The following is a 71,303-nucleotide window of genomic DNA, read 5'->3' on the forward strand; positions in this document are numbered from 1 at the left end:
AGGGGGTATACCGAGTAACTTCCTCGACTAACCGGCCACCGGCCGCTGGACGGTAAGGTCAGCTCTGTCAGAGATTCGCGTTATTCAGTTTTAATTACGTTTCTCGCATTACCAGGGCCCTAAAGTGTTTGAAACTGGATGGAAAAAGAAGTCGCATATTTATATACATATATATATATAAAGTGACTACTCTTTTTATTCTTAGTGCCTTGACCTTTTTAAGTTGCGACGGTGTGGAGTAGCGTTGCGCTTCCGTATGCTAGTCAATGATTGAGTAAGAAATATGAGTCGAGAAAACATAGCTTCTACGTACCTCCTCTTCCAATGTACAATATGGATATTGTTTAACATAAAATATATTTCTTGCGTTTGTTTCCTATTCCCTCTAATTTATGCATCTAGTTTTAGCTGTCATGCTTTTATCCGTTCAACTTGTACTTTTTTATATTGCTTTTACGGTATTTTTCATTTAAAACACGTTTTGTAGCCTTTGCGATTTTACGCAGCTTGCCTTCGCTTTCTCGCCGCCATCCTTTATTACCTTAACGAACTGCATATCATGTAAGTTATTAGGTGAAGGGGATTCATTTCAGTAATCTCTTTATGCCAAAGTCCCGTCTTTGTTTTTGGCATGCCTACTTTTTCTTTTTCACCGACTCCCTTTGTCCCACTCTCTCTCGGAATGCCTACAATGGGATTCACCTTTAGGGAATATCGTTGAATTAGTAAGCAGACCGTAATAAGTAGGCAATGAGCCGACGTCCATGGGAGCTGAATAGCACCGCCTCTCGGAGCGTCCGCAATTACCCCTGAATCGGCGTTTGTTTGTAGCCACGTTTCGGGCCTGAGGCTAAGGCTCGATGCCTGCGGCGGAGGCTCGCTTTGAAGGGGCGGGGGGGGGGGGGGGGGCGGGGGGGAGGGGGGGGGGAGGGCGACGTCAATTTTTTGTTCTGCAGGATTCAGGTACTTTTCATTAAGTGACACTTACGAGCAGCAGACTACCCACAGTACCGAAGTAGAGAAGACGGAAGGAATATAATAAGGAAAATAGAGATATTGCAATGCCAAGGCAATCAAGAGCACGAGGGACATACCGAGAGAAAACAACTAAAACAAAACAGAAAACAGTAGGCAACACGCGTTTTCGAGTAAATGTATGCGACACAGTCAAAGCGGAAGGACATGCACCATAAACACACCGTAAAAGTACCAACGTCTTGAAAAACCGAGACTTGCGATATAAAAAGTAGACAATAACACACACATACAGGAACGTTTTTGTTCCTAGGTCTCTGTTTGTTTGTTTTTAATATCGAACGTGAGCCAGCTTTTTTGTATATTTTACGTTATTTCTTTACGAAAATTACACCCATATTATTGTTTATACTCCACGATAATTTTCCAGGAAAACAAGCGAACAAACATAACGTTGACGTGGACTGAAATAGGTAAATGCTTAGACTGTATTCCATACAGAGTCCTTTTATATTAACACATAACAGCCAAGGGTCACATATCGTTCCGTGAACGTCGATAGAATATACTTGGGACTTGATATTGTCCGTAGTTGGAACGCAGAAGCAATCTTATTTTATCGGGATACGTGCAAACACAAACTTACTTCAGACCAGACTTAATGATCTGATGCTGAGAGAAGTATTTAAGGCCAACCTGAAGCTGTGTATATAATAGTTCGATGTTTGTTTTGTAGCGTAGTAGGATAAATATTAAAATGTTCATAAGAAGGCCTGGAGGCGATTGCGACGTGGTAGAAGACCAAGAAGAACACCAAAGTGAGCGAAGAGCAATCACCTTGGCCAGCCTGCTTCCTTCGCCTAAGCCGCTGGACGCGACAAACAAATAGACCTTTCTCAAGAAGAGTGAAGTGCCTGCGCAGTGTTCTCACGCAGCGGCGAAATCTCCAACTACGCCGGGTGTCCGGATGGTGAGTAATCCTACCATTCCTACCTCCTCTGTGGCTCGTCTGAGTCGCGGAGGAGGAAAGAGAGACAGTGCAGCTCCTCTTCGGGACGCCAAACGTAGGTCGAACTTTTGCCACTTGGTGTCGTCTTGATGTACAAATTTTGAATTTACTTTCTGAGGGAAAAATAGCAGTTAAGAAGAAACATTTTTTTCTTACTTGGTTGCCTGGAAAACAAGGCGAAGCGCAGAAAATATACAACAAAAGTAGAAATAAGCACACAAAACAAAAACGTGAAAATAAGATTAAGATGGAGTAAGGAAGGAACCAAAGACTCCGATACCACAAGACTGAAAATATCAATAGATCTTGAGATAACAAATTTCCGCGGGTTTGGCAGTCTTGCTTTGTGGAAACAAACGGCCGCTGAATGAAAGCTGCCTGCAGCGCGCAGCGAGGAAAATTTACAGCTCCGCATATATAAATTCAGCCTCCGCTCCACCTCGATTTCCCACGCACCCAAAAGGAAACGAAGTGGCACATAAGGAAAGTGGTCTTGCGGAGCCAATTGCCAGTCTCGCTTTCTGGGAAGACCGAATTGCATTGAGGGAACTTGCATCGAAAAACGGAACCAGCCATTTAAACTTAGTTTTTTTTTTTTTTTTTCCCCTTTCTTGCTCTTTTTAGGTCCGTACAGCGATGTCCAATTTTGTCTGCTCCTGCGGACTCTCACCACAACAACAACAATACCCACGCGAATCAGATAGGGGTGTCTCTTTTCATACATCGTAGAAACAAATTTTTCTTGTGTTTTCGGTTCCTGTGTACTCCTTTTCCTCCCGTCCTTGTCGTTTGCGCGCTGTTTCCATTATTTCTAAGCATGAACCAACTCGCCCACATCGCTACTCTGATTCAGTTCATCTCTTCTACGGTGGGCCCTTTTACTTGTTTCAACGGAGACCACAGCCACATCAGCATTTGTGTCAACCTCATCGCTACGTCGACTTGCCGAGCCCGCTACCTCTCGTTCTGCATCAAGAATGGAATGCTGCCAGCTGAGGTGGAGGGCATTTTCGGGTGTCCTCAACCTTCCAGCGGTCATGCCAAACGAGTCCTCAGGGTTCTGAGGTCCGAGAACTGGAGGCAGGTACGGCTTCTGCACGACTACTTGAAGGTTTTGTGTTTGCGCGATGGTGCTTCACCATCGGGACTCCGTAAACATCGAGAGCATCTGCAGCTGGTTAACCAGGTGACAGAATTTGTGTGGCAAAGAGTTAGATATGGCATGCCAAAGAAGACCCGAGCGCCGGTCCCAGGCCAGGGCGGCTTGACGGTTTTGGGAGATGTTCAGCTTCCCGAGGATGTGTCCAGAATTCTCGAAAAGGGACCTAAGTACAGTGTGGAACCGCGTTTGAAACCGCATGAACAGTTAGCTGTCGTGCGTAGAATATCAGAAAGGGCTGAAATTGAAGAAAGGGAAAGATGTGATTTGGAAGGTGTTGACTGTTTGTTACGTTGTGCCAGAAACACGTCGCCAGTGCCAGGTGGGAGGACTTTGAAAAATGTTGTTTCGTTTTTCCAAGAAAACAAGCTTGGTTTGCTTCAGGCGGACAAGGAGGGGGGGGGTTTGTTGTGCTCCCACAGGACATGTTAACGTCCAAGTCGAGCGCTGCAATTCAAGAACACTTTAAACTGACCTCCCTTGATCCCAAGAAAGTCAAGAGTGCTGCGATGAAGTTGTGTAATAGTCTCGAGTTGTCTACTTTAGAGAAAGAGATTGGGAAAAGCAAGGCAGGGCACCTGGAAGTTTTCTTTTCTGTGAAAACTCACAAGTTGGGGCTGCCCTTCAGAACCATTGTTACGGAGAGGGGTGCTTGGCATCAGCGCTCGTCCTGTGTACTCCTTTTCCTCCCGTCCTTGTCGTTTGCGCGCTGTTTCCATTATTTCTAAGCATGAACCAACTCGCCCACATCGCTACTCTGATTCCGATTCCGAGGCCGATATGAGTGCGCAAGCAATGCGGGGGGCAGCAACCGACCACTGGTTGTGATGAAAGGCTCCGCGCTCCCGACAAAAGCAAGGACGTCTCCATACTATGCCTCACTTGATGTCTAACCGCAACCATTTGCGGGTCCTATGAACCCAATCAAACAGCTCCAGAAAGTGCTTCTTCATTCCACTGATGACCTATGTTCGTTTGCCATCACCGACTAGTGTGCCATCACCGACACGCCCCTACAAAAATATGTATGGACGTCCTATGTCCATACTGTTGCCGTTCTATTACCTCTTTGTCCATCCTATGGATTCCTGTAGACAGTTCTTAGACCGTCTATGTACCATTGGTTTGCCACAGAATGGACACAAAAACGCTATAGAGATCTTCGCGAAAGAAAGAGTTTTTCGTTCCTTCCTATTTCCGTTCTATGGTCCCGGTGAGTCTATGGTCATCCTATTGCCTCTCTATGGTGTGAGCTATATATTGGGGCATTAACAAAGTGATGCCGGGTAGACGTTTTCTTTAGGTGTAGCGAGGTGTCCGAGTGAGAGTTGTTAATTAAGTTCCGGGTATCAATATGTTACATTGACGTCTAGAGGCATATCCAACCTCAGGGTATACTCATTGTGGAGATGGAAGTGTTTAGTATGTGCCGGAATAATGTTTTTATTTTCTCAGTGGGAGGTAGGTATATGTGGGTCGCTGCGGCCCCCGTAGATATTCGCAACTTTCACAACCCATAGTGGGCGCACTGGTGCCTATCAAAATTGCGGTCATCTGGATGATCGTCGTTACAAAGCGGTATACTAGGCTGGGTCTGCGCGCGACGCGTAAGTAATTGTAGTTTTGCTATATACGCGCAGTATCAGAGACTTACTTTATTTTTTTTTTCACGTCAGAAAAGTGTAGGCAAGCCATTTTATTATGATGCCAATCATCCAGGAGCTAGGGAGTGCGATTCTCACACCGCGGTACCACCATCGCTTAAAGTGGCTTTTTTATGGACCCCGTAGGGACTCCGTGCAGACCCTGTATGGCTTCTCTGCAGACTCCATAAGGAGCCCATGTAGACCCTGTATGGCTTCCCTGTGGACCCTGTATGGCTTCCCTGTGAACCCCTTACGTACTCCCTATAGACCTTGTATGGCTTCTTGGCAGACCCCTAAGGACCCTACACTCTTTAAAATGACTTTTACAGAGCACGTTTTTGCGTAACAACAAATGGGGAAAAGCTCTTTTTGTAGAACCCTTTATTGGAGATCAGTACAAACTGACAAGAGTGTGATGTTTGCATACACTTTTAGCTTACAGGGTTTTGCGGCACAATTAATATTTTTTTTTTTTTACAGCCACGCCTCACCGGCGACTTCAGGTAGCGCGTCCCGACTTGGGTGCGTCCAAACTTCGGTGGCAATTCGCGGCTTGTCGGCCTGGGAGACGGGGTTGTCATCCCTGAAACCCCTCTTCTACCCTATATGTTTCGGCGCCAAAGTGGCCGATTAAAGCCAAAGCAGAACAGACACATGCTGTCGAATATCGATAGTCCCAAACCAACACACGCAGTCGTGCAGTTGTCCGAGTGGCCGCTGCGGGTGGAATGGTGGCGTTGGGATCGCAATTAGTTTGGTTTTCGAGTACAGATCGGGTGCCGCTTTTTCAGAGCAAGCTCTTTAGCAGTTTCCCAACTGACTTGCTCTAGAAACGTTGGTCGGTGCGGACCCCATAGCAGACCCCCTGCAGACTGAGTGGCTCCTCTGCGGACCCTGTAGCGACTCCCTGTAGAGCTTGTATGGCTTTTCTGCAGACCCCATGAAGACCCTGTGTAGACCTTGTATGGCTTTTCTGTGGACTCCCTAGGGACTCCTTGTAGACATCGTATGGGTTTTCTACAGGCACCCTATAGACACCGTGAAAACACTATGTAGACACCCTATAGAGTCTCTATAGACTCTATATGGCGCCTTGCCATAGAGAGGGTATAGGATGACCACACATCATCCATAGAATAGGACGTCCATAGAACGTCCGTTGGCCAATATTCTATAGGGCAGCCATAGGACGACTTCACGGAGGCAACAGAGGTCGTGGTCCGCCTATAGATGCCTTTTGTCCTTCCTATGGACGCTGGTCTATAGAACGTCCTAGAAGTGTCCATACATATTTTTGTAAGGGCGCACGCTGAATGCGCCACGATCCTGCGATTTCAATGCGATTGCATTAGTAAGCTACTACTCAAGAATTTCAACTATGTATATGAAGGCGTTCTAATGCGCATTAGATATGAACAATAGGTCATTTCAGTTCAGCCTAATGCGCCACGGGTATCCAGAGCGGCGGTACGCACTCCGTCACAATCGCACCTTCTTCGGTGGACCTAACAGCCTTGGCGCCGAGCTAGAACTCACCTAGGTCGTCATTGAGGTCGTTCTAGAGGTCTTCCTGGACGTCGTCTTCGACGCCGTCATCGACGTCGTCCTCGACGTCGTCTTTGAGGTCGTCCTTGAGGTCGTGCTTGAGGTCACCCTAGAGGTCGTCCTAGAGGTTGTCTTGGATATCTTCTTTGGCGTTGTCCTCTAGGACAACGGTTCTCAACCACTGATGTTTTGCCGACCCCTTCTGGATCGGCGGATATGAGATGGAGAGCCTCCCGTTCGTGATGAAGTGTAAGGAAAGGTATGGGTTAATTATGGCAATGATTTAGTAAATAGATACAACTGAAGGCTTGTGTCAAGTAGACTTCTTCCATTGACATACACACAAGGAAATTGGAAGGTTTCCACTCAATCTGGAAAAACAAATACCAATTTTGTTGCTGGGTTTGACTGATCAGGCAGGGCTTCGCGGTCCTCTAGAATGCAATCGCGGACCCCAATTTGACAACTGCTCTAGGACGTCGTCCTCGACACCATCCATTAGGCCTTCTCCGCTAAATTTGGAGGTCTGCCACAATCTAAATTTGGAGGTTTGGAAGTTTCCCCTCTAGAGTTTAGGTCTGCAACAATAAATGGTATCGCATTCATAGATAATCACCCCTGTGATTACTGAAACTCTGACTCGACCGATAATTTGCTTCCAAGTAAATGTTTATTCATTGTGTGTACCGCGAGAAAGCGCCTAGTCACCTTTGCGAAAGAAAAAAAAAGTTCCTTTTTAACTTGATTTTAAGAGGCTAAAACTGGACAGTACAATTTATGAGTACGATCCTATTACTAAATGCATCTCCAAAATGATATAGTAATACCAGAATATAGGCAGAAACGCAAGTGCCGGTTCTTTTTTTTTTTTTCCAAAAGCGCGCATATTCACAACACCAACTCGATAAGGAAGCTCAAGTGTTTAGCTGCATCACTAAAGACCACCGTAGCCAACGGAATGGATACGGCGTCAACGTTAAGCTGGATCGCGTGTCCAATCAGGGAAAACACGACTCTTAGCCGAACGCTGACGCCGCACTTATGGCCAATCTGTGGCCTACGGTGGTAGTCTTCTTTGGTGAATAAGGAAAGCACTTGGGCTTTTTCACCTCGGATGGGTTGGTAGTGATAAACAACCCCTTTCCTTCATTCATATTGTATTCCCGACGTACTATCAAGGCGATGAATTGAGTTCCTTTTTTGAAGATAGCCACTCGCATATGGTTGTACACAAGGGAACTAGGCTCACGCCCAACAATATTGATGACACTACTTTTACAGATAGTAATGACTTTACAATATATCGTCACGATTGTAAAAAAAAATAAGAGAGGAGCGTTGGTAGCGATAAAAATAATGAGCCGTTGTGTGCGGTTAAGTAGCAACCTACAGATAATCTGGGTCTGCAAACATTTGAATTTTAAGAAATATATTGTCGGGGTATGCTACAGGCCTCCAAATTGAAATACATAGTTTAGTACTGAATTGGGAATGGGTATTTCTTTGATCAGACACAGATTCCGTTACTTGAGTACTGTGCTTTTGGGCAAGATATTTTTCAGAAATCTATTAGACCACGCAGTTGTTAACTTGTCAGGATGAACATGAGTTTGTTGACCTATCTCTTGACTTTTACTTTGGGCCGGTAATAGATCATACAATACGCCTCAACAACATTTGTCTAGTGTATCAGTGGCCTGAGCGATCACAAACTAATGCGTATCACCCTAGCGGTTCCTCGCCACAACATTCAGGTGCCGAAAAATTATACTTGACTTCGACAGAGCTGAGTGAGCCGAAGTGCATGCCCATCTCAATTAATTTGTAGAGCGCAGCTCTTAAATCCCCGTTTCAGGCTTGAGCTGCGTCGCCGTCGCCGTCGGCGTAACCGCGCGTTCCATTATGGGACGTTTCACATAATGGCGTCAAGTCAGACGTCGCGTGCGACGTCACAAGGGTCATGAGAGAGGAGGAGAAAAAGGAGAAAGATTTTTTTGCAAAATCTAACGGAAAAAGTTCCCCGCTAGATTTAGCAGGAAAAATTCCTCTATAACTTTAGCGGAAAAATTTCGCCGCTTTTTTAGAAGGTAAAATTGCCCTCTAAATTTAGCGAAAAACATTCCCCGCTAAGGTTAGTAAAAAAAAATTCCCATTTAGCGAAGAGATTTCCACACTATTATTATGGGAAAAACTTCTCGCTAAATTTGGCGGAAAATTTTTCTGCTAAATATAGCAGAAAAACTTCTTCGCTATGTTTGGCGGAAAAATTTCCCCGCTAAATTAAGGGAAAATTGTGTCCACTCAATGTAGCGCGGAAACTTTTCTGCTAATTATAGCAGAGAATTTTGCAGGCAGTCATCGCTCACCAGTCGTTGAAGAGCAATGACTGCCTGCCACCCCTTGTGTTTGTTAAGTTGTCAGTGATTGTGTTGTCTGTTACGTCGCGAGAACTTTTTAATTAACATTCCCAGCTGTCGCCCTTTCGTGAAAAGAATCCCGGGTTTAACCTGTCGTATAAAAAAAAAATTCTGGAAAATTGTGTTACATACGTGATAACGTTCTAGCATCATGTGACATCAGAACATTTGACGTCATACGCCAGTTCACTTTGCCTGCTAAATTTAGCGGGGAAACCGAATCGGTTTGTATGGGTCACCTGGCGTTTATATTCTCGCTAAATTTAGAGGAGAAACTAATTAGATGACGTGACATCAGGTCACGTGACGTCAATTTACCCGCTGAATTTAGCGGTGAAACTGAATTTGTGCGTAGGTCCCGGTGCGTTAATATTTCCGCCGTATTTAGCGGGGAAATCGACGTGGCGTGCCCAAATGTCGCGTGAACTATACACCATTTCAAACTCCCGTTAAATTTAGCCGAGAAATTGAATTAGTGTGTAGGCCTGTGACTCCTAATAATGCAACACAGCGCGTGTTGCATTATGTGTCTTGACGGGCCACGGCTTCACAAAATGCGACTTCAGAAATTGCAGTTTCACAAAATCCGCAGCAACTAATCAAATAACGTTTCTCGTTAATAATAATGGCCTTTACAAACGTTACAAAGTCCTAGCAATGGTTATCACGAGCACGAGTTGCACCGCCACGCATTTTGGACGCCGCTGCTTAGAATGGTGGTTATGACATCCACTAAACACTGTCGAACTCCACTGGCACCATTTGTCCGGTGAACCATATACCTTCGTGTTCGGTTTGGGAGAATACAGAGACGTCAGTATCCGACTGCGCTCCGAACGTGGTCGTGGCGGAGACACCAAGGTATTACCGCGGCAGTTACGAGACGATTCCCGAACGGCCCACCACGAAACGCACGATCCACCAAACGACGATGGTGATCGCTCGTCGGGAGCCTCGTATGATCTCAAATGGGCTCCTGGAAGAAATCAAATAAGCGTGTTTTTCTTCGATATTGAAAAACTAAACTACGCATTGGCGAAAGATGAATATCTACCAAACTGCAGCTTGAGCAATCCGAATCAGATGCCAAAGTTTCATAGCCTGCCGTTATCTGGTTTAAAAGTGACAAACAATTTTTACATTTCTTTTATAAAAAAGTAAATAAATCAATAAATAAAATTAAAAAAAAAACCTTACGAAGCTTATGCAGACTTGGGTTGGTGGACATCCACCTGGTTAGGAATGACAATGAAACAAAGGAAACCTAACTAAAAAATAATACGGAGCCCGACATTTTAAGGTCAGTTCAGCCCCTTGTTCAAATTGCCTGGTGTTGTTGGCTTCTTTAAAGCCGCCGTTGTTTTTGCAAGTGTTTTTTGGTTGGTAGCGCCTCGCGCGATGGACCGCAAACCGGACACGCAGCCGCTTGGAAGTGTCCCATCTGACCGGTTGACGTTATTTTTAGTGTGCTGAAAGTTCTGAATCATGTTTTTATTATATACCTTTTTTTTATAAACTTTATAATAAAAAAAAGACGAGGAAGCTGCAGTTGTGCGGTTTGCGAAGGTGAGTTATGCGGCCAGGGGGACATAGTATTGGGTGCTAATCGTAACAGTGAGTGGGCTAATTATTTAAAGTTCGTTAATTAAATTTTTAGGTATTGGAAATACACATATTGTTTGAATTAGAAACTTACTAATCGTCATCAAAAACCACTAAATCAACTCATTTTAGAACGACTGGAAGTTTGTGGGAAACTCGGGTGCGGACCAAAGTTACCACACATGCAGCAGGGGCAAAGCTAGCAGCGGCAGAACGCGATGATAATTTAATCATCCGCCTTTCGCCACAGCTGATTTTGCACCTGCGGCATGAGTTTTAACTTTGGTGTGTCCCCCAGTTTCCCACGAGCTTCAAGTCGTTTTAAAAAAAAGTTGATTTAGTGGTTTTCGATGACTTTCAGTAAGTGTCTAATCGGAACCATATGATTAGTTTCACTGAATAAAAATTAATCAACGAATTTTAAATAACTAACCGACTTATCGCAAATACTAGCCATCCACATAATGTCCCTTTGACGTTATAACTCACCTGCACAAACCGGAAAAGTATAACTTTCACAACTTTTTTTAAAGAAACATGTAAATCTTAAAGAAAGCGTCCTGTGTATTTTTTTAATTGTTTATAACCAGCGAATTGCTAACGTTAAAAAAGCTGTTTGCTACATGCCAAAAAAGAAAAGACCGTTTTGACGTACCTCGATCACACACTTGATCAGTCCCTTTTAACTTTTCGCTCTCGGTATTTTACACGTGGAGACTCCTCAATACCTGGAGCCTCCGACCAATACCACCTATAGACCAACTCATGTTTACAAACAAACCGGAGCGCAACCCATCTTCATTTCATTCATCTTGTTAAAATCATTCGAAGTTGTTAAATTTCAAATCCAGAAAATAAGGTCCCATCACTGTTTACACTAGCATGAATACGACCGAAGCGCATTAAATTAAATCAGACTCAATCACGCGCATCTCGTCCATCTCTTTCTTCTTCCTTCACCCCGTCACAGTCAAGATTTAAAAAAAAAATATTTACGTATTATGAAAGTTATAAAAAATAATAGAAGCGAGTTGTAATTTATACAGTAGCTACAAGCGCACACATAATTTGAGTTAAGCTAAGCCGCTCTTACCCCACTACACTCTTGGACAAGGTTTTGTGGCTATGCATTCAGAGCTTTGGGCGCACGTGCGTTCGCGTATCTTGAGCGCCCATCAAAGCTGCGCACTCACATCTTCTGAATTAGATCTGCGACAATATAGTGTGGTAACTGTGGTTCAGCGTAACTGCAGTTAAGGGTGACTTCAACGCGGAGAAGGGTGCCGGCTTAACAAAGATCTTAGGGTCATAGTAAAGCACGGAACTTCCCTACTAAATCAAACGGTATACCACTTAAAAAAAAAAAAAAAACACGCGCCGATACCAATCTATACAGATCGGCTATTACGGAAAACTCTAACAAGGTGCACCGCCGACCTATAAATGTTTATCCCGAAAGATTCCTTTGTCTGGCGTCCGGTCATTGAGAAGAAATCGCTCTCGTGTCTGCGGTTTGCCCCAGTCGCAGTCATAAAACGTAATCTATTTCTCTTCCAATGCGGAGCGCAAGTTCCTCTTCTTGCACAGGGGTTGGTAGACGTGAGAACACGGAGCTTTTATTGGCTAATAGTAACAATATTGGGTAGATCTCCAGGCACCGAGCATTGAGGTCTACCCACTATCCTTTCAATCAACGCCAATCAGAACTGGACATCGTTCTGACGTCACCGTAACCCTTGCGCAAGATGCAGAAGACTTCCTCTCCGCATAAGCTGCAACAATCGTGGAAGAGCACAATAAGAGGAGACTTCTATTATCAGTGTCTGCCAGCAAACATATGCAGTAATCTCCGTTGCCTTCTGATCATGCAAACAAAACTCCGCGCAGTCTATATATTACCGAATGCGTCATAGGCTGCTCCAGGTCACGGGCGTATGCCAATAAAAAAATCGAGGTCCCGGGGACGCAATCTTTTTTTCTTTTTCGCCGAGAAACTGCCGGATATGGGATGGTTTGTGGCCGAATTAAGTGCTAACGAAGGTGGTCTCTCAATGCTTTCATCACGGTACACATATTGTGAGGATGATTGCTTGACAGCTGCGCTCTGGTTTGTCTGATTGGTTCGGTGAGCTGGATGAACGACAGATCGTGCAAAAAAGAGGAAAACATATAGGGAAGACTGTGGAGGGTAATCAGGAGTGAAAATATGGCGCAAGCGATCATACTTTATTAAGTATATATCTGCTATCATCCAGTCATTCAGAAATAAAAAAAAAAAAGACTGATAAAGACTGACAGACCGAGGCAAACTAATGATGAAATGATGGATAAGGCGAGAATGAGAAAGAGATGTACTGACCGGTAGAAACATTGAGATGGGTATAAAAATGATACACAGAAAACAGCGAGAGGCACAAGAAAGGAGAAGATAGACAGTGATCGATTATTTTGTATGTGCGGTTTTTTGTTAGTGGGTATCTATGATCCAGTGTCACACAAGGTTGAGATAGAAGAGTGATAAGGCAGAAAGTGCTGGGTTTTCAAATTTGAACACTAACATTATCTTCCTTGTCCTCGCTTACGTTGCAATCACATTTAGTGATTACCATCAGGATAACAAAAAGCGTGTCGCTTAAACTCAAGCGACACATAAAGACTTAAGTCTTTATGAGGACTTGACGAATTGTTGTAGCGGCTACAGCACATCAATTATTGAAAATTCTGCAAACCGCGGTTGACTTAAAGGGGAACTCCGCCGATTTCTTCATGGTCCCCGATTTGCTTGAAATTTTGCTAAACTCGCCAAACAACATTGCCAAAATAGTATCCCAAATATTAGGTCAAAATAATTTTTTTTCACGAAGTTATTGAATTTACAATTTTGGTCCTCACCGTGTTTTTCAAACTGAAAGTCTCTACTGGCAACAATGAAAAAGTGACGTCATTGGAAGTGCAGGGGTTCACTCTTTGGACTGTAGAATTTGTTCCCAACTGATTTGAAGCAGTTTCATGGTGTCAAATGAATGCTTTGGAAGCTCGCTCCAGTCCCCACGCTCCATCATGGAGCGAATGATTGACATATTCTATTTTTTAGACTGCTCGCCCGACTGGCAAGCTGACCTTCCAATGACGTCACGGCCCTGAAAAGGGCGGGTATATTTGAATGTTTGTTTTCGCATGATTTTCATTTGCCGATTTCGCAATAACTATTATGAATTTCACGATACTAAATAGCATACCAGGAAGGGTAAAGGCCGGGGAGTCAGAAAATATAGTTAGTTGAGGTAGCTCAAAAATCGGCGGAGTACCCCTTTAAGGACTGAGCTTCAGTTCGTTGATAATTCGTATTATACAGAAAGAATAGAATAAATAAACCTTTACATTTCCGACCGCTATTTCCGACATGCGGCAGTGACGTGGCACGTCATCTCAGCTTGCAAATGTCGGAAAGGGCCCCTCTTCCAAGATATTTTGGGAACCACTCCTTCCCACAGGGACAGGCTGCACCGTATATATAGGGTTCGGAGCTTTCGGTTTAAACTGATAAAAACCGATAAAAGTACGCCGAATCAATTTTCAGAAATTCGGTTTTAACCGAAAAAGGTCAGTTTGTAGGTTGTCCATTTTCGACTTAAACCAATAAAACCGATAAAATTACGTCGAACTCATTTTCTAAAATTGAGTTTTAACCAGAAAGGGTCACTTTGACCTTCCAGTCGTACCGCAGAGCTGTGGCGAAAAAGTGGAACGACAGTGCGACCGAAGCGTGTCCGAATGTATGGGATACACGGATGATCGGAACGTGAAGTCCGAAATGCCCCATGACTTCGCCATGTACGAGCCTGTTTTCAAACTCGTTGTAAGGAAGACTGGATGCAAGCTCTGCATGTTGTGTTGTGCTTCAAAATGTCGCACCTTGTCTCTTTTGGCGGTCATAATTGGTTGATTGGCCGATTTTCGCTCAGGCAGAGCTTCATCTCCTGAGCCCGCCAGTGTCCAGTGTTAGCGTTAAGAGGGCATTCTCGAAGCTGACGCTTCGAGAACAAGAAGGAAAAAGTGCGGATCAACGAAGAAAATCTTGGAAAGCACATGTGTGTGTACTATAATAAGATCACGTAATCCCGATGTACAGAAAGTAAAGTTCCATGTGTTTTGGGCATAGTGTTCATATCTGACTTGTTTGTACTTCCGTCTTTTTCTGTTGCTTGTTTTACAGTTGCACACATTTGCCAAATAAAGTGTCGATTTATTTTTCAATGTATCTTGCAGTTATTCCTTGAGTGATCACAAATATCAAAGCTACAAGGATCGTCTGATCCAATGTCCTTTTGTGTTTATTTTAATTCACCAAAAGAAGCCGATGAACTTTTTTGGGCATAAATATAGACCGAACAAAACCGAAAATTGAATTTTAAAATAAACAGAGAAAAAAGTACGGCAAATTTTGAAATAATAGAAACCGAAAACGCGGAACCCTACGTATATATGTAATGGGAATGAGTGAAGATTGACAAGTGCAGCCGTAGTAATATTGTGAACGAACAGGGGAGAAGGTGATTATTGAATTTATTGCATTTAAGTTAGGTAAAGGGAAAGAGAGGTGGCGAAAAACAGGGCCAGGAGCGGGGATTGAACCCGCAACCTTCGTCTGTCCGGGGCAACGCCTTAACCGATTAGACCATCCCGGACACTAGTTTCGGCGGACTCAATTTCTGACCAGCTCTCTGTGTACTGTATATATATATATATATATGTGTATATGTGTGTGTGTGTGTGTGTGTGTGTGTATGTATACAGGAGCCGTTTTAGTGGCAGAAGACCTCATTTTGAAAACCTCTAAGAAATTATATGAAAAACCGATGTTAAATATTTACACACGCGAGGCTGGTCTGGTCTTATCTGGTTAACGCAATCAGTAAGTAGTGATATAGTTGACATTCATCTATGTTCCAAGATATATTTTACGGTTACATTAAAACAGTAAACCCTGTAAATTTGTACGCCCGAAATAACATCCAGATGGCATATTTATTATTCAAAATGCCATCTCAACCACACTTAAAATGCATTACATTCGAGATTTAAAAATATATATATTGTCATGAATTAAGGTGACGAGAAGGCGAAGAGTGAACTGAAAATGAAGGTTTAATAAGTGAACCTGTAGCCGCCTCGGTGGCTCCGAGGCGAGAGCGCCGGCCTACGGATCCCCAGCTGGCGGGTTCGAATACCGACCGAGGTGCCCGCAATATGACGGAGGCCAATTGCGGAGAAGGCGCCGTGTAACCGAGCTTTCGGTATCACGTCAAAAGATCCCTAGGTGGTCGAAATTAATCCTCAGTCATCCGCTGGGGCGTGCCAGATGCCCGTCGTAGGTTTTGCACGTAAAACCCCCAAATGTTTTAATGAATGAACTTGTGCCAACCAAAAATATGCAACGAAACAGCGTCGAGGGAGCAGAAAAGCAGGCGGCGATTCGGCGGCGAAACAGAAAGCGCGAGCGAGACTGACTCGACAAGGCCGCGGGTAGCTGCTTATCCACAATGGGTCACTATCTCGAAAGTTCGGCAAAAAAGGTTCGAGCGTCGCACGCTCGGAGCAAGGATGAACTAGCACTCGCGAGAACAAGAAAGCAGGGGGAAGTTACGGCTGGAGCGAGAATGAACGGGAATCTTCTAGAAGTGCGTGATCGTGCGTTGCTTTCTCGGCCTTGCGGGCGGCATTATCTCCCCCTTTTAAAAGCGCATCGTCCCGATGCAACGCAAAAGAAAAACAGAAATGGCTAAAAAATTACTGGCGAAACGGAATAAACATGCAGTTTCACAATCCTAACGCGCGTAGAACGGCTTGAGTTGAACTACGTGGACGACTTGGGGACGTGGCTGGCGGCGTCCTGATGGTCGGTTTCCGTCGAGGAGCACCTCGTAGTTCAAGTCCCCAAGGCGGCGAATGACCCTGTAGGGTCCGAAGTAGAGTTTTAACAGTTTCTCGCTGAGGCCGCGGCGACGAATGAGCGTCCACACCCACACCCTGTCTTCGAGGTGGAACTCCACGTCGCGGCGACGAAGGTTGTACCGGCCAGCGTCAACACGTTTCTGGTCCTTTATGCGAAGGCGGGCTAGCTGATGTACCTCTTCTGCTCGTTGGGTGACCAGCTGGGCGTTTTCGGCGCCGTCGTCCGTCGGGTCGTGGGGCAGCATGGTGTCGAGCATCGTCGTGACCTTTTTGCCGTGCACCAGCTGAAAAGGTGTAATCTCAGTGGTTTCTTGAACCGCCGTGTTGTACGCAAACGTGACATAGGGCAACACCTCATCCCACGTCTTGTGTTCCACGTTCACGTACATCGAAATCATGTCGGCGATGCTCACGTTGAGTCGCTCCGTCACCCCGTTGGTCTGCAGGTGTTATGCCGTGGTCCAACGGTGGTCGGTGTGGCTCAGGCGAAGTATCCCTTTTCTTAGTTGCGCCATGAACGAGGAGCCTCTGTCTGTAATGAGGACTTGGGGAGCGCCGTGTCAGAGGACGATAGACTCAACGAAGAACTTTGCTACGTCCACGGCGGTCCCCGACGGGAGTGCTTTTTTCTCGGCGTACCTGGCGAGATAATCAGTTGCCACGATTATGCAGTGGATTCCCTGCGTCGACGGCGGGAAAGGCCCAAGAAGATCCATTCCAATCTGCTGTAACGGTGCAGTCGGGGGCGCGATCTGTCGAGGAGACCTGCCGGCTTCGTCGTTAGTTTCTCGTGTCGTTGGCATTCGCGGCACGAACGGACGTAGAGGTGTGCGGTCTTCGGGAGCTTGGGCCAGTAGTATTTTTCTCGTATCCGTGCAAGAGTCCTGCTGTAGCCAAGGTGACCAGACGTCGGGTCGTCGTGGCAGGCTTGGAATACTTCTTCTCGAAGACTAGTTGAAATAGCCAAGAGCCACGCCGAGTTGCTGTCCGCGAAGTTTTATTGTGTAATGAATACCTCTCCAAACGGCGAATCTTGGCAGGGCACGTGAGAAGGCTCGGGGAATCGTATCCCCTCGTACCTCCAAGTGGTCGATCAGTGCGCGCAGCTCAGGATTGTTCCGCTGGAGCGCTGCCATACAGTGAGCGGTCACTGCGCTAAGAAAGTTATCGTCGCTGTCGTCGTCGTTTTTGGCACAGCCGGTAGCTGACACGACGGGGGCTCTGGACAGGCAGTCGGCGTCGCTGTGTTTTCGGCCTGACTTGTGGACCACTGTCACGTCGTCCTCTTGCAGTCGTAGGCTCCACCGAGCGAGACGTCCCGATGGGTCCTTCAGGCTCGCTAACCAACACAGCGCGTAGTGGTCGGTGACCACACGAAAAGGAGTCCCGTACAAGTACGTGCGGAACCTTGTGATGGCCCAGACGACGGCCAGATATTCCTTCTTGGTCGTCAAGTAATAGCGTTTTGCGTTCGACAGCGTCTGGCTAACGTATGCGATCACGCTCTCTGCACCATCTTGTCGTTCGACCAGTACCGCTGCGAGTCATGTATTGATGGCGTGCGTGTGAACCTCGGTTTCGGCTGATTGGTCGAAGTGGCCGAGAATCGGCGGGGACTGGAGGCGTCGCTTTAGCGCGTCGAACGCCTGTTGTTGTTCTCCACCCTATGCGAAGTTCACGGCGTCATTCGTGGAGAATGACGCCGTGAACTTCGAACATGCAGAAAATTTAGCAGAATCACGAACGAATCGCCGGTAGTACGCGCAAAGTCCCAGAAATCTTCGGACAGCCTTTTTGTCGGTGGCGGTGGAAATGCCGCTACGGCGCGAGTCTTCTCAGGGTCACGACTTACACCTTCGTTGCCCACAACGTGGCCTAAGAACTTCAGTTCGCAGTAGGCAAACCGGCACTTCGTCGGCTTGAGGGTGCGTCCTGCACTCCTGATTGCCTCAAGAACGGCCCGAAGGCGTCGCAAGTTCTCGTCGAAGTTGGCCGAGAATATCACGACGTCGTCGAGGTAATCGAGACAGCCCTGTCATTTGAGGTTTCCAGGACGGTGTTCATGACACGCCGGAAAGTTGCTGGTGCCGTGCACAGTCCGAGCGGCATCACCTTGAACTCACAGTCCGTCAGATGTGACGAGGGCTGTCTTTTCTCGGTCCCGTTCGTCGACTTTGATCTGCCAGTAGCCACTTTTAAGGTCCATCGACTAAAAGTATCGGGAGTGGCGTAGCCAGTTCAGTGTGTCGTCGGTGCGGTTGAGCGGAAACACGTCTTTCTTCGTGACTGCGTTGAGCCGCCGGTAGTCAACGCAGAATCGAAGCGTTCCGTCCTTCTTCTTCACCAGTAAGACTGGAGAGCCCCACGGACTGCTCTATGGCTGAATGATGTCGTCGTTGAGCATCTCTTGTACATTTTAGGAATAGCTTCTCTTTCCTTTAGGGAAACCCGATACGGCGGGCGATGCACAGGGAGCGCATCCTTGTTGGTAATGATGCGATCATTCGCAACTGTTTTCTGGCGCACCCTCGACGTCGTCGCAAAGCAGTCGCCGAACTCGGCTACGAGGTCTCCGAGCTGTCGTCGTGCCGCGGCACTCAGCTTGGGTTTAACGTCAAGCTGCGGCGGCGGTGTACTGTGCGGCTGACATGGCGAGGGCTCGTCGGAGATCCCGGCGATTTCGGCGTCGGCCCGGAGTTCCTCGACGGGAGTTACAGCGGCACATTTTGTGAGGTGCTGTGCCTCCAGTCGAAAATTCGTGACGAGGACAACTGTACGTCCACCCTGCAGCTCCGTTACGCCCCTTCCGACGCCTATTCCTTTTTCCGAGAAGCAGTTGGACGATGCCTTCCAGATGTACTTTCCCGCGGGCAACTGCATCGGTCACGACGGGCACAAGAACACTCGACCGTGGCGGCAGGTTCGCGTGGTTCGCAATGGCTCGGACGGCGGCTGGCGTCGTTCTGAATCCGTCCGGAGGAAGGACGGGCTTTCGCAGCGTCAACCTGTTTGCTCCAAGGTCGGTCACGGCACCGTACTCACAGAGGAAGTCCATGCCAATGATGACATCTGTTGAACAGTCCGTGAGGACGACGAATTTCTCTGGACAGGTCTCCCCCTAAATGTCCACGCGCGCAGTACACCTTCCCACTGGTGTGATGAGGTGTCCGCCGGCGGTTCGTATTTTCGGGCCATCCCACGGCGTCATCACTTTCCGAAGGCGGCGGGGGAGCTTCTTTTTTAAAACGGAATAATCTGCTCCGGTGTCGACGAGGCCCTTCGCGTTGTGGCCGTCGATGGTAGCGTCGAGGTTATTTTACACCGTCACAGAAGCGTCGTTCTGATGCGTCTTGTCGCTAGTGTAGGAGCCCTACGACGCTTGTGGAGGATATTGGCGTCGTTCATCCTCGGCAACACCACCTCCCGGTATTGCCGCACTCAGTTTTCCCGGCGGGACACGGGAGACAAGCTCTCTCGGCGGGACCGATGGACAAGTGATGCGGCAGGACGTCGAGGTGAAGGCGAACGGGGCCCACGTCGAGGCGCAGGCTTCGTAGAGGGTGGACGTCGCAGGTAGTCGTCGATCTCGCGCGGTCGCTCACCGTAGCATGTGCGCGGGTCGCCGGGGTGGAAGCCGCGTAGCCCCAGCAGCCGGTACGGGCATCGCCGGTACACGTCGTCAGCTTCCCCGCAGTTGTAACACAGCAAGCGTCGATCGGCCGTTCGCCAAACGTCGGTCTTCCTGGGCGCCGGTTGTTCTTGCCGCACGTACTAAGGTCGATCGTCGAGACATCGCGGGTACGCCGGTGCCGGGGCGCCCCGTCGTCGTGGCGCAGCAGGTTGACGGGAAGCAGGTGGCGGTCGTGTGTCCATGACAGCGTTGGTCAGCGTCGGTTCTTTGGGGGCTGGTACGTCGACGGGAGTTTCAGGCTGCAAGGCCCGCTGTACCTCGTCGCGCACGATCTCGGCGAATGACAGCGACGCCGGGAGCTCAGCAGCGGGGAGCAGCTTTCGGAGCTCCTCTCGGGCGACATCCGGGATGATCTCGCGAAGGTTAGAGCCTCCAGCGCAACCTCGGCGAGCGGCGGCAGTGTCAGGGTTGGGGCGTCGCCGTGTCGGTGGTAGTGGCGCGCTTGGACCGCCAGTGCTCTTTCAATGTTGGTCGCCTCGGCCACGAAGCCTTCGACTGTCGTCGGGGAAGGGGGGGGGGGGGGGGGGGAGGCGCGGACAAGACTACCGAAGATTTCGCTCTTGATGCACCTCATGAGGAAGCGCAACTTCTCCTCAGTGGCTTGCGGGTCAGCGCGTGTACACAATCATAGCACGTCTTCAACGAAGCTGGCTACGCTTTCGTTGGGTGCTTGAGTCCGCGTCTGAAGCAGGTCCTCCGCCTTCTGTCGCCGGTATTAGCTCGAGATGGTCCGCTTGAACTAGGTGACGCAGATGTCCCACGAAGTGAGCGAAGCCTCCTGGTTCTCGAACCAGTTCCTGGTAGTGCCTTCCAGTGAGAAGTAGAGGTTCTAAAGGCGTTGCTCAGTGGTCCATCCGTTGTGGCGGGCCACACGCTTGTAGTGAAGGATCCAGTCCTCGACGTCTTCATAGAGTTCGCCGTGGAAGGGCGTCGGCGGTCGAGGTGCGACGGCAAGGTAGACGACGGGGGCAGCTGCAGGGTTATGCGATGAATTGGGTGCTCACTGTCGGCTTGTGGGTCTTCTCCGGCAGTAAACCAAACTCCAGGGGCAAACTGTGAACACGGCGACTTCCTCGGGTCTCGGTCGTCTCCACATACGGTTTTCTTAAGCCGGGGTCTTGGCTTATGCTGCGAAGCTTCGGAGGGGTACGCTTTATAGGCTGCGGTACCCCGCACCTCCACCAGAAATTTCACGAATTAAGACGACGAGAAGGAGACGAGTGAACTGAATATAAAGGTTTATTGTGCGAACTTGTGCCAACCAAAAATAAGTAACGAAAGAACGTCGAGGCAGCAGAAAAGCAGGCGGCGATTGGGCGGCGAAACAGAGAGCGCGAGCGAGACTGACTCGACAAGGCCGCGGGTAGCTGCTAATCTACAATGGGTCACTATGTCGAAAGTTCGGCAAAAAAGGTTCGAGCGTCGCGCGCTCGGGGCGAGGATGAACTAGCACCCTCGAGAACAAGAAAGCAGGGGGGAAGTTACGGCTGGAGCGAAAATGAACGCGAATCTTCTCGAAGTCCGTGACCGAGCGTTGCTTTCTCGGCTTTGCGGGCGGCAATATCTTGCCGGGGGAGCGGAATGCAACAAGGTGGACGAGTCATCCATTATCCTCGCCTCGCAAATGCAGAGAGAAAAATATGTGTTTTTGGTAGTTTTGATATTTTGTTTTTATTTACGTAATGAGACTCGCGAAAGCAACAGCCCAACAAAGCTTTCTCAAGGGAGCACTCTTTCAAAATGGTCCAATTTATGCCAGAGCAGTCAGTGTGGTCGGGGGAAGAGACAGAGAAAGGTAGGGTGGCGCCACCTATAATCTCTGACAAGGTGGGAACAGCATGGAGGAGGTTCAGTTGTCCTGCGTCTAGTGCGAAATTTGTGCCCTCGACAGCGCATCAGCGTCCCGCTACCCTCGAGCGCGCGCGCTGCGGAAGCACTGTGTAAGGCGTGGAGCACGGGCTGAATGCCGGGCGTTCGAAAGGCACGTGCTGCCGTTCTAACTTCATCAGCGGCAATAGTGAATGCGTGGTGCCACTTTGACAGTAACCCTTTTTGAGTTTTGGAGAAAACTGATATATTTTTTAGGCCGAGCTCTACTTTCCAGTGATAGCACACCGTCTTGGTGGTTTGTTTTTGTGTATTGAGTTATGTTTCAAACACTACGTAAAGGCCGAAGTTCTCTTTGTTTAACGGGCCATTCGCAAGCGCGTCGGTTTTCTAAAAACGTACTTCCGTTAATGTTAAACGCCCGTTTCCCATTCCCGGAAACATTCAGATTAGACCAATAAAAATATGCAGCTTTCAAAATCGTTTCTCTCGTAAGACATGCTTCTCCAAAAATACAATATTAAAACGAGAAATTGTAGCCGTTCCTAGGTTGGGAATAGGGTTGAGGCGTCACGCGCAGAGCTAACGAGGACAAATGCACGTTTAGAATAATTTTCGGTTCCTATTCATACTCACTCGACAATGGCAAGGGCAAGTTCAGTGACCTGGTGCACAAAACGTAATCCACGTGATAATGCTAGGGGATAAGTAGCCCAACTTTGACCGCTTAACTGGAATACACTGGTCATTGTGGTTCATTTGTTAGGCGAGTATGTTTGGAGCGTTATATCACGTGACAACTCAACAATAGAAACACTGAACACGGGTATCATTCAGCATATGAAAATATGAAGTGGCTTTGCTGATGCAGGATCGAGCAACCGCTGAGAAAACTGCTTCAAATACAAGTTTCTGAAGATTTTATGAACTTGTGATCGCGCATATTATAGTTGAGAAAGTTACGCTGTTTAAACATTTTTTAATAAGTAAACAAAAAACATACGCCCAAAGCAAAACAGCGGGCACAAAACATGAAATTACTATAGTCGGTTACAAGTCAAGAAGGTAGGAGAAGCTCCTCCCACAAGTGTGATGCGCCCGTTTCAAATCTCTCCGCAGTCGAAAGAAGAGTTCACTGGAAACACTCCTTGTTCCGCTTCAATGGATCCCCACTTGTCTCCAATCCCACTTTTTAAGAAAGCGACCTTCGTATTCATTAGGGATGTCGCGAACCACCCTAGGTTCGATTTCGAAAGGTTTCGATATTTGCGAAGCGAACTGAGGTTCGATTTCGAAAAAAATCGATATTTTCGTACCGACCGAGGTTCGATTTCGAAAAATTCGTAACTTTTGACCACAGCGGAGTTTCGAATTCGAAAATTTCGAAGCTTTCACGGTTTCTAAAATTTCGAATTCGAATATTTCGAATATTTTTTTACTTCAGGTTCGATAAATTCGAAGATTTTGAAATTCTTTGTAAAAAAAATTCGAAGACTTCGAACGCTTCGAATTTTTATAGACATGAAGTTCGAAGAAATCGAAGATTTCGAATTTTTTTCTGCATAAAGTTCGAAAAGTTCGAAGGTTTCGATTCGTCCGTTTTTTTATCGTTCCCCATCTCAGGGTTTACAAGATGACGATTGATTACCAGCTCGCCTGCACTCTCTCACTGCTTACAAATCTCTTTTAACGCTAAATAAAAAAAAAAAAAAAAAACTTTCGAAGATTTTGAATTTTTTTCTAGTCCAAGTTTTGAAAGTTCGAAGTCCGATTTTCAAGTTTTTCCAGAGTTTCAGCTTCAAATAACGTTTTCACGACTCACTGGTTTTCACAAAATCAAGTTTAGAAAAGTTAGGGTGTGATATCTAGATTCTGCGAAGTTGGTCAGGCAATTAAATGAGACGACGAGTGTCCCGGACGTGCTGGAATATTTGCCAGTGCAGAATTGTGACCGCCAGCCACCCGGGGGGGGGGGGGGGGGGGTTCTTTAACCTGCATCACGCAGTAGTGATCACACGAACACACTGTTTTACGAGACTCATCCAGTTCGAAACGGCCAGGGACGAGCAGGAGGTTGAGGCTCAGAAAAACCTTGAAGCGACCTGGCAAACTACCTCGCCACCCCTTGCACGCTGGTAGTACTCCGATCCGGTGAAGTTTATAATTGTCCTGGAGGTTTATTTTCTGGAACGGAGGAATCGCCTCGCAAAAAGCACAAAAGCCGACACAACTCGAGGTCGAGGAGCGTTCAACCATACAAGTGGCGTCGGACGAGGAAAAACGGGGGGAAAGAGGGTAGCGGGGGGGGGGGGGGGGGGGGGGGGGGGGCTTCAGCTTCTTTCTTTTCCTTGCAGGTATTTCGGACTGTGAAAGAAAACAATACGGGGAAAGAGGGCATGGTCGAGCTTATTTTAATCTGAAATTATTTATGCATATGTATAGCTACTGTCGCTCTTCACTGCATAAAAGGTTGCGTAGATGGTCATTGTTAGAAACTCGTTGTCAGAAGGCACTGCTCGTCACATACTTAGTGGTTCGGAACTTCAAAGCTGTATTTTCGACCTAAACACCTGTGCCGATAATAACAAAAAAAAAAAAAAAAAAGAATAAATGCGGGAATAAAAAGCAGGAGAAAAAAAAAAAGAAACTATCAAGAATTCGTCGGAAGTGTTATAGTGTTGCATATTCAGAGGTTCAGAACTTCGAAACAAGTTTCTTTTACCAAAATGTGTACAGGCTAAAAGAAACACGTCCCAAAAACGTGAAGCGAAAAAAAAAATTTTTTTTTCTTTTAATGACGTGCTGAACTTGAACACTATTAGAAATCTTCTCCCATGAGTTAATTTATTCCTTAACGTGAAAAAACAATACATTTATTATTTTGTATTCTGCAGATGGCAATAATATGTACTGTCTGTGGTGTTAATTTAAATGCGATACCTCAAACAACTTAGACGAAAATAAATATCAAGTTTAGGTCATAATTGCATGCAGATACATGTTTGGACATTTCTTCGAAACTCACGTTGAATAACAATAATCACATCTTAAGACGGCACTTACCTAGGCTATACATAGATCATTCTTAAAAAAAGTATAACATATCTACCATAAGTAGCTCCGGCTGCAGCGTGCTTCAAATCTGGCACAAACGATAATCGTCAAAAACCCGTCGTCCTACCCGCCCCTTCGGGGATTTATTTCTTTAAACCTAAGCATGGCAGAACATTGAAATAAACGACATTGTCTTTCGTAAGGAACGCAGCACCGCGTGTAAAAGTTTGAGAAAAAAAAATTACGAATGTACCCCACTACTTGAAATCAAATGAAACCGTCCGCCGGTCTTTCGAAGTTCGACGAACGTCGAACTTTTACCCTAAAAGGTCGAAGTTCCACGAACTTCTGACTTTTCAGAAATCGAAAGTTCGAAACTTTTCGAATTCTCTTGATAAAGAAGTTCGAAAGTTCGATATTGATCGAATTTTTTGGTCATTCAAGTTCGAAAGTTCGACAAGCATCGAACCTTGCAGCGCAATAAGTTCGAAAGTTCGAAAAAGATCAAATTTTTTAGCGTAATAAGTTCGACGGTTCGAAAAGCGTCGAACTTCTTAGCTTAACAAGTTCGAAAATTCGACCTCCGTCGAATTTTACGATATACACAATTCGAAAAATCGAAATCTTTCGAACCTTTCGAACCGCTTGATTCGATCATCGAAACTTCGATTCGAAAAAAGTTCGCGGCATCCCTAGTATTCATCGGAGAGGGAACCGAGCCCATGAAAGCAGCCTTTGTATCCATCGAGGGGGAAGCTAATCCCCGAAAGTCGTATTTGTTTCCGTCGGTGGGGCAGAACTCTAATCTCCCTCTCGTGGCTTCCACAATGCTAAGTAAAAGTCTAAAGATAAAGCAAATATGTACAGAAAGGCAAGACCCTCCTCGCGCGTTGTCCGCGACGTCACGGAAACCGTGGGACGCTATTGCATGCAAAGGTGGCGAAAGGATATCTGATTCCCTTTGAGGGGCATTTGCCGCGCCCTTTTTAACCTGTAACTGACTACATCTTTGCGTTTCTTTTCCTGCTCACGTTTAAATATTACAGAATGTCTTAAAGGGGCACTCAAGTGCTTTTTGGAGAAGCTTGTTTTTGGAAGCATATTGTTTGTTGGGCTTCAGTCAATAAAAATGACCAGTTCTAAATGGCAAGGCGCCCTAGTAAACTCACAGCAATAGAAATACACAGGCACTATATCCTCTTGCGGGGTCCATCCCGTGTCTCCACCACCTCCATAGAATTCGACCAATAGAAATAGCGAACTGCGAAAAGATTGCTAAAGTTATTATTATTGCTCTTTTTAGACACATGCACATTATATTTTGACAACAACGTCAAATCTTTGGCTGTAGGTGACGTAATACAGCTATTATTGTTTGAAAAAGAGCGAACTACGTTTTCTCCTCGCCTTGTTACGCGGGAGTGATGTGCCCACGCGGCGACGCGGCTCCGTCGTGGAAAGCGCGTGGCTCGCAGCTTATCTCGCCGCGAGAACGATAAGGAAGAGGATCTTGAAAAAACGTGCTTTTTCTCAAAGGTTATGGGAAACTCTCAAAGTGCCTTGGATTCGCCTCAATGGCTCGTAGCATCCACAGCAGTCGGTTGTTAGGTGACACGGAGTATAGCAGTAAGTGCTCAAAGGCGCCAAGAAGACGGCAGCCAATGAAAACTCCCAATGTTCTCGCTGAAACATGAAAATCGATAATGACATTGAACTGGACAAAAATAAGTTGTCATCTGGTTCTAACGCCTAACATTACATTTGGGTGAAGAACGACTGCTGGGCAATGCATTGTTTAGCGCTTTTATTTTTTTAAAGGGAGGGGTACCGAAACCCGAAGTAGGTGTCGCTGGCAAAGTGACCTCTAATTGCCTTGACCATGCAGGAGGGCAGTGGTCGCCTGTTCTTCTGTCCAAGTCTCCGCCACAGCCAAAGCACACACTGCCTATAGGCAGCGAACCGGAAGCGCCTGAAACAATGTCCACATTTATTGAATGTAAGGAACACCCACCAGTCATACACCTGAGGCAATGACCAGACTAATCAGATGTAATAAGCAATATTCGCTACTCTGAAATCTACACCCCCCTTGTGATTGTTTCCCCGGAAAAACCATCATATATTATGGTTTTCTTTTATGTTTCCTTTCGCCGTGCATGTGATGTATTTGCAAACAAACAAATGATCGGCACAACTAACTATACACCAACTCATGTTTATAAACAAACTGGAGCGCCCCTAGCAGACGCCACCGGCGCCGCGCATTCGCAATGGAGTGTGGGCAAGAAGCTCGCCTTTGCCCATAAACAAACCATTGAAATGCGATGTTGCCGGCGTCTGTGTGACTCCCCTTGTATTTTTTTGCGTTTGAATAGTTGACTACGTTTTCCTTGCAATGTCTGACTTCTTGAGCAGCCTCAAGAACCGACGAGAGACAGTAGTCCAACTCTGACTCCATGTCAGTCTATAAAGCCACGTAACATCTATTCTCCCGGCACCCAGAAGAATAATTTCCCCGAAATTCAACCGGCAGTTGACTCCTATTGGACCATTGACTGTCGCCAAGGGAAAGCGGAGGCGAAGAGCGGGGGGTTAACACTGGCCCGTGGGATACACGCGCGATAAAGTGTCCATACAGCGTGCAATTCGCGTAACGAGTGTCGATGAAACGTCAGCGTCGACAATACGTGTCCAGGAAAAGTTGTCCATGAAACGTGTTTCCATGAGATGTTGGAAGAACAAGAAAATCAGCATTCTACCGGCACTTGTATGATTTCAGACAACCAATGGGAGGCGATCGTCGGTAGAATTTCGAGAAATTATTCTCCCAGCTGCCGGGAGAATAGACGCTGTCATAAAGCTACCCGTCCTTATCCTTGGCCCGCGGCTTGGGAGGCATGGGCATGGAACCAAAAACGCACGGCAAACAAGAAAAAAGCAGACACGCAAAGCGAAAAACATTCAAAAGCAGTTGAACGCTAGTGATGATTTCTATTCAAAGCTATCACGCCGCTTCAATGCGTATACGCAAGAAAAACGGGGGCCGAGGCAGAACAGCAAGTTTCGCGACCGGTAACACGAAGTTGTACTCCCTCGTTCGAGGTTGCCCCGATGTTTCTTTCACCATAGTGGCGCATGTTCAACAAGGCCAGCTGTAGCACACTTGGATCGAGGCACAGCCCCTCGAAATCCGGGTGGCTTGTCACGCAGCTCTGCCGGCCCTGCTGCTTGCGAACGGCGGCCGGGTAGTCACGGCAGCAGACACACTCTGCGACGGTTTCCATCGGCACGCAGCAACTGCATTGGCACCTTAAAACAGAAAACCAGCATCAGCTATACATATGAGAGGTATAATAAACAGCTCATCACCTACCAGTTGGTGTTCCCAAGCCGCTGGGTTGCGTCGTCGGTTTCGTCGTCTTCCTCCGGTGTCGACATTGAGCATCGCGAACTGTCGTCCGAGTCCGTCGCGTTCGAGGCATCGGCGTCGCGCGTAGGAGTGGCGTCGTAGGAGATTGAGCTGATATCTGCCGTCCGCCGAAGACTTTCCACCTCCAACGGTGTTAGATTTGGCAGGTCCATCTCCGCACGACGCAAGACCCGAAGTAAACAAAATGAGTCCCAACGAGAATCCATCAAATACGCGCACATTCGGAAGATCACTCCGCGGGTTCGAAGGATCAATCCGCCGGGAAGCCGTCACTCGTGATTGGATGGCGCACGCCCTTCCCTGCTGCCTTCCCGTCCGACAGCGCCCCTGACGGCGTGCGCCTAGGCGCAGAACAGCGATCTTTGATTGGATTTTTAATAGGGAAATCGGCCGCTCTTGAATGTAATTTTGGGATTTCTAGGATGCTTAGAGCCCGCAGATTGAGTTATGACAATAAATAGACGATCTCAGAATCCACTTGAGTGCCCCTTTAAAGTTAAGATTTCTTTGACTGTAATTTCAGAACACAATTCAATTACTTAGGAGCAATGCATGCAATTACACTGCGTACCAGCATCCAGTTACTACCACCATGGAAGAGAAAGATAGGGAAAGCAGCTTTGTACGTATTTTGAGTGACGGGTTAATCTTGTATAATCTTCTAGAGGGAGAATAGCGACGTCTGGGAAAGTCTGGTGCACGCAAAAACGAGAATCCGTTTGAGAAAGGAGATCCCACTTCCCTCTTATTTCTTGGCGACCGGAGAGCTGACGGAAGGACGTCAGGTGCAAGGCATATACAGAGTGTTTCACAAAAGCAAGGCAAATCCGATATCGTGAAAACTGCGCGTGGCACAAAAAAAAATTAAAAGGCTGGTGTCGTTTTGGTCCTAGCTTAGCCTATTTAGAAAAAATATGAAATTTTGGGATAATTAAGCAATTAATTATTTTCGCGCATTTTTTAATATTGAGTTTGAGGTCATGGTTTCATTTAAAAATTTGCTGAGCATCTTCGAAAAACACTAAATAAATAAATGGAGTGCGATGCATTTTGCCGCTATCTAAAAACAGCACCACTTCGCCGGGTTCGTAGGTTTCGGTTTCCAATCGGAGTGCTTCCCGGTATCAACGGTACCGCGCCCCATGGAGAAATATTGCAACCATCATCTGCTTCGCTGTCCTCGCGCAGCGCAGCAGAGGCAGGTTGCGCTATTTCTCCACGGGGCATGGTGCCCTTGATGCCGAGAAGCGCTCCTATTGTAAACCGGAACTTAAAAACCGTCGAAGTTGTGCTGTTTTTCAGAAAGCTGTAAAATGCAGCGCGAACCTTCTATCGCACTCCATTTCTTTTTTTATTTAGTGTTCTTCGATGATGATGAGCAAGTTTCCAAATAAAGCCATGTCCTTAAACTCAATATTAAAAAAAAATTAGGCGAAAATATTTGGCAATCTATTTATCCCGAAGTTTAATAATTTTCTTCAATAAGCCCTTGACTAGGACCAAAACGACACAATCGTTTTTTTTTATGCGATGCGTAGTTTTTGCAGTATCGAATTTGTCCAACTTTCGTGAAACACCCTATATACGTACCGCTATCAACTTTCTGTAAAGCGTGGACCAACGCATAAACACATTTTATGTGGTGAAGCCACTCGATGTTTGCGCAGAAGAGTCAAGCGCATTATGCAACGATGCCGATCTTAAAACACGGTTGTCTTTTAAAAGGATACTTCAACAAAATTTGAAATATACCCGTTGTATTGAGAAATAGGTTAAATATGACCCACAATATCCAAAAATGGCAATCGCACGTTTCTCATTTGAGCCTGGCGGCTGTATCTTTCGTTATAAACGGCTCACTCTGGCGAGCGCTCGAAGAGCAACTAGCGGAGACTACGTGACATCTGCCGCAATCGCGACGTAGTTCGCCTCTGGACGAGCAAAGCTGCGGAGAGGCTGACGTCGTGGGGATGTCCAAATTTTTCCAGCCACCGAAGCGGCTGCTTTTGTACGAATTTCGAGTGACGGGTTACCGTATTTACTCGAGTAATAGCAGCACTATTTATGAATGCGTCCCTTGCGTCCGCTTTCCCACAGAACAAATATACAGTCATTCATTGCGTTGCGCATAAATACCATAGCGAATAACCAGATCAAAAACCCGATTGTTCATACAAATGCAATCTTGACAGATGGTATCTTTGCACGAAGACTTTATCGCTGTCCTGTCAACAGCTGGAATCATGCCGTCGATCGCGGTGATTGGCAATCTGCGTGCTCCGCGGAAAAGCGAACCCCCTGGTTTTCTTCATAAACAGTGCGGATATTACTAGAGTAAATGCGGTAATCTTCTATAATCTTCTAGAGGGATAATGGAGACTTCTGTGTCACTCAAAAGAGATTCTCGGAATGTGAGGAGTTCTTTCTTCCCCTCTTCTCTCGTGGTGGCCGTAGGCGAGAGAGTTAGCGTCACTACCTGTCAAGGTTCCCAGACGGGCATTACAAACGAGGCGTTAAAGGTGCCCTCCGGAGCTTTCTGCGATCGTCTGTTTATGTTGTTATATTGCGTAGTAGGTGCAAGTTAATATGTATACAAAGTTTTAGAGTACAAAACCGTTTATTAAGTAAATGGCAGTAGAAATATATCGTTACTATTTTCTCTTGAAAGACAATCGCCCATTCCCTGGCCATCGCTAAAACTTGACCAATGGAAATGCTGCATCTCGCGGTGAATGCGAACGTTATTATTGCAATACTTTTTAAGCTTGTTGTAAATTAGAGTTTGAGAAAAACGTAAACTGATTGTGGTGCGGGAAACATAGTTTGCAATTATCGTTCCAAAGCCAGCGAACTATGTTTTCTCCCCGCAAGCTTGTTGCTAGGGGGTGATGCGTCGGCGCGTCGGGTCGTCTGCTTCCCGGGGCGTGTGCAAGCGTGCGTTTGCGACACACGTGTTCCTTCTTCCCGTGGATCCCGACTCCGAAGCCAGCTTTGCGATCCTTCCACGTGAATGAGTCAAACTTTTCCTTGTCATCTGTGGAATGCGACTGCGTATTGCAGTAGTTTCTTTTATCCTTTGAGTGAGCGATTTCCCTGAAATGCCGAACGTTTGTTTCGTCAAGACGTGCCGCCATCAAACTGGGAAGAACGTTCGCAAGGGCTTGCGATTCTTCTCTTTGCCGGAGAAAGAACCACGAAGGACTGCGTGGTTACGCTGCGCCGGGCGAGGGCACGACATCGAGAACCTGCCTCTCATTCCCCGTTTTTGTGCCGAACATTTCGAGCCGACTGCTTTCCGAAAGGACGACCTGCGTCGTTCCCGTCTTCGATCAGATGCTGTGCCGACGCTTCTGCTTCCCGTCGCCGATGAGACCGACGATCCTACCCCAAAGCGCCAAAAAGTCGTGGTGAGTTTTTCGATGGCTCAAATATTTTTGGGAGTGTCACGAACATGGCATTCTGCGTTGCGCAGTGCGGCTGCTTCTGGTATCTATATTCTGAACTAAGAACTGAGGAGGCATTTGTGTAACATGGGAATCCACATGGCATTCGTCAAGTCGATCAGTGGTGCCTAATGTTCCGGACTAGCGGTTCGAGAGCTTATCGCGCGAATGGTGCGGTGCATGGGGTTTTCATTTTCGGGTTTTATATTTTTCAAAAATCGGGGGGGTAAAAATCGGGCGCTATTTTTCCGGGCGATAATCGGGAAGAAATCGGGTTTTTCCAGAAACCATTCCGAAATTCGGATTTTTTTTCGGGATTTCTTTATCAATTACAAATACGTGCAATGTGTTATTTACATGAACAAAAGTAAACAAAATATATTATATAGGCATAGGATATGTTTCTACCTTCTGATCGGCGCTGAAGTGAATCTTTGCGGAGGTCACGCAAATCGAAGAAAATTGTAACCATCAACTGATGACCAAGGAATTAAACAGATCCAGAATGGTTCATATTTTCTATCAAGTCAGGTGATTTCAACACTGCTTTTCGGGGAGAAATCGGGTTTAACCCGATTTTCATCAGAACTATTCGGGGGAGAAAAATGAGGTATTATCGGGTTTTACCCGAAAACGAAGAACCCTATCAGCATGCACCATCTGCAGGATCGAACTCATTTGTAAAAAGAAAACACGAACAAATAAGATAAAAGGACAGAATCATAAATCGCCTCTAATGGTACCACCATCACCACCCCCCTCTGCTATTGACCCACCCAAAGTCAATACATGTTTTCCCAGCTTGTTTACAGACAGGAACCCTTTCGTATCAGCTTAGCAAAGTTCCAAGTGTCCGTGACTACTAACAAGCAGGTTTTCTTTTATATCTACTCTTGTGAGCAAACTCAGTTTTTTTTTTTTCTTCTCACAATCCTGCACCCACGATTGCGTGCAAACCCGCGTTTGCAAATTTGTATGCACATAGCAAATGCACGCCATGATTTTGTTGCTTGGTGGCACTTCTGGACACTGAGAACTCATGGCAGTTGCTGTATGTTTCCCACTTGCGGCTATAAGTGCTCGTTGGTTGCATTTCCTTCAGTGGTTGGTAAATACATGTCAAGCTGCAGCTTTACGTATGTATGTAATGTGACATCATATCGCGACATGAACATTTATTGTTGCTGAGCTAGAGACTGAAAATATAGATGGTAATGTAAGTTATAAAAACAAATATAAAGAGTGAGGCATCCCTTAGATTTGTATTACAGTGAGAGCTTTGGTTGAGTGCATGAAATTCTAAGCTATGGAAAGGCTACAAAACAATTCATGGATGTTTGCCATCAGCTAAAAAACTAGGCATCAAGGATGTTTGCCGCGGTGACGGCATTGTGTGGAGTGCTCGAGTTGCACCCTTTAATTTTAAAAATATGAAATGTGTAATAAACAGTGCCCTTTGCAGACTCAGGCCTCGGCAACTGGACTGCCTGCACCCTGCGAGGCAGAAATGACCCTCAGGGACTGTACTGCTGAAACAAACATCCCTGCAGTGGTGCCACCTGTCCCTGTCGCAGACGTGCCTGCACAGTCGCATCCACCCGAGTCTGCCTTCTCCACTTGTAGCAGTGGGGTGCCATATGAATGCACATCTCCTGTTCCCAGCAACATGCCAGACTCTGACGCAACCTACTCTCCGTCTCACAGCGAGGATTACGAGAGGTAAGTTGTGCATATAAACACATAGAATCTGTAAAGAATGCTTCACATGATCCCATTTCAGAATCGAGCATGGTGCATCAGCTCCACCACCACCACCAGAAGAAGAGCGCCAGTTTCTGGTGTTCGAGAGCTGCCTAAGGGAGCTTTTCAAGACGTGCCAAGAGTGCTCAAGACTGTGCCAAACAACGATCGAAACTACCGGCACACTGATCACAGTCTACAGCATCTGCCCTGTGGAGCACGTGCGCACATGGAAAAGCCAGCCCATCGTCAACGGCAGACCAGCAGGGAACATACTGCTGACCAGCCACCTGGTCTTCTCTGGAGTGAAGATTGCCCCTACGCTGCGGATGCTACGCCATATGAACGTGCAGGTCATCTCCGACTGGAGCTTCTACGAGCATCGGAAGGCCTTCGCTTTACCTGCAATCCACAAGGTGAGCAATATTCCGGGACACTGCAACTGCATTTTTTTCCCATATACCCAATTTTCCAATGAGGTACAAAACTGGAGCCCCAGTCACACTTCGGTTAAATGAATAAATATCTTCTTGTAGTATGCCACTTCAATGGTATAGTGCTAAGAGATAAAATTTTATACATCATGTTACATATGTGCCATGGGCTACTAAATCCACGATACTTTAATTTATTTCTGCTATGTGTAGTATCCTGGGGCAGTTCCCTGTCTGGCATTGGGTTGAGTGAGTCAGGTTCCCCGTGAGAGTCAAGAGACAGAGGGTGGTTGTCAGAATGGAAAAGGGTAGGGCAGCTTCGAGGTAACGGGCGGCCTGCTGCCTCTTTTATGAAATACACAAACATAAAAACACAAATCACAACCTAGCACAATCTAAGTCACATTCAAACTCGCTGCATTGTGCTTTCCTTTTTCTTTCACTCAGTCATTCATTCTACAACACTACACTATGCATACATAAACAGATGGGACTATTGTAGTATGTTCCATGCCTTTCTAAAGCAATATTTATCTGCATGAACAGGTCTGGCTGCAAGAGCAACAAGAACTTCTCAACGAGTTGCAGAACAAAGAGGTGGACATCTCTGCTGACGGGAGATTTGACTCCCCTGGGTTCTGTGCCAAGTACCTGACGTACACAGTCCACGTCGAGCAAATCAACAAGATTCTACACTCTGTCCAGGTCCAGCTAAAAGAGGCAAGTAGTCGAATTTACGTGAACCAGTTGCAACAATCTCATAATCTTTCTCTTGTGTTATGTCATCAGTTACTTCACTGCTATGCACTATTTTGGTAAAATATTCATTTCACACCTTTTTTTAGTCTGAACAGGCCATGGCCAGTGTCAACATGGAGAAGGAGGGCCTCCTCAAGCAGCTGCAATTCTTCAAGGAGAAAGGTATGTTCATGCTTAGTTCATGTATATCACTACCCGGCGGCCTTTCAGGCACTCTGTTCAAATTGGCATAATCACTTATTCTTTTGCTATCTTCGGAAACCTAATGGTGCAGGTATCAAGATCCGATCGTTGGTGACTGACCGTCACCCTGCCACACGAAAGCACATGAAGACGCACGAACCCGGGATTGACCACTTCTTTGACATATGGCACATCTCCAAAAGTAAGCAATCCTAACAGGCCATTCGTGTAGCCTTTATTTTCCAGCGATCACGCTGCAGGTTTCCCTGACACGACTCTGAATTTTAGGTGTGAAAAAGAAGCTGACAGCAGCAAGCAAACGGGCTGGATGCCAAGACCTGCAAATCTGGATCCAGACAGCTACAAACCATATGTACTGGTCAGCAAGGGCTGCAGGAGGCGACGAGAAGCTGCTCATCGACATCTGGCTCAGCATGCACAACCATGTCATCAACAAACACTCGGGGCACGAAGGAACCTATGGAAGGTGCCTCCATGGTGACATGCCAGAGCCAACACGACCATGGATGGATCCCAGTATGTTTTTGTTCTTCCAAATGAAGGTGGTTTTTCTAAAACTTGTATCATCCTCAGACTCGCAGGCCTACAACCAATTCAAGAGCATCACTGGCAACAAACTGCTCCTGAAGGACCTTGCACAGATGTCTCCACATGGCCAGACATATGCTTTGGAGGCGTTCCACAGCGTCCTGATAGACTTCGCCCCGAAGTCCCAGGCTTTCAGCCCAGAAGGCATGCTTGCAAAGTAAGTCAACCAATTTACAATCACATTTCCTTTGTTTGGACACTTTCATCCAGTCCATTGGTTACAATGCGACAAACCTGACAGTCTCTTCCTAATGATCAGATAATGGAATTGGATTGATGCCAGAATAACCACTCTTTGTAAGTGGCACACTTTACCATCACTGAAATGTAACCATCTTGCAGGACTCGACTTGCAATCCTCCATTTCAACGAAAACTCAAACCGCTGCCAAGCCGTCACACGAGAGGGCAAGCCACGTTGGTCGGTCGTAACATCAAAAGCACGAAAGGGCCACCACACAGCACGACCAGAGATTACGGATCCCACTTACAGTGAGTATAACACTAACTGCAGTGTGAATGCCTTGTCCAGAGAGCCTAGGAATGTTATCATGCAAAGGTTTGAATTCTAGAGTATGTTGGAAAGCTCATCAAGGAGGCAATGGACAGCAGCAAACAGTGGCGGTCCCTGGCTGCTGCATCGAGGGCCAACACCGTCGTCTTCCCGGCACCGATGACTGCAGCCTACACAAGGCCTCCAAAAGAGGAACTCGTGGCAGCACGAATGTCCAGGTTCGGCCACAGTCCCCAGTAACGGCATCAAATCCCTGGTCGGGACTTCCATGCTGCCGCAGGTAAGCACACAGGACCTTGGTCCTAATCAGGGTGCAGGATAAGCAGGTGGGGAAACGGCCCATAGAAGCCTACCGCAGCGCCGTGACCGGATTGTGTACTCGTCTGCTTGCGGGTACCCCCGATTTGCAACAGATGGCGCTGCGGCGAGAGGAAAAAAATCGGAATCGGATTTGCATGGAACTTTATGGGAGAGTGCGCAAAATAAACAGAGAGCACGACAGTCTTTATTGAAAATCCACGAGAAACCATCTCCGTCAGTTTAGCCAGTCGCCCACCTGGAGTGAGAGTTTGCGGTGCTCCACATCGATGGCGCCACAGAAAAAAAGAAAACCGAGGGGTACACAATCCGGTCGCTCATTTGGCTCTCGTTTCCCCACCTGTCTATCTTACACCCTGGTCCTAATACAGCCTTGCATGGTAAGCAACCGCTTTGTTTTGCAGGACGTACGGCGAATGCAAGCAGACAGACCCAAGAGAAAACAGCCGAGCTGCAAAATGGTTCACCATTTTCCATTAGGACACCCTGACCGACAGTAAGGAGGAAGTTAGATCTGTCTGCAATCATTTTTCACAGAAATGCAGATCTCTCCTCATGAGAATGTTCCATTTTAGGGCCTAATCAAGCTGGTCATGGCATGCCTATCTCGAAACAGGGCAAGGAACTTTAGCCGGTGGCAATGTCGGAGTCACAGAAAAGTCACCAAACAGCGAGACTCAAGGCTACAGCTCAACTTGCGGTGAGGACGACACTAACTTCAGTGTGAACGCCCATCTAGCCCAACTTGGAATGTCTAGGAATGTAATTATGCAACCGTCTGAATTGTCACTGTAGGTTGGAAAGTCTGTCAACGAGGCGGACAGCAGCAGGGAGCAAAGACCTGGTTGGATCTTTCATGCTGCCAGTGGTAAGCACACAGGAGCCTCGTCCTAATGAAAACTACCATGGTAGGCAATAACCGCTTTGTTTTGCAGAACATACGGCGAATGCAAGCAGACAGACCCAAGAGAAAACAGCCGAGCTGCAAAATGGATCATCGTTTTCCGTTAGGACACCCTGACCGACAGTAAGGAGGACATTAGATATGTCTGCAATCATTTTTCACAGAAATACAGATCTCTCCTCATGAGAATGTTCCATTTTAGGGCCTAATCAAGCTGGTCATGGCATGCCTATCTCAAAAGAGGGCAAGGAACTTTAGCCGGTGGCAATGTCGGACTCACAGAAAAGTCACCAAACAGCGAGACTCAAGGCTACAGCTCAACTTGCGGTGAGGACGACACTAACTTCAGTGTGAACGCCCATCTAGCCCAACTTGGAATGTCTAGGAATGTAATTATGCAAGTCTGAATTTTCACTGTTGGCTGGAAAGTCTGTCAACGAGGTGGACAGCAGCAGGAAGCAAAGACCTGGTTCTATCTTTCATGCTGCCAGTGGTAAGCACACAGGAGCCTCGTCCTAATGAAAACTACCATGGTAGGCAATAACCGCTTTGTTTTGCAGAACGTACGGCGAATGCAAGCAGACAGACCCAAGAGAAAACAGCCGAGCTGCAAAATAGATCATTGTTTTCCGTTAGGACACCCTGACCGACAGTAAGGAGGACATTAGATCTGTCTGCAATCATTTTTCACAGAAATGCAGATCTCCTCTATTGATAATGCTTGATTTTAGGGCCACGATCAAGCGTAATGGAGAGATGCAAGCATTGGCACCTGCCCTCTCAAGCCGGATTTTTCAAGCCCAGCATGGTGCACCTCTATTGTTGGCACATCAGTGCCAACAGTAGAGGCATTAGGAGATGAGGACAGGCCAGTGCTATAATTCTTCCCAGTATATTAGCTGTAATTAGGGTTCTGCGTTCTCAGATAAACCTGATAAACTCCAAAAAACACTAGCCGTTAAAATTTTGCTGATTCACATTCATTTGAAAAACTCAATTTTTCGGTCCCCCACCAGTCTTTATATTTCCCGGAATCTTCGAACAATTTTTGCAATTCTCCTCTTATTGCAGTGTCAACTTCCGTTGCCATGTAGCCCCTTATAATAAAAATGAGGTAGGCCCTCTACGACAGTAGATGAATACGGCGCTCTCATATGAAAATACTGCTTTACTAAATTCACAAAGTGCTGTTTTCTACCTTTCATTTGCCTCATCGAAAATGCCGAAAGACTCCGAACTTTGCGTACATAAATGGAAGCTCCAAATTGATGGTTCAAAAAAACAAAAAAAAAAAACACCCTCTAATTTTGCTAAAAAAAAAAATTAAATTCAAGAACGCAGGATCCTAGCTATAATTTGTGCAAGCTTTCAAGATCGAGGAAATCGGTGACCGTATTGTCATATTCATTGTGGGCACACCACAATGAAGGCGGATCAAGTGCTATTTTGAATAGCATGTAGTTCTGCACCAGAGATCCCATCCCCAGTTCACAAGCTTAGCCCATCGCAGCAGTTTTAGAAAATTGAAGTATTTTCGGAACCCAACCGACACTTTTCTGAAGACTGTAACACAATGCCTTATCCATCTTTCTTTTCATGTGCTGATGAGCGGACATGCTGTGGAGACTGCACCGAGGCGGGGCAGTCCGCCCGTGTTTCCAATAAATGGGGTTTTCATCCAGGAGGTAGGCTGGTAATGCAGCAATAACATAAGTGGGGTGGTTGCATATAACACTGGAAATATTAACAGAAGTTTTTTATGGCAATTTAAAAACAGTGCTGCATTTTCCAGTCTACACCACGGTTTTCCCCCCGTCTGCAACATTTGTCTTCTGTCATTATTGACCTGCTTGCAAATAAGTGAGGCACATTCGCTAACCTTACGATTGAAATAAACTGCATTAATTTTCCAACAACTTGACTTCTCGGTACCAGAACCTGGAAGGTGTAGAAATTTGCATGACCAAAAGGAAATAATTTCATAATTGAAAACAAGTGATGCCGATGGTAGTACTAATTTTGTGATCCCCTGGATGATTTCTGCATTGTGAGGTCAATACATGGGTCGATGTAACTAGAATACTGCACTATGCCTAACTAAAAACCCGACCGAAATTGTGCCATTTCCTCAAAGTATTTGCATGATGTGAGGGTATACTTGCCAATTATAACGACAATATAAACTAACAATCGTAGTATTCACCGAAATATATAAGCAGATCCTATTTACCACCGGGAGGAAAAATCCAGGGTAACTGGGCTGTGGAGGCATAGAATATTCCATGCAGGGGATCTATTGTGCATGCTCAAAAAGCATTCCACAGCCAAGTAAAAAAAGGATTTCGCAGAAGGCTTGGACTGGAAAAGTCTATACTAGAGCACATGTTGAGAGTACAGTAATGAAATGTAGGTTGGCAATGAATTCTAAATAAAAAAAGTAATACAATTTACAGCATGCCTATAGTCGGTGACAGGTCAAGAACGAAGTGGAAGCTCCTCCCACCTCTTTCCACTTTAGTAGAGCGAATGCTGGAGAGGAGGCGACCTCCTCTCCGTCGTTCGCTGCATTGAAGTGGACTATAGTCACCCAAGCAGAACGTCATTTGTTTGTCATGTTAGCCACGTCGTCATCCAGACCCTCGGAACAATCGACCACGTCCCTCTGAAAACTGCAGCAATCGCAATTCGCCTTTCTTCGCCTCATCGCACCGGCACGCTCAGACGGCTGATGTAGGGAAGCATCTTGTAGCTTCATGCAGTCAGATTTTTCCATGTTATATGCAGTTTTTCCATTTGAAAGAACAGATCCAGAAGAAAGTAGAAGTACACTGCACAACACTGTTAGTGCGAACATGACATCGGTGCTTTTTCTATCTTTACTTTAAAATGGTATTAGTGGGTGCCAAATTTTACTGCTTAGGTTAGTGTTCCAAATGAGCACTTCTCACGCCCTAGTAGTTTTGATGACAGCCTTTGGATTCTAGGAGGAAAATGAAGCAATCCGGTCGTGCGACTCAAATCAAATTTGGGGGTTTTACGTGCCAAACCAACGACGGGCATCTGGCACGCCCCAGCGGAGGACCGAGGATTAATTTCGACCACCTGGGGATCTTTTGACGTGCAATCGAAAGCTCGATTACCAAGCTGCCTTCTCCGCAATATACCTCCATCAGATTGCAGGCACCTCGGCCGGGATTCGAACCCGCCACATGGGGATCCGTAGGCCGGCACTCTCGCCTCAGAGCCACCGAGGCGGCTTCGTCGTGTGACTGAATGTGACGTAGGTGCACTGGCTTTGGTTTGACTACGATCATGTGATCATAGTTATGGTCACGTGATATCGTAGATAATAGGTCACGTGATTTAGAGGATTCCGTTCATGGCTACGAGCGACTTCACACACATGCAGGGAGGGTGAAGAGACAAGGGAAGGGGGTTGCGTGGTCTCTAGGTCAACGCAATTTATTCTGCATCCTTGTAGCCCGCATACACGTCAGCAGGGTACCTGCCCCTAATTGTCTTGACCACACAGGATGGCAGGGGCCGCCTATTCTTCTTTCCCAAGCGGCTCCACAGCCACAGGGCACACTGCCTGTAGGCTGCAAATCTGTAGTGCCTGGAACAATGACAGAGATTGGATGTAAGAAGCAAAGCCTATCACTCTGTTGGCAAATTCTACACTTGTTTTCATTTCTCTAGGCATGTAATCATACTCTGCTTTTCTGTTACGTCCACTCCAGCTATCACATAGCAGAATCCCTATTTGGCAGTCCATGTCGGATGGGCTAGACATGGAAGCCAAATTGAAGTGAACTGCTGTAGATTCATTCTAAATGCTCCAGAGTTTAAAAAAAAAAAAAAAAACTATAGGCCTTGGTTCTCCTAACGCACCTCCAACTCCAATCGACACAACAACCAGTTATACACCGGAATTAACAAGGAAGGAATATCTGTTGCGTGGTCATGATACATAAAATAAGTTCACAGGGTCCCAGTTCACAATTGTAGATAATATCTGTCATTGGTGTTGGTGACGAATATTGCATCGCTGTGTTTTGGGAAGGACACATGAAAATTATGTGCACTGGCCAGAGGGAATGGGAGCCATTCATCCAGAACAGTGGAAAGCTCCCCATATGATGTTGTTTAATTTGGGACAAAACAGTGCAGTTCGTAAGCCTGTAAAGCAGTGGTGTGCAAATATTGGTTTGAATCAAATAGTGCACTGTCGTTTCTAGCATCAACAGCGCAAAAAGAGCCGGTTGCATCGGCTTCCCTTTGCAGCGCAAAGGTTATGGCAAACATACTATTCAATTTGAACCAATATTCGCACACACCTACTGCAAAGGTTTCCTGCACACAAGTGCCAGGGAATGTGAACTCATCAGAGAACGTCCCAATTTAACATTGTCTAAAGTGCTGCTGGCACTGCCGAAGCTTGGCATTGGTACTGGTGATTAGGGATTTGAGAATAGCAGCCTGGCCATGAGTGTTCTATGAAGCTCGCACAGAACAGTTTTGGTGTAAACATACGAGCTGAAGTGCTCATGCAATACTGGAGTGGCTCCAGCAGTTGTGATTTCATGTCTCTCCGACACAATCCGTGTCAATATCCGAACATGTCATTCTGACAGCTTCCATTTGCCATGACAGCTGCTACCACCCCCATGTGTTTATTGGTCCTGAATACCTTAGGGCTCAGGGCACCGCAATCATTTGCTATTTGGTCATATACGCATCTGCAAGACACATATATCAACATTTTTTCCCGTTTTAGACTGCGATATGTCTTCCATTATGCTGTGTTGATTTAGAGGTGACACTACTATCATCAGAGTAGTGGGGATACATATGAGCACCCCCAGGCCTCCCCATTCTTGCACGAGAAACTTTGAATTTCAGTGTTTATTTCAATGAATAGCGTTGTTAGAAAAATATTTCAACGAAAAATGATGCGATACTGTTTGGTGACCTATTCCAATCTCGAATCCTTTCTGTCATACTCACCCATGTGGGCACTGCAACATCATCCGTTAAAAAAAAAGCATGGATCTCGACGACGACAGCCTGCTTCTGAATAAGCTGTCCAGACATGGCACTCCTAAAAAACTATCCCAGCATAGCGTGCAAAGAATGCCACACCAGCGGTGCAAGTGTTGCTGGCACCACAAGGAACATGTCGAGATGATCATCCACCGGCTTCAGGGTGTCTGGTATCTGCATCCAAAAATAGTGTAAATCAAGACCCAGACACCCAATAATTATCACCCCACCTTGAGATTTTGGCTTTTCAACTAGATCAGGGGATTAAGGGATCGAAGCTAGGAAGGATTGGAGGGCAGGACGCCTTGACATGTCTCTGACTGGGGTGTTTACTGCCCTATATACCTCCCATGGACCAAAAGCCGTCCCAAAGTGGCAACAAAATATGTTACGGGAGCCAAAGTGTCATGCTGTCAGATGCCGGCAAAGTTACGACAGAGAAAACGAGCAGATGCAAGTGTGGCTGTTGTGGCGTCCCCCCTTGTGACAATCAAGTGAGCACAAACTATTGTGCAGCTCTTGGCACAGCAAATTAGGCAGCTGCCATACGCACATGGACTCTTCTGGCACCGCCAAAATTCTTGACGTGGCAGATTTTTATAAAAAAAGTAAGCAAACGTAAAACAACGCATTGCAAGCGTCCCGGCTGGTGCCTTTGTTGCAATGATGTTCACATGCACGTAAGGGCAACTTCGGCAGGCTTGCAGTTACACGTGCTTCGTCGCGCGGGCGGAGACAACGGCTGTTCGACCGAAACCGAAACCATGCCACTCCGCGCTCCGTCGCCAACTGCATGGTTCCCAAAATAGTATGCAAAATGTAACTGTCCAGCATACGACAATAAACAGTCCAGCGACTTGTGCTTGCCAGGCCGGCAGGCGAGGTACAGGCTAAACACACAGAAAAAAAGAACCTGAGCGTATCGATGCAAGACACTGCGAATCAAGGTCAAAAAAGTTCTTGGAGCACTTCGTGCAACGACTGAACTCGAGACAAACAAGCACGCTGTGCGGGTTCAGCGTGCAGACATTGCCTTCTTTGCTTTAGCTCACTTCTCTTCACCAACTTTCTTTAGCGGCAGATTTTTCACGTACCGGGGTCCCTCTCGAAAGAAAGCCCACCAGGAAAAACCTAAGTAATCAAAACTTTGCCAAGCAGTCATTGAGTTAGAGAGGGATTTTTATAGCAGCGTATGATTTAAACAAGAGCAGGAATGTCGATGCGTTTCAGTTTAGTAAGCGCCATATCTGCAGCGACGTGGGGACGGCAACACACGACGTCGCGCGAGCGCTTCAGCTCAAAAAGTAACTCCCGCCGCGCAAAAACGTGGTTTTGTCTCACAGCATGACGGCATGTTTGGCACCCGATACACTAACGTCTGAGAGTCCGCACACGCCCGTGTCTACCGCTAAAAAAAAAAAAAGACGCGAGACGAGATTCCTGAGACGACGAGTGCACGAAACGCGAGACGTGGGGAAAAATCATGCAAGACCAAATAGACGATTAATACAGGGTACTTTGTGTCGGGTGGCGTCTTGTGCGACCTAGCTTACGCATGCTCAATTACGGTTCTCAGTTTCGTTTCGTTTATGAAAGGCGACCAAAATTGCTTCTTTGGCGCAGGCTTGGCACGGATTAGCCATATTTCGGTGAAATGTAGCAGGATGTAGCAAAGTTAGCCCCTTGGTGCAGTTTGGCGCAATTGGCGCAGCAATCACATTCCTGCACTGTTTATAAGTGTGTCTCAGCCACGCCTGGACAGATGCCTCTGAGTCATCAATGTCCGCAAAGACATCCTCGCGTGGCTTTCTGAATACGGAGGGCATTATGCTCATTGACTGCATGTAACCGGCCACCACCATCAACATCGCCCCGTATGTGGCTACCCTCAGGTGATTGCGCGATTCACGAGAAGCTGCCAGGGAAAGGGGCGGCAGGTACGCTCTTGCAGCATGACAATGCCCATCCCTACATTCACCGTACTCCCTCAACCTAGCCCGCAGTGACCATCAGCCATTCAGCACCATGAAAAAAACCACCTATGAGGACCCTATTTCATGGACACTGGTGAACTCGAAGCGGCTGTCCAGGCGTGGGTGCGAAGCACTCCCAAAGAGTGGTCTCGGAACGGAAAGGCTGCCACACTACTAGAACCAGTGCGTTCGTCTCCAGGGGGACTACGTTGAGGAGGTCGACACACCTACCGACCCCTAAGTGGACAATATCTGCGGAAAAATAAATCGTAAATCAGTATGGTACGCCCCCCATATGGCTGCACTGCCTTGACAATTATAGTATGGGAAGGAGGAATTTTTTTTTTTTTTTTGAGTGCATGGCCTGCAGTGGCATAGCCAGAAATTTGTTTCAGGGGGTGTTTTACATTGCTGGTGTGTGTGTGTGGGGGGGGGGGGGGAGGGGGGATACTTTGCATCGCTGGGCGAATGGAAGGTTTCTAGTTCGCATTGCCATTGCATTGTAAACGGTGCACGAACCAGAGCAATGAGCCTTCAATGACTGCCTTTTTGTGTAGTTTCTTGACCAAAAAGCATGCAAACACCGTCTAAAGCCCCTTCTGACAATTTGGATACTGGAGTAAAGAATATGACTTTTGCCGATAGGGTTGGAATATAAGTCTCCACTTGCCTTCTAGAGGAAAGACGTAGTGGCATCCATGGACTCAACAGCAATCTGTGCCTATGTCATCGTTCTCAAGTTTTTGATTGTTTTGACCAGAGAACATTGCACTCGCTTGGGACACCCAAAAATTGAAAGGATGCATTATCGAAATGCTGAAAGAACAAACCGCCGAAATCTCTATTAGCCGAATCACCCGGTACCAGAGACCAAACAATTCCAAAATATTATGTTCAACACGAACCTACAGGGTTCTAGATTGAGAAAGTGGAAGAAACATTTGTTCTGCCAGAGGAATTCTTTGTTTGTTGAATATGATCTAATAGTTTGTGTGTATTTCCCAAAGAAAGCTAAGGATGTTGAGCTTGTCCCAGTTGCCCAAAGCGGCTGTCAGGCTCTCTTCTCGCATGCTTTGCTTCTTGTGTGGTAGATGGCGAGGTTCTAATCTGATTTCTGCCTCGATATCGTCTTCGAGCGCAGCTTGCACATTTTTCATGCTCCTAATTTTGCAGAAGACACTTCCATGATTCCAACACACTGGTGCAGCTAGCATCCGCCAATACCGTACCAAATATGGCGATCAGATATGTACGCATTCTCACCTTTCGGCGTTTTGCTGTTCGGCATTTTATTTTTCGACGTTTCAATGTTTGGCCTTTACATTTTGATTTTCGTCATTTTGATATCGGCCCCTGTTTTGATGGGCTTGAAGGTCACACGCAGAGACTAGACCAGGTAAAAAAACGAGGATGTCTGAGCTGAAGGTGCCAACTGTACTGTCGACGTTGACAGTGCACTTGAAGCAGTTGGTGTTTGTTTCTTCTCAAAAAGATTGCCCAGCATCAACTTAGCTGGCATAGCTAAGCTCATTTTTAAGATAGCAACAAGGCATTGGTGCATGCAAGATAAAGTAGGTGTATGCAGTTTTCTGAACTCTTAGCTCTGAGAAACAAAGTGACTGGAGCATCCTTCCCCAACACGGTTGCGAATTACTGCGTCAATATGATAACTTCGTGCTTATTTATTTGTTGCTTCAAAAGTGTTGTTCTGTAGCATAGTGCTGGTCCAGTCCATGAAGCTAGCAGGAAAGAATCTGGAAACAGTAATTCTTCGTTTTTCCGAACTTGGGAAAATGCAAAAGCTACGGCATCAGCAAGCCAATCGGGGCGTGTAAGAACAATGCATGTGACAACGTAATGTCTTCAAGTACTCCTCCTGTGGAATTTTGGCACGTGCTTAGCTCCGTCGCTCAGACTGGCCCACAAGGGCAGTAGCTTTCACCCTTTGTTGAGTTATGCTAAGACAGAAAAGCAAGGAAACTGCATGAGACGAATACAATCTCGGGAGTGAGTTAATCTTCGCCTCTCGTTGACAAAGTAGGACTTTCAAGCCTTTGCGGCCACCTGCTCTCTGCGAGCTTGTAGAGGGGCTTCAGGCGCTAATTCGGCTCTGTTCAGAGACACCATTTGAGCAAGCTGCAAGCCAGACTTGGGTTTCTGACACGGACTGCGTTATCTTTGTCGTTTGCGCCAAAGCCAAACGTGTGGGATATCCATTGCTCTCTTGAGAGACAGAGAAAGAGAGAGAGAGGGAACCTTTATTAGTTACACCATAGTCCGGTGCTTGATTGGGGCCACCAGTGCTCACCCGGTACAGCATGGACATGCTGTACCAGTAGGAGCAGTAGTGTATCAACGAGTTGAAGCGGGGGGGGGGGGGGGGGGGTGAGCCAGCCTGCCTAGTCAGAGGGTCGAGAAGGGTGAAAAAGAGGGAGGTAAGGGAGCATTGGGCATGGGGACAACGCCAAAGCATATGTACATCCAAGGTGTCGCCTTCTATTGCTCTCGACGAGACGAGGCCGTCTCGACTAGAGACGAGGCCATGTGACTGTCATATATTTCATAGTGCTATTGTTGCATAACATTGCATCTAAACAGAGCAAGAAAATGACATATCTAAACTGATAACCGTAAATGCAAGGAAAAATAGCTCTCCATGATCTGGCCTAACGGGAAGAAGTGTAACGCTCGAAAAGGGCGGTCTCGTCAGAACAGTTCGTTTAGAACATATAAGAATATGTGTAGTTTATAAGGGGACAGCAGTTGGAAGTGTCCGTGTTTCTGTATTGAACAAATGACTGGGTGGTAACTAGGCAGGCTGCTTCTCATTTAGTCTCTTGAAAGCCTCCCTGGAGCGCTATATTGCGCCTGGACAGTGGGGGTTATGATTAATTTCACTATCGGCCACACAAACAATTCATCGACCGCTTCCCAGGATGGTGCTAAACGTTCATCTAGCCTAACAACAAGTTATTACAAGTACGTATGCACGCTGTGAATCGGACAGTGAACGTAGTTGCCGAGGGCACGGTCCTCACCGAGACATGGTGAGTTTGCTCACGCGCAAAGCATGACATCGTACTCACTCGCTGGCACTTGCGCCCATCCCTTGCTGCCCGTAGTGCCGCATGTTGAGGTAGGCCAACCTCAACACCTCAGGGTTGAGGCACAGGGCCTCGAAGTCCGGGTGGCCCGTTACGCAGCCCTGCCGGCCCTGCTGCTTCCGTGCGACGGCCGGGTATTCGCGGCAGCAGACGCACTCGACGACGGTCTCCATCGGCGCGCAGGAACCACATAGACACCTTCGCAGAAAACACGCATCAATTACCCATTAAAGCGGGGTATAATGGAGCGCACCACGTACCAGTCCGTGTTCCCAAGCCGCCCGGTTCCATCGTCGGGTGCGTCTTCCAGCTCTTGCGGACTCGCTTCACCGCGGCGCGGCCGTTCGTCGTTGCCACAGTCGGTGCCCGCGGCGCTGCGTTCGTCGACGTCGCGCATCGGGGTCGAATCGTAGGATATGGCACCCATGACAGCTGTCCGTTCCAGGATTTCGAGCTCTAGAGACGTTAGGTCCGAAAGGTCCATAGCGCGACCGTGGGATGCGACGAACGACGAATGCTGAGCACAAAGTCCGGGCAACTTTGGTCCGGGCCCCTTGACGACGGTCCGCGCGTTGGAGAGATTCCTCCGCGGGTCGGCGGTCGGTGACGCGCAGTGACACTGGAATCCTTCGATTGCCATTGGCTGATGCGTAAAGAGATGCCCCTCCCGTCTTCCGGGGTCATCTCAGAAAGGGGGGCGTGCCGGGGACTTTGATAGCAATTTTAATAGGGAAATCCGCCGCGCATGACTGTAATTTTACGATTTTTAGGATCCTTAGGACCCATAGATTGAGTTACCGCCATATATAGACCATCGCAGAACGCTCCGGAGGGCCCCTTTAACGACATTTACTATAGTCGGTTACAAGTCGAGAAGGTAGGAGAAGCTCCTCCCACAAGCGTGATGCGCCCGTTTCAAATCTCTCCGCAGTCGAAAGAAGAGTTCACTGGAAACGCTCCTTGTTCCGCTTCAATGGATTCCAACTTGTCTCCGATCCCACTTTTTAAGAAAGCGACCTTTGTATTCATCGGAGGGGGAACCCAGTCCCCTGAAAGCAGCCTTTGTATTTATCGGAGGGGGCAGCTAATCCCCGAAAGGTCATATTTGTTTCCATCGGAGGGGCAAAACTCTAACCTCCCTCTCGTGGCTTCCACAATGCTAAGTCAAAGTCGAAAGATAAAGCAAAGATGTACAGAAAGGCAAGACCCTCCTCGCGCGTTGGCCGTGACGTCACGGAAACAATGGGACGCTATTGGATGCGAAGGTGGCGGAGGGATATATGATTCCCTTTGAGGGGCATTTGCCGCTACCTTCTTGACTTGTAACCGACTATAGGTGCGCTTTGTTATCGTTTGATTTGTTTTAATTTTCCTTTTCATGTCTCTTTTAAGAGACATTGGTGTGTCCGATGTGATAGTGCGGTGTTGAACACATATAGACTAAACAAAAAAAAAGGCGCCGAAATTTTGTTGTAGTATCTCTTTAAGTCAAAGCACTCTCACAAGTTAATGATGGCATAATATGACTAATACAAAAAGAACATACAAGAGGTATGAAAATCATTTATAACATCGTCTTTCTTATTTCAAGCAGCTTGAAAAAAGCGGTAACGTGAAACAAATACTTCAGTTTCGAGATTTGAAAGCAAATATCCCTCGTTCTTTTCTGAAAAGAAAGCGATATTCTAATCGTAAAATAAACAAAATTATTCACAATAATGCCATTTTAATAAGCCTGATTTTGGTGGAGTGTACTTTTCGATGCTGGATCTGATCAAATCGATTTGTATATTCAACGATAGCGAAAGAAAATTCACTGTGCAGAATCGTCCGATCTGACGTCCGATCCGACAGTCCGAACGCCGCTCCGAATCGCCGCACGTGACAGTTTGAGACATACACTTCCGACCTTGCATGCGACACGATGATCCGTTCCGCTCCGCCCAGGACATCCAAGCGCCCCAGCGGGAGGTCTGCGTTCACAGATCTCTGGTGCCAGATTGACGGTTTAGCTCACACAAGCGAAGTTAGTAGCTCGTTCTCGCTAGCACGTGCATTCTTTTCCCGGGGCCATCTTTTTCGAATAATTCAGCAGGATCCACGCATCCGGCTTCCCGTCGCCCGTTTCGTTTTCTTATTCGTCCCGCCAGACCCAGTACGTAATCATAACGTTCGCGCTAGCTGTGCTGCCATTGGCTGGACACATTGGACACATCCGACAGTCCGTCCGCCATGCGAAGCTATCTGGCGCGTTGGACGCATATCGGATCGCCGATCCGACGTCCGAAGCGACCAAATTTTTCGGATCAGGCAGTCGTACTGCCGGATCGGACGTAGGATCGGATTGATTTTTCGCGCATGTGTCTCGCGCTTAAAAAAAAGAAGAGAAACAAACATTAATAAAATCATTTTTGAAGTCAAAGGAAAAAAATGGCTCTCTTAAGATCTCGCCTTAAAAAAAATTGAAATTACGAAAAAAAAAAAAAAAACTACTAGCATACAAGAGCCGTTACGCAAAGATTGCTGCAATAAAGCACAAATCATGCGCGCATTAAAGGGGTCATGAAACGCTTTTCCAACTTTTTCCTGTTTAGCTTTCCTCCTCAACTCATAAATCGCGCATTCCACCCAACGGTTAAAGAAGACGAAAAGAAGGGAGGCCCCCTTCGCTCGGAATCTGGTTTGTGTAACCGGACAGAGCCATTGTCCCCCTAGAAGATTAGCCCGTCGCTCAAAACTCAGACAAAAGTGCTTTCCCCACCCCGTTCATTCCGAAGCTGACATGTGCTGTGGAAGCTACGTGCTCGTTGGGCCAGCCACACTTGCTACGTGAGCGTGGCAAATGTGGCTGCAGAGAATGAAGTCAGGTGATGAAAGGGAGGCGGCTGATTGGTCGGGCAAGCGCGTAGCTTCTAGCACAATGTCAGCTTAGGTGTGAAGGGAATAAGTGAGGTCCGGTTGCGTGTGACGTCAGTTTGGACCCGATGACGCGTTTTTGGGACCGCGGATGTATCACAGTGAAAAGGCAGAGAGGTTGCGAAGGGGAGGAGGTACGAAATAGTCCGCTCTGTTTTCAAATTTTCGCACTGAAAGTCAGGCTTTTGACTTTCTACCTTTTTTCTTTTGGTCCACTGAACGATGTGCTATTAGTAAAATCCCAATCAAAAATGATTTATCCCAACCCAAAATTTGTTTCATGGGCCCTTTAAGAAGAAGAAGAAAAAAAGAAATGCAATGGAAGGCGTCGAAAAAAACGCCTTTAATTGGGGACTTTCAATCTACCTGTCTCTTTTTACGCTTCTTTATTAGGGGTAAAAAAAGAACACCCTTATGGTAGAGATGCATATTGCCGCGCCCAGGGCTGAGAAAGCAACGCTCGGTCACGGACCTCCAGAAAGTTCTCGTTTATTCATGTACCGCATGTAACTTCTATCATTTATTCCTGCTTTTGTTTTCTAGAAAGTGCGTGTTCATTCTCGCCCGATCACGCGACGCTCGAGCCGCTTTCGCCGAATCTTCGAGATAGCGACGCACTCTAGATAAGAGGCCGCCCGCGACCTTGTCGAGTCAGTCTCGCCCTAGCGCTCGATTCTGCTGACACGCCGACTTCGACGCCCGCGACGCTCTGCTTTCTTCTGTTTCCTTCTTTATTTTTGGCACAAGTTCGCCACATTAAACGTTCATTTATTTCTGTTTATTTCTTGTTTATTGGTCACGACTCACCACCCGAGACATTCTGGTGGAGGTGCGGGGTACCGCATGTCCGTGCAGCGCAGCCCTTCGAGTTCCCGCAGTACAAGTCCAAACCCCAGCTCCGGAGGACCCGACGAAGACCAGATCGAGACCCGGTCAAGTCGTCGCATCCGAGGTCTACCCCCGGAACACGGACTTCTGCCACCCAAGACCAAGCCGAAGACGACGATGGCCAACCAGGCGCAGACCCCGGCCGCTTCTGCCGTTGTGTACCTGCCGATCGCACCCAGGACTCCAACGCCTTTCCACGGAGACGTCCACGAGGACGTTGAAGACTGGCTGCAACACTACGAACGTGTAGCCCGCCACAACGGATGGACGACTGAACAATACCTCCACAATCTCTACTTCGCGCTTGAAGGAACTGCGAGGCATTGGTTTGAAAACCACGAAGCGTCCTTCACTACGTGGGAGTCCTGCGCCGCGGAGTTGAAGCGAACGTTCCTCAACCACCACCGTCGGCAGCGAGCGGAGGACCTTCTCCAAACAAGGGTGCAGGGCCCCAACGAAAGCGTGACCAGCTTCGTAGAGGATGTCATGCGCCTATGTGCCCGAGCCGATCCGGAGGCAGCCGATGAGAAGAAGCTCCGCGTCCTCATGCGTGGCGTGAAGGCTGCAATTTTTGGGGGCCTTGTCCGCCATCCCCCGACAACCGTCGACGGTTTTGTGGCTGAAGCCACTAACATCGAGCGAGCAGTGTCGGCCCGAGCAAGCCATTACCATCGACTCGCCGGCGTGCCTGCTCCTCGAACCGCCGCATCTTGCCGACTAGACCTGAACGCCACCGGTGTCGACGGCCTTCGGGAAATCGTCCGGGACATCGTCCGGGAGGAGCTCCGCAAGCTGCTGCCTGCTGCCAACCAGCCGGCTGAGCTGTCGATCGCCGAAGTGGTGCGCGAAGAAGTCCAGCGGGCAATTCAACCGGAAGCTCCTGCCTGCGTAGCACCACCCGAAGAGCCCGCCCTGACCTACGCCGCAGTGGCCCGACGGCCACCGCCTCCTCGCCGCACCTATGTCACGCCGCCCCGACGTCAGTCTCCTGCGCCGCAGCACGACCGACGCCACGACGACCAGGTCCAGTACGCCTGCCCGGAGCCTCGCGCACCCCGCAAGACCGACCTGTGGCGAACGCCCGACCGACGCCCTCTGTGCTTCCATTGCGGGGAAGCGGACCACACCTACCGCCGATGCCCATACCGACGACTCGGGCTACGCGGGTTCCACCCGAACGACCCGCGCCCCCGTCATGGTGAACGCCCTATCGAGATCGACGAGTACCTGCGACGACCTCAGTCCCCCGAGCCTGCGTCCCGCCGAGAGTTCCGGTCGCCGTCACCGCGACGTCCAGCTTCGCCGATGCACCGACCGCGACGTGAAAGCCTGTCCCCCCTCGCTCCTCGCCGGGGAAACTAGGCGCGGCAACCCCTGGAGGTGGAGTTGCCGAAGACGACCGACGCCAAGATCCTCCACGAACGTCGGGGGGCCCCCACTCGAACGCCACCAGAGACCAAAACGACGCCGCTGCAGTGGTGTCCAATACCCTAAACGTCGTCATCGACGGCCACGACGCATCCGCACTCGTGGACACCGGAGCAGACTACACAGTCTTGAGTGGGAGGCTCTCCCGCCGCCTTCGAAAAGTCATGACGCCGTGGGATGGACCACAAATAAGAACCGCCGGAGGACACCTCATTACACCAGTCGGGAGATGCACCGCTCGCGTCGAGATTCACGGCGAAACATGCCCTGTGAAGTTCGTCGTTCTGCAAGACTGTTCGAGGGACGTCATTCTCGGAATGGACTTCCTGTGTGAATACGGCGCCATCATCGACCTTGCGGAGAACAAGCTGACGCTTCGGAAGCCTGCCCCATCGGTGGAAAATACCAAACCGACGTTAGCTGCAGTGCGAGTCCTCGCCAGCCACGTAAACCTGCCGCCGCTGTCGAGTGTCTTTGTGCCCGTCGGGACCGAAGGAGCCACCTGCGGTGTAGCACTGCTGGAAGGAGGCGTCCAACTTCTTCTCGGACGAGGGATTGGCATTGCAAGAGCCGTAACCGAGCTCCAGGACGGGCGTACAGTAGCCCTTGTCACCAATTTCCGGCAAGAGTCGCAGCACCTTACAAAGGGTACAACTGTGGGCTACGTCAAGGAAATTGAAGACTCAGCCGCGATCGCCGTGATCTCAGAAGACGCCTCTCCGACGCAGAACAAGACAATCACGTCCTCAGAGCTCGACATCGACCCATCCCTCCCAGCCCCACAACGACGACAACTTCGTGACCTTCTCGCCGAGTTCAGTGAGTGCTTCTCCACGTCGTCGAAAGTGCGCCAAACGACGGTTGCGAAACATCGGATAATTACTGATGACGACGGACTCCCTGTGCATCGGCCGCCGTACAGGGTCTCCGTGAAAGAAAGGGAAGCCATCCAGCAGCAGGTACAAGAAATGCTTGACGACGACATTATCCAGCCCTCAAGCAGTCCGTGGGCTTCACCGGTAGTCCTGGTGAAAAAGAAAGACGGGACTCTTCGGTTCTGCGTGGACTATCGCCGACTGAACGCCGTAACAAAAAAGGACGTCTACCCACTGCCACGCATCGACGACACCCTGGACCGACTACGCCACGCCCGATACTTTTCGTCGATGGACTTAAAGAGCGGGTACTGGCAGATTGAGGTCGACGAACGAGATCGTGAGAAGACGGCCTTCGTCACGCCGGACGGACTGTATGAGTTTAAAGTAATGCCATTCGGGCTGTGCACAGCGCCGGCAACCTTCCAGCGCGTTATGGACACCGTCCTTGCCGGCTTGAAATGGCAAAGCTGTCTCGTCTACCTCGACGATGTTGTGGTCTTCGCAAGCAAATTCGACGAGCACCTGAGACGACTGCGAGCCGTTCTACAGGCCTTCAAAGCTGCTGGGCTGACCCTCAAGCCTTCCAAGTGTCGGTTCGCCTATGGTGAGCTCAAATTCTTGGGCCACGTCGTGAGTGCTCAGGGTGTAAGCCCTGATCCCGCCAAGACGTCCGCTGTCGCCGAGTTCCCGAAGCCATCGGACAAGAAGACCGTTCGAAGATTCCTTAGGCTGTGCGCCTATTACAGACGTTTCGTTCGTGATTTTGCGCAAATTTCTGCACCGCTGACGCATCTGACGAAAGACGACGTGCAGTTCCAGTGGGGAGAGGAGCAAGAGCAAGCGTTCGACGAACTCAAGCGAAGGCTCCAGTCGCCCCCTATCCTCGGACATTTTGACCAGTCGGCGGAGACTGAAATCCACACGGACGCCAGCAATACCGGTCTCGGTGCGGTACTCGTTCAGCGACAAGAAGGGGCAGAGAGAGTAATCGCTTACGCAAGCCGGGCGCTGTCTAAGGCAGAACAAAATTATTCAACGACCGACAAAGAATGTCTTGCTGTCGTCTGGGCGATAACCAAGTTCCGCCCGTACTTGTACGGGATCCGGTTTCGCGTCGTCACAGACCACCACGCCCTCTGCTGGCTCGCAAACCTCAAGGATCCGTCCGGACGCCTCGCCCGCTGGAGCCTTCGACTGCAGGAATTCGACGTAACCATTGTGCATAAGTCCGGCCGCAAGCATAATGACGCTGACTGTTTGTCTAGGGCTCCAGTCGAACCTCCAATCTCCGGCGCGGACGACGATGACGACGCCCGTTTTCTAGGCGCAGTTGACGCTACCGACATGAGGGCACTGCAACGCGACGACGCGGAACTTAGCTCCGTGATCGACAGCCTCGAAGGTCGAGGAGGCTCTGTCCCACGGGTCTTTTCTCGGGACCTACCGAGCTTTGTCCTGCGGCGAGGCGTGCTCTTTAGAAAGAATTTCGGAACCAGCGAAACCCCCTGGCTACTGGTTGGCCCCCTCCAGCCTCCGAGAAGAAATTTTTCAAGCGTGCCACGACGACCCAACGGCCGGACATCTCGGCTACAGCAGGACCCTTGCCCGGATTCGTGACAAGTACTACTGGCCAAAGCTTCCCAAGACCGTCCATCTCTACACACGATCGTGCCATGAGTGCCAGCGACACAAGAAACCACCGTCAAAGCCAGCAGGTCTCCTTCAGCCGATTACCCCGCCAACCAAGCCCTTCCAGCAAATTGGAATGGATTTGCTGGGTCCTTTTCCACCGTCGACGATGGGGAACCGCTGGATAATCGTCGCCACCGATTATCTTACTCGTTACGCCGAGACGAAAGCCCTTCCTTCGGGGACTGCTGTCGAAGTCGCCAAGTTCTTCATCGAGTCCATCGTCCTCCGCCATGGCGCCCCCGAAGTACTGATCACAGACCGAGGGTCATCGTTTATGGCACAGTTGACCCAAAAGATCCTGCGTCTAAGCCACACGGAACACCGTCGAACAACGGCATACCATATGCAGACCAACGGGTTGACGGAGCGGCTCAACAAAACAATCGCCGACATGGTCTCTATGTACGTCGACGTGGAGCACAAGACCTGGGACGAAGTGCTGCCCTACGTCACGTTCGCCTACAACACAGCAGTGCAAGAGACCACAGGAGTGACGCCCTTCCAGCTGGTGTATGGCCGGGCGGTGACGACTATGCTAGACTCTATGTTGCCGCACGAGTCAGTCAACGACGGGAGCGATGACGCCCAGGTGGTTGCTCAACGGGCAGAAGAGGTCCGCCAGCTAGTCAGACTACGAATTCAAGACCAGCAACATGTCGACGCTCGCCGGTATAACCTTCGCCGCCGCGACGTCCACTTCCAGCCCGGAGACAGAGTTTGGGTGTGGACGCCGATTCGTCGTCGCGTTCTCAGCGAAAAACTCCTGAAGCGCTACTTTGGGCCCTACAAGATCATCCGACGCCTCGGCGATCTGAACTACGAAGTTCTACCCGACGGAACGCGCCCATCTGCAAGACGTCAGCCGCGACCCGAGGTGGTGCATGTCGTCCGGCTGAAGCCGTATTACGAACGATAGGACTCTCCACTCTCGTCGACGAGTGAACTGTGGACTGTGAACTTCGGCTAGCAATTCTGCTGTCCTTTTGTTTTTTGTTTTCCGTTTTTGTGCTGCATCGGGACGATGCACTTTTAAAGGGGGGGATAATGCCGCGCCCAGGGCTGAGAAAGCAACGCTCGGTCACGGACCTCCAGAAAGTTCTCGTTTATTCATGTACCGCATGTAACTTCTATCATTTATTCCTGCTTTTGTTTTCTAGAAAGTGCGTGTTCATTCTCGCCCGATCACGCGACGCTCGAGCCGCTTTCGCCGAATCTTCGAGATAGCGACGCACTCTAGATAAGAGGCCGCCCGCGACCTTGTCGAGTCAGTCTCGCCCTAGCGCTCGATTCTGCTGACACGCCGACTTCGGCGCCCGCGACGCTCTGCTTTCTTCTGTTTCCTTCTTTATTTTTGGCACAAGTTCGCCACATTAAACGTTCATTTATTTCTGTTTATTTCTTTTTTATTGGTCACGACTCACCACCCGTGACAATATATTTGGTTTTCATAAGCCTTCAGGCGCTTTCCATCACATAAGAGTAACTGCATCTTTATATTTTTTTTTTGTTTTATTTTTTGTGGTTGATCGCTCAAGTAATCGAGGTTTTGAAAATTTACGCAAGCATCAAGAAGCATTTTGGGAATGTAGATACCCGCCTTACAAACACTCGATTGCCTGTATGAATGATTTGAAGTCGATATCTAAAAATAAGGCTTTGTTCAACGTGCGTGAAATGCCATTTTTTTTGTCCATTGTTTTGTCTTGGAATGGTTGCGCCGTATTCACACTGGGGGTTCAACGAATTGCGAGAGATACGATACAAATTTGCACGCATTTGATAATGAAACCAGGCAGACCCGCTTCACGGTCGCAATTTAAACGCCTTTGTGAATGCAGCCTTACCGCTTCGAACGCCAGCACTTGCAGCGCGTGTAAATTCACTTGCGAACGCTCGTTGGTGTTTGAGTAATAAGCCAACATGTTATTCCGATGGTAGAGCTAACTTAAAGCTCGCGTCAAAAACGCTGTTGTGAAGTTCTGAATACCGCAGTGCAATATGCTAAAGCACACAAAAGTAAAGTGCCAAACTACTAAACGCAAGGCTGTCTTTTTTTTTTTTTTTTGTCTCATAGGTACGCAGCATTGGTCTGAAAGTTTTAAAAGAGTAGACAGATTGAGCGTTTCGAGCGCGTTAATTAATTATTTTCCGTCAGTGTTTCCTTTAGAAAGACATTTTCTCAGACTTAGAAATGACTTGAATACTCTACTAAAGTTACCGTATCTTAAATACTGTTTTGAGTAATCTAGCATTTTATAAATATTTTTATGTAAAATATTTACTACTCTAACTTAAATACCTCTTGAAAGTAACACGTACTCACATAGTAAGTTTCTCGCAAGTTTCTACCCAATTTGTAGACGCGCGAGCGATCTCACTTTCTTGTCTAGCAACACACAGGGCGCAGGCGCAAAAATACACGCACGCATTCAGAGGTCGGAGGCGATGAAGCGGAGATTCTGCTTGGCGGCCTTTACCCAAGTTTGTCGTTCGGAGCTTATCGTAATGACAAAAGTCTGCCCCAGACAAACACGGCGTGATCCCTGCGAAGACAAGCCAACCCGAGAAGCATCGAAATCAGAATCCCCTCGGAAGAGGCTCGTCTTTTGCAGACGGGAAGAAACAAGAAAACTACGCAAACTGATTCTCTAACTTAACATGAACTATAACCAACGTGCTTACGAAGAGATTTGATTAAATTGTGTCCGTCATTTCTTGAGCGGGTTTCGTACACCTGTTTGGCATCAGCCTGAAGACTCAAGAGTGGAGACCTGGACGCAATGGAGCCTTAAAGCTTGGGAACGGCTTTCGTTCTGCCATGATAACAATTGCGGGAAATTTTATAGTATGTTTGTGAAACAGAAGAAACTTCAAGTGCCACGCAAGCTTTGCCTTCCAACCTGTGAGCGGATCCGAGAGCGCCTGATTAACATCGGAGGACATGTGTTTAGAATAAACGAAGGAAAGTTGTCGGACGAAAATATCGAAAAAAAAAACAACTTTTTCTGCGAGCCGATAATGCGGTTCAATAATGCCGTTAATTTTTCATCCTCGTTTCTTTCGTACTTGGCTGTTTAACAGTAGAGTGAGGAATAAATTGTAACTCAAGAGTATCTTGAGTGTAATGAGTTACTGCTTTCGAATGTGTAGTGCTTTGCTTAGTTACTTTACAACGTGGTACTTACTACTAAGTAACTTAACAAAACTACTTTATTTGAGTATATCGTACAAGCCTGCTTTCTACACCCCACAATTTAGACACGCCAGACAAATAAATTCAGGGTAGTTTGATATTCCACAAGTACAATACTTTATCTATTATTGTGATTTAGTCTCCATATAGGATAGCATGGTGTAATTCCAAACTTTCCTCTATTACGGAATTCGCTTTAGACTTAGTGAACTCATAATAGCCGCACGTTACACTCACTTTATAATCGATGTACGATATAAACATGAAAACTTTAATGCAATTAATTATATTACTTCAAGAATTATAAAAACAATCACAAAAGGACGTCTAAACTTGGTGGGACCTTCTACAGTTTTTCGCATTTGAGTCGTAAATATTTACTGACAATTACAAGATCTTCGTATTTGGTCAAAAAAGGGGGCTGACATTTTAATTTCGAATAAATATTGCGAAATCATTTGTGCTATTGTTCTATAAAAACACAATGACTTATAAATAAATAAAATTTTCATTTCATTTAAGCACTCATTGAAACAATACAAAATTTGCAGGGAGCGAGATATTTTCTATCACCCTTGTACTAATATGTTTACGTATTACTTATAAAAAAACCAAGTAATCTGCCTTCAAATGCAGTCAAGTAAATACAATGTGTCGTGTTTTTTTCTGGTTCTCAAATATTGTTATGTTTCTAAAGCAAATGTGGCTCTGATCTCTTATCAGGAAACTTTAATAGCCCCACCTCACACGCTGACGTACGTTTGCCACGGATGATTCTTTCTTGATCTCAAAAACACTGCCCTATAATGCGTTTCTTGCTTTCATGCAAAATTACTACAATCAGCGCTTCCATAGCATAGCTGGAAGAGTGGCTCCAACCGGCATACTAAATTTATTTGCTGTTCGAACGACACTGCAAGAATGAAGTTTGTGCAAAGCTCCGCCGTACGAATAATATGCGATGGTGCACGTTCATTTCGAACTCTACCACGAGAAGCAATGCCGCTGACACAGAAAAGCAGTTTTATAACTAACCGAAACTTAAAAACGCTTCCAGTTCGAGTGTGTTTTCAGAACGAGTCCGAAGTGCCGCTGCACGTAATTGATATTTTTATAATGTGCGTCCATTTGGCGGTTTTCGATTGCCCCTGAAATTTATAATAGTAAAATAGCCTGAAATTTATCAGTTTTAAATAAATGGTTCAAAGATAATTATTACCTTAATCGAGCCGAATGTTAAGTTTTCTTGAAGGACAATTGTGGAACGCCAATATGATATGAACGCTTTTTTTTCTTCTTTTTTGTGCAATGAGGATTTCGCTCAATAGCGATTTGGTCAGAGTTCCGTGAAACAAAGGAAATGCAAATGAGAACATGGAAGATAAGAATAAGTCACATTCTTCTTTTTGACAATCTCAGCTCTGAAATAAACTCTAGACATATGAAAAAGTTAGGAAAACAATAGGTATAAAGTCTGGCAGAAATATAAAGCTCTTACATGCAATGCGCCTTCAAAGTCGACTTTTTCGGAGTTTTGCCTCAGAAATACATTTTTTTTACTCGACTTGATTTCCTCCTCTTCCCCCAACCTGCTTATTTGTGGCTGACAGTTTTACTATAATGCCTGGAACGCGTCTCCGATTGGTGTGCTTATTGCGTCCAAAAACGTGGTCCATTGATCTTTTACCTATGACGTCATCGATGTGTCTTGATGTCGCCGAATGCGATTGTGGCAGTGTAGAAGCTGCAGTGGTGTACGTGAGCAAACGCCTGCTCTGTAGGAAGTCCTTATCTGGTTTGACTCTCCTTAGAAGCTTCGGCAGTCAGGAGTGGGACGCCGTGGCGACAGAGACACTCGTGTTTCCAGGTGTTTTTGGGCCGGAAATGTTAGGAGCAACCAGCAGGAACGTGGCATTCGACAGCAAAACACTCCACTTTTTGTGACGTTATTTGTTGGCACTTCGGGACCGCTTTCGATCCATGGGCTGAAAGAGACGCTAAACGCACCAGTCGGAGGTGCGTTCGGGGCACTGCAACTCAAAGAAAGCGTTCCTGCTTTAAAAGAATATGAAAGACGGCGGCTGATTAGGTTTACACCGTGGCGGCGCGAAAATCAGCGATGTTGAACAAGAGCTAGCAAGAAAGGTGGCGGGGATATACAAAAATAAAAAAGGTGTTGGGTTGCAAATTCGATTTCCCATTTGGAGCGTCAGTTCGAGTCGCGTCTCGTTTCGCAAACGGCTAGATGTAGCGATAAAAATAAATTGCTGTCGGCTCCAGAAACAACCTGATTACAGGTTGTCTTTTCAATTCACCATGCTGTACGCCACGACTACTGATGACAAATCGAATCATGGACTTGATGTGGAAATAGAACCCAAGCAATCGAGACCGGTAAGAGAAAACGTGAGCAGATCTAAACAAAAATACCGAGCTTTCCTGTTAGTCCGTGTCTTTCAAACTGCGGTCGAAGTGTATTCAAAAATGACGCCTGGCATAGACGCACAACAATACATAGACATGAAATGGTGACACTGATTGCAGCATCATCGGTGCGGAAGATTGCGTTGAAAGCGGCGCTGTTGCGATTTGCTATTAAACGATTGTTTATAAACCAACTCAACTCACTGACGTCACGCCACTGCAGTGGCACTGCTGTTGGTACTGCGCATGCGGAGGCACTTCACACCTCGCGAATTTGTTTTCTGCGCACGCGCAGTACCCACACCTGGTGTCGGCAAAATGGGCTTGTTTGAAAACACTGTGTTGGTGTAGATTGACTTCTTAAAAGAAACTGATTAACAGATTGCTAGATAAACTGATTAAGCAAACAGTGGGCCGAATCAGCGATAGAATCATTAGGCGGCCGAACCAATAAGTGGTTCTCACTGCCGGTGATGAAGGTTGAGCTCGCTGCTAGTGTTGTCGATTGTAGAAGCTTCTGTGAAAAATATTGGTGGCAGCGGGTTACATTTATGTGTTTTTCTAGCAGCTTTGACGATCGTTTTGTTTTTATTTGATGAAGCCCCAAACACTATATAGCACGAAGGTGAAAAAAATTAAGGAGTAATTCCTTTGAAAAAAGACCTTTCAAACCTTTCAGCCCTAATGTGGTACAAAACCCCACTAAATTTTCAAGACTTCAGCCCTTCAAACTTAAGCACTTCAGATTTCACCGCATTAGATTTGACCATATCGGCCTAGAAACCCCTTAGCCAACATACCTTAGAAATGCAATTTTTTGGAAAGCAGCGATAGTTCAAAATGTATGTAAAGCGTTTACTTAATCCCGCGCCAGGGAGCTGCAGACAAAAGTGATCAGAACAAATAGGACAACCGAGTTCTTTGTCGCAAAAAAATATATATTTCGAGGTACTCGGAAATTCCTGAGACGTACGGCAGTTGAACTAATAAAACAAACCAGGTGAAACACACTTGAGCCGACCCACATAGGGCGTATTCTCGACGAACTTACGCGAGTCTCAGCGGGCTTAATCACGCAATTTGGCGGGCGCTTTTTTCGCAGAAGGGAAGACGGGAAGGTCGTCAAACCACACACGACGCTCTTTGTCGACGTCTCCTAAACGTTTGGTGCAGTGTAGCGCGACTCGCGCCATTCATGAAAGGAGGCAAAATGTAGACCGGCTGATATATTATTACGTTCCGCAAGAGGGCAGAAATAAATGAATGTTTATAAGCAATTAAAGCCTAATTTGCTAACACCTGTTTCATAAATGTTCGTTGCAATCGTCAAGTTGCCAAAATCTCCCGGCAGGAGGACGGCCGCGATCTCTGCTCAAAATCCTTCCTTTTGTAATTATTTTCACATCGCCCGTATTTTCATTTGTCTCAGTCGTTCATCGCTCGTTCCAATGAAAGAGCGATTTCGTAGATTTCGCTGATAAACCGGCAAACGCGACAAGCGAGCTCCCATTTCGACGGCTGAGTCAAGCCAGCCAGCCGGCCGCATAGCTAGGCAAGCCGATTTTCGAGCAATTTCCGGCTCTCAACTCGGGGCTGATTGACCGGCACCGCGCCGTACGCTTCCGAATACGCCACGCCGAAATACGCCGATGCGCCGAGATCTGTCTCGGTTGGATCGCCGAATACGCGCGTATTTACGCCGACCTCGGAAGCGCTCGACCCGACGCCCATTGTACCTCGGAATTACGCCCGCCCAAACTACCGTAAATACGTCGCAAATACGCCCTATGTGGTTCGGACTTTAAAGTGGAACTCGACGCCGGTCTTGAGGGCCCGAAACACATAATGGCCCCGACGATAGTGAGACAGCTGGCGGATGGGTGTCTCGAAGAGCGTTTCAGGGGATGGGCGCGGTTCTACACGGACGGGTACGTCGACTCCGACGGACGCACAGAAACAGCCGCAGCAGTGTCGACAGACTTCGGAGCACGAACAGCGGAAAGCCTCTCCTTTGTCTCCTCGACGACGGACGAGCTGGCGACACTGTGCCAGGCACTGTCCTTGGCTGAAGCAGAGTGTCCGCCCGAGCGCCTGGTAATCCTGAACTACTTGAAGGCGGCACTGACCCAGTTCGCCAACATGGAGCGTGCACCACCGCTGGCCACCGCGGTAGTGAAAGCAACGGTCACGTTGCAGAGCCAAGAATGGATACTGGCCTGCCAGTGGCTGCCGGCCCACTGCGGCATTGAAGAAAATGAGGAACCGGATCGCCATCGCCTGGCAGCTAGGCGGTGCAAGTTACCGCCCGTTACCAAGGGTAGAGTCACTGTTCCTCTCCACTCATCAAGCCTCTCGGCAAGCCAAGGTCAGGGGCCAAGCCCGGTCATTTCTTCCAACGACGTTGCTTCGCCATTTGTCTTCTTCAAATATATGTTTAATTCAGGGGGTATTAAAATCGTCCGTCCCCGCGCACTCCATTTCTTTTCTTTTTTAGAGCGCTGTGAATGGATTCGCAAACGGCAGGTGGTTCTAAACGGGGTAGGTGTCCATGTTTTTGTTTACCATTCATGTAAAGCCCCATCCGAGTCGAGATGTCGAAGCTTCAATTTCGGCGCACGATCAATCGGCGTGTAAGCAAATGTATACGCTTTCGAGTTTATCCCATGATTATATATGTTCCGATGTGCATAACGAACGATATCAGGCTGTAAAACTGAATGTCTAGAGACTGCGATGTCGCTCGGCGGGATGAAGTCATCGCTGCTAATTACATGCCATCACGAGTCTTGTGTTCAGAGCAGCGGGAACGGCAGTTGTTCCTGTAACCGTTACGAGTTCGCACCTAGGCATCACGAAATCACACCTGGGCTTGATGACGCTGCACCCACCGAAGAACCTTTAGATTCCGACGATAACGAGTGGTGCTTTCGCAGGCAACTGCGAACGCGGGCACTTGAATCCGCTCACGTTTGTTAGCTATACTTCGTTTAACCTTAGAACCGAATGCAGCCTATGTTATGAGCCGAAGGGTCAATAATAAAACGCAACCTTATGACGTGCTCTCCCCACTTGATAGGATGAGCTGGCAGAGTTGCAAGTACTACAGAAAGACCGCGAACACCCGCTGGACCTATCAACTGCAAAAAGCACGCCATGACGTTGTGCCTTTTTTGCTGCTTGATTTGTCCTTCGGTTGAAAGCATTCACCGCGCTTGAACCTAAGGTTAAGCTAAGCATACTTCACCACAACTCTTTCTTATATTCCACACTTCTGATCAAACATGAATGGTTTTCTTTTCTAATGCTGGCTGCTTCACATTTATAATTGTCCGGTATCTTTTCTTTCCAAAACCCTCTTTTGATCACAATCAAAAAGGGAGTCATTACATGATCTTGGGTAAGGCAAACCTTAAAAGTCCAGTTGTGAAGGTACCTATTACATAGCCTCGAGCAAATGAAACGTGAACGAGGGAACGACGCCAGCATGCTCTTGTCCCCAACGGTCATCTTCGCAGCAGTTGGCACTTCACTTGCGGTTGGGCAATTTGCTGGCGCACTTCGAGAGCAGAGTTTGTGTCAAATTGTCCACCCTTTCGGTAAAAGAAATTGGCACCCAATTGTTTGACTCGTAGGCTTCAATGCACATGCGACGGTAATCTGTGAACATTGTCCGAATTGACAATACGACCCATGCATTTCATATGCCCCATAATGACTCACAAGACCGTTATCTGTAATCAGTCCCGAAATACTGTGTGAATCTTCTTGTCATTTTCGTATTAATCTAAGGCTCATTGGTTTATCACATGTCATGACGGGGAGTTCAAAATGAACGTGCCGAATTGATAACTGGGGTATTAGAGCCGAATGTGGTGGAATGCTGAAACAAATTGGGTGGAGTCTCATCGACCCTAAAAGGGCCGGCCACATGGCACCATCACTACTCGAAGCACACCACATGCTGCGCGAAAGCTTCCGCTCAAATCCGCTGAGTGGCGCAATGAAAGCGATTGCCTGTCGCTTTATCGTTTACCTTTCTTTTGTTCGAGACTGTACATGATATGTTTGCACCACAATGTGTGCGCTCTTGTCTCTTTTTTTTTTAGTTCATTTAAGTGCATGACGAGCACTTAAAAAGTTCCTCCTCCATTTAGTTCTTCTTTACATTTTCTAGTTGCTTTTGCTTATTTCTTCAAAGCGTTCTTACATGTCAAGAAAAGTATCTTCTAAAAATAAATTTTATATTTCAAACTTTTTTAGTTTCTCTTGCTCATGTTAAGAGCTGACGGCACATGGCATTCAGAGATCACTTTGAATTCAAAGTAGTTGTGTTATATCACTCAACAATAAATATGTACACAGCAACATATTGCAGAAACGAAGCTTGGTGGAAGCACTTGATGAATGTCAAGTTCCGCCATAAAGCATAAATTGTATGAGCATGTAACGAGATTCAGGGGTTAGGATTAATTTAAATGTGCTTCTTTTCTGCAGTAAAATCCCAAACCGCTGTATATATAGTGCTACAAATACAGAAATTTATGCTTTTAGCGCAGACAAGAACCCCATTTAAATTAATCCTATCACTAATTCTTTTTTCGTGCTCGTACATTAGCTTCGAGTTATACACAAAGAATAGTTTGCGCATGTCCTAAAAATGTAAGAAAAAAGTCCAAGGCATCATCAAGAGAACATTTAGAAAATGTATGCCGTCCGGACAAATGAATCTAAGTTGGTCTGCTTGGGTATGGGTCGAGAACTACCTTAAGAATTCCAAACCTCCTTACATGAACATGCTGAGGATATCCCAAGGATGTCTGCGTTTTCTGGGAGTGGGCATCATTTGCGCTGAATGAGTCTCGATCAAAGCAATATTCGCTTTCTACTGCGTCTACATGATGGACAAATAAACACAGCGACACAAGAGGTTTACGAACTGGCGTCACCAATCTGGACTATGGACTATTTAGAATGACCCTGAAAGGCCACACAGACCTTTTAATGCCTCAATGAAAAGCAACACAGACCTTTTAGAACGGCCCTGAAGGAACGAACACCTTTCACAAATATCTTAATGGGCGCCACAGACATAAAGCCATTTGACATTTTAGTATATTTTATATCTTTTAAGCCTTCTCAGGAAATCCTTGTGAGCCTCAGTGACATTTGTTTATTTAGGGCAGTAACAGCTCTCACCTAAAAGACGCACACGCGACGAAGTGTTTCCCTGTAGCTCCGCTCCTGTCCAACGGCACACCCACTTACCCGTGAGACGGAGACAAACCACTTAGACGACCAACCTTCTCCCAGACCTCCAGATCGCTTAGTAGCCAAGTTATAGTCCCTTTCAGCATAACTTTGAATAAGGCCAAAGTCGCAATCCAAGCGAGCCAATAAGAACCCGGACACGAGACACCTGAGAGCGTATTGTCACAACGCGCTCCTCCCTAGGAAGCCTCTCAATTTTTTCCTCCGCCAGTCTGGCTTATTCGAGGGAACCGTGACGTTCTCTATTTGACAACTTAGGCCGGAACCGAGTAGAGATAATGCATGCCGGGCCAAAGAGTCTCTTCGAGAGCACTATTCGATGGCAGCACATTCTCGCATCAGCCGCTGTAACCGTCGCCGGACACATCAATGTCCCCGAACTTGCTGGTCCGATGAGTCCCGTAAGAGCATTCCCATGTCGTCCATTGGTCGTGTGCGTAAGCTGGCCGCAAGGCAAGACGAGATCTGCGTCACCATCCTTTTCTCTTTTGTCGTGGCGTCAACGACCATGTTTGTTGCATACACAAAGCAACCAAGACTTTTCGCACACTGGTTTTGTTAAAGAGGCCCTGCAATCATATTTAAACGTCTGCCTTTTTTGCGCTTTCCACGTCTCTTGGGGTTCGGGCAAGCCAGCAGGCACGGAGAGAGAAACTTAATATTAGTGCGTCATATTTTAACCGGACGACGCGGAAACCTCCTCCACCGACGAGGGCGACCTGCGGTACTGAAAGCGCGCAAAATGGGACGTGTTTGGTCCTGGGCTTATTACTGGTCAGAGACGCTAAAAGCTTCTTTTTAGTGGAAATACAAAATATAAGTGGCGCGAATCGTTTCGATTATTTATAAAAGTAGTTTTTGTTCTGTAATTTAGATAAGGAAAGAAACAAATGCAGTTTATAAAGTACGGAAACAAGAATTGACTCGTCGACATACCCGCCACCAAGCGGTGAAAAAGGCGGCGCACACTAGAAAGGAGTAGTGGGATCAGGCGCCGACATGGAAAGGTTCCGGATGTACGCGGCGGCGCTGCGGTCGTATTCCCGGGAGGATCCGACCGGCTCCAAGCGTTTCGAAGGCCTTTGGCGAGAAGCTTTGTCTTGCGGTGGCCGTTTCGCGGTATGGCAGCGCGAAGTGGCTCCCATTCTGAACTGATCTTTACCCCGTGTTTGCTGTCGTTTGTGGCCAATGAAGTATCATGCCGAATTAGTGTTTAATCGCGCAGCAAATGCAATGAGAGCCGCTCCGGCTGCCCGCTGCATACAGCCTATCCAGAATATGCTTTCGTGGCGCCCCTTCGCGCCGTCGACACGGAGTGCGGCAGCCGTGAGCGCTCGCTAAGCTCACTACTCCTCCTCTAGTTCACGGCCACTCAAGCAACCAAGGACGTCATGAGGGAGGTTATTTTTTTGCTTCTTTTTGTAATTTTAATTTGCCTATAACTTTTAAAATAAAGCGAATTTCAAGAAAAGTTTCACTAAGTTGCTACGTTCAGTGCGCTCAGGTTCGGTGCAAATTAAAAACCAATAAAAAAGTCATTGCAGGGCCCCTTTAAGGCATGCAAATAAATCCCTACAGGGCGTCTCCTTATTTTTTTTATATTTCCTCATTTGTATTTTTCTGTCATATTTTTGCTTTCTTCATCATTATTCGTTACATAATATTCCTTGCGCTCACTATGTGGCGTCCTTAAATTTTTTTTTGTTTACTTTTTATATTTTTTTCATTTTCTTTTTTTATATGTCATTCTTTTTTTCTAACTTGAATTTTTGTTTTTCACTTGTATTTTGTTTACTTCATTCAGAGTGACTCTCGATGAATAGCCGGGTGCCATGTTTGTTTCCCTCTGAACACGCACATGCTTTCGCAAGTCTGCCACAGTTACCTTCACCAGCGGGGCGCGACAAGAATCAATCGACCCTATGTTGGCTCTCAAGGTGGAGTGCACCTTTATATAGCGCACGGCATTAGAGCGCCGACGTAAGAGCGCACGGCATGAGAGCGCTGCGACAGGAGCGTGCTTTGCAAGTAAGATTATAGAAGTCCTGATCACATCTAGAGTTATTTACGCCGCACCCTACACGAGTTTGACCTAAAGCACAAACTAAAAACTAGAAACGCAGCCACGAAAGGCGACCCGACTCGCGGTATGCGTACACCAATACACGCCCTTTAAAAGCTTAAAGACACTGTGCTTTTCAACGCTCTCGGAAAACAAATCACTGTGCAAAGAGCAGCTGAACAAAAACGACTTTAAACATCTCAACCAGGCAGAGCCTTGCTTCTAAGCTTCAAATACAACTCCATGCTATCGTCAATCCCAAAACAACCACACCCGGCGTGCCGCATACCCAGAATTGAAATTAAACCTATTCCGAAGAACATGAACGCAGAAACCAAGTAAGGTAGAAGAAACCAGCACAAGAAACTTGTTGAGCGGAACAGTGATTCCACAGACATTGTCATTGCATATTACACAGATGCAAACTACAACTAAAACACGAAGAGCGACAACACAGCGGTAGTACGCCCCCAAGCCGAAAGAGCCCATAGCCACACCAAAGCCCCTCCCCCATCGCACTTGAAATCCAAGAAATAACCGAAGTTATTACTTCAAATGCCGGATAAATCCCATCATCATCCTAACGGGTAGCCAAGGAGCCGCCAGAGACTTCAGAAACAATACTCTACCCCCGCACATCATGACCGCATTAGCAAAAGCCATGAGAGAACGCCCCCATGCAAGAGTCGCTATTGAATGGGTTCCTGGGCACGCAGAAGTTGAAGGGGACATTAGAGCCAACGAGCTCGCCTGAGGAAGCGACCTACCTGGCCCTCCAACTCCCTGGCCGAAAACCTACGACCCATACGGTTACAGAAAGACACTACACAAATCTAGAACACGCCCTGAAAGAGAATTTAGAGATTAGGTCACACTCCTTAAAAGCCCGTCACGCGCAGTTAGCATAGAGGACGCCACAATTATCAGACGCGGGCAAACCAGCACACCATGCACAGAACATCACAAACACTCTACTTGCGGCGCACCAGAGACACCCACATGCGCACACTGCGGCCTCTACCTTAACAACGAACATCAACTGTGGAAGTGCCCAAACGTTGCTCCCATGACCCAAAACCACACTCCACATCCCACCAGTAACATTGAGACCAGGGAGCTGGGAAAAATAGGTCACCCCCCCCCCCCCTTCCTGGCAACGAACCATATGTTTGGCCGCTGCTAGTCCAGCACGTGAAAAACGTGCTGGGCGATGAGCGCTAATCACGGGAACCACACTTGGTGATTTAATAAAACGTTTACACTCTCTCTCTCTCTTTCTTGCCCTTAGAGCGCAGGTCACGAGAGGGCACGGTCGGTTGAGCGCGCCGCAACTTGTTTAGCATGCGATGCGTGTGCGTTATAGGAGTCAATGGATGGTTTGTTGCAAAAATGTGTGGAATGCCGAGCTCACCAAACACAGACGTCGAAACATTATACGATGCGTCGGAAGGGCTCAATTGTCGGTTTCAGTCTTCAGTTTAACGACTCTTAACATGTCAGGAGGCTTTTTGAGCTCCCATGTGTTTGGTGGCTATTTCGACATCTCAGGATAAATTTAAGTAAAATTGTGACATTCATTGCAGTGATGACATGAGCCCGCCTGTAATATAAAAGGCTCGCCAGTATAAAGAAAAGTCTATACGTCGAGGAGAAACTATAGTAGAAGAACAATTAGTCAAACTTGGCAATGTGCACAAAGCGATTTCGAACAGCAGTTTGCAAACAAAAGTTGTGGTGAGACAACAAAGTAAACCGAAGTTTATTTTGTTGTCTTAATTGGTTATGATAACACACTTTTTTTACCTCGTATTTGAACCAAGGCATACATTTTATTAAGATTCTGTGACCTGCTTTCTTAGAAAACGTTACTGCAAAAATGACAAAACAATTAATCACTAAGAAGTTGACCATTTCTGAAATTAAATTGCTGCTTTGTACCTGACTCTTTGAGACTGACAATATTAAAAAGCATTTGCAAATTGTTAGGCAGTAGTGGCGACTGCCTCGGATGTGACCAAATATCCACAGTTTACACTTTATTCAAGTAATAAGGCTTTGAATTCAAGCACCTTTCGATAGACATAAAAGCCAATCTTCTGTCATTTTGGCTGCATCATAAATAAACAAGACAACAATCTTGCGAGTACATAGTCACCTTAGCGGAGCGAAGATTACAACAGACTGAATTGCTTGAAAAGATATCTCTCGCACGCGAGACTGCTGCCCTGGTTTCACCCCCGCTGTAAGGTGATAATGATCAAACTTTACAAACCATACTTCCGAAACCATCGTCGTTTCCACAGTGATGTAAATAAATAAATAAATGTATGCTGGTCTTTTTTCCGCGTTTGTCTAAGGTGCGGTGAGCTCTTCTATGCTCCTGAACTTCTAAAACGTATGTGCTGTGTTTTCTGGAGAGCTAATCTCCCGTGTGCTTTTCTCCGGTATTCGAGAAGTAGCCTTAAAATATTTTTGCAAAAAAATACCAAATTTTTTTAAAGTGCCCGAATAAAAAAACGTTCATTAATCTAATTTAGAAAAAAAATTTGAACTGTATTTAGGGAGCTAAAACGAAATTTTAGTTGGCGCCGGAAAGAGCCCGCGGAAAAGAGGCAACTAGCAACTAGTAGTAGTAAAGGCAACTAGTAGTCAAGAGGCAGTTTTCGCTCTTTCCGGAGCTTCCTGTGGGCTCCCATAAGTTAATTATTAATCTTTGTTTGTTTGTTTTTCTTTTTTTTTTGCACTTCTTTTAACAAAATATTTTGCTGTTAAGAAGCAAGAAACACAAAAAGTAGTAACTTCCTTTTTGATTCTTACCACAACAAGCAAATGTTTTACCATGTTCTGGTCGAAAGGGCGCGGCGCTCACTAGAAATTCGGTTCGCGCCGTTAATATAGCTGTATTTTTTGCCGTTATATATTCATTTTATAAAATACTTTTAACATCGAGGCTGGTTCGTTTTTTTTATTTTTTTTCCTTCGCATACGTTTTTTTAGGGATAATAATACGCACAAAGCAGAGTTAGGACACAAGTTTTTCGTCATTGCTCTGGCGTAAATTTTGTGTATTAGATACCATAACAGAAGCTTACAAGACACAGTTTTAGCTGACACGAATCAGATGCGTAAATAAGTATAAAAATACCCACTTTGCATGTCAAATTGTACTAGTCGTATTGCGTACACCGGTAGGATACTTTGGTTTCTTGTATTATGCTTAT

General features: G+C 47.1%; 2 protein-coding genes and 1 long non-coding RNA gene across 6 annotated transcripts; 2 read left to right on the plus strand and 1 right to left on the minus strand.

Moving 5' to 3' along the window:
* Positions 1 to 31,264: 31,264 nt before the first annotated feature.
* Positions 31,265 to 36,774, plus strand: LOC120839051. The gene is made up of 11 exons (XM_040209259.3): positions 31,265 to 31,717; positions 33,216 to 33,472; positions 33,534 to 33,909; positions 34,474 to 34,647; positions 34,773 to 34,848; positions 34,961 to 35,071; positions 35,158 to 35,406; positions 35,464 to 35,635; positions 35,821 to 35,969; positions 36,050 to 36,271; positions 36,714 to 36,774. The coding sequence occupies exons 1-10, from the start codon at positions 31,409 to 31,411 to the stop codon at positions 36,229 to 36,231; spliced, it is 2,055 nt and encodes a 684-aa protein (XP_040065193.2). The 5' UTR covers positions 31,265 to 31,408; the 3' UTR covers positions 36,232 to 36,271; positions 36,714 to 36,774.
* A 772-nt stretch (positions 36,775 to 37,546) lies between these two features.
* LOC121835118 lies at positions 37,547 to 39,035 on the plus strand. Its single transcript, XR_006077471.1, has 3 exons — positions 37,547 to 37,706; positions 37,774 to 37,865; positions 37,945 to 39,035. It is a non-coding gene; the product is annotated as an uncharacterized LOC121835118 (long non-coding RNA).
* Positions 39,036 to 40,510: 1,475 nt separating this feature from the next.
* LOC115320958 (P2X purinoceptor 7-like) lies at positions 40,511 to 47,752 on the minus strand. 4 transcript variants are annotated; one of them, XR_005715266.3, is made up of 5 exons: positions 47,594 to 47,752; positions 47,381 to 47,531; positions 47,268 to 47,297; positions 42,221 to 42,430; positions 40,511 to 40,829 (listed from the first exon to the last, which is right to left on the minus strand). XR_005715266.3 is itself a non-coding variant. In XM_042289061.1 (4 exons), exons 1-4 carry the CDS (start codon positions 47,728 to 47,730, stop codon positions 40,761 to 40,763), a joined length of 387 nt encoding a protein of 128 aa, XP_042144995.1. In that variant the 5' UTR covers positions 47,731 to 47,752; the 3' UTR covers positions 40,511 to 40,760. The 4 variants fall into 4 exon arrangements, 2 of the variants coding, with proteins under 2 accessions (XP_042144995.1, XP_040065307.1); XR_005715268.3 differs by lacking the exon at positions 47,268 to 47,297 and having other exon boundaries at positions 47,316 to 47,531; XM_042289061.1 differs by lacking the exon at positions 42,221 to 42,430.
* Between the last annotated feature and the right edge of the window lie 23,551 nt (positions 47,753 to 71,303).

This window comes from Ixodes scapularis, unplaced genomic scaffold (genome assembly GCF_016920785.2).
Source record: "Ixodes scapularis isolate PalLabHiFi unplaced genomic scaffold, ASM1692078v2 PGA_scaffold11__112_contigs__length_91849675, whole genome shotgun sequence".
NCBI classification, from domain to species: Eukaryota; Metazoa; Arthropoda; class Arachnida; order Ixodida; family Ixodidae; genus Ixodes; species Ixodes scapularis.

Excerpts from the sequence above, each read along its gene's own strand:
- LOC120839051 (XM_040209259.3), top strand. The coding sequence starts at position 31,409 with ATGCCGAACGTTTGTTTCGTCAAGACGTGCCGCCATCAAACTGGGAAG. Across the intron at positions 34,849-34,960 it reads GCAATTCTTCAAGGAGAAAG|GTATCAAGATCCGATCGTTG; the intron begins GTATGTTCATGC and ends CTAATGGTGCAG. Across the intron at positions 35,072-35,157 it reads CATATGGCACATCTCCAAAA|GTGTGAAAAAGAAGCTGACA; the intron begins GTAAGCAATCCT and ends TCTGAATTTTAG.
- LOC115320958 (XM_040209373.3), bottom strand. The coding sequence starts at position 47,730 with ATGCGCGACGTCGACGAACGCAGCGCCGCGGGCACCGACTGTGGCAAC. Across the intron at positions 47,532-47,593 it reads CGGCTTGGGAACACGGACTG|GTGTCTATGTGGTTCCTGCG; the intron begins GTACGTGGTGCG and ends TTTTCTGCGAAG. Across the intron at positions 40,830-47,315 it reads ATGGGCGCAAGTGCCAGCGA|GCACTACAGATTTGCAGCCT; the intron begins GTGAGTACGATG and ends TCATTGTTCCAG.